The sequence below is a fragment of the Lycium barbarum genome, chromosome 7, assembly GCF_019175385.1.
Source record: "Lycium barbarum isolate Lr01 chromosome 7, ASM1917538v2, whole genome shotgun sequence".
Classification (NCBI taxonomy): Eukaryota; Viridiplantae; Streptophyta; class Magnoliopsida; order Solanales; family Solanaceae; genus Lycium; species Lycium barbarum.
The window spans coordinates 27272734-27344822 of NC_083343.1; the positions used below are offsets into that span (position 1 = coordinate 27272734).

The 72089-nt window shown below is 35.0% G+C and overlaps 3 protein-coding genes across 6 annotated transcripts; 1 reads left to right on the top strand and 2 right to left on the bottom strand.

The window, feature by feature from the left end:
- Positions 1 to 13379: 13379 nt before the first annotated feature.
- Positions 13380 to 14602, bottom strand: LOC132601432 (uncharacterized). Its single transcript, XM_060314511.1, has 2 exons — positions 14337 to 14602; positions 13380 to 13689 (listed from the first exon to the last, which is right to left on the bottom strand). The coding sequence occupies exons 1-2, from the start codon at positions 14600 to 14602 to the stop codon at positions 13380 to 13382; spliced, it is 576 nt and encodes a 191-aa protein (XP_060170494.1).
- A 2117-nt stretch (positions 14603 to 16719) lies between these two features.
- LOC132603329 (L-arabinokinase-like) lies at positions 16720 to 34569 on the top strand. Of its 4 annotated transcripts, none has more exons than XM_060316337.1 (30): positions 16720 to 16880; positions 17173 to 17257; positions 19859 to 19966; positions 20520 to 20588; positions 20702 to 20785; positions 21337 to 21413; positions 22504 to 22570; positions 23472 to 23529; positions 23729 to 23796; positions 23872 to 23934; positions 24286 to 24339; positions 24438 to 24540; positions 24627 to 24736; positions 24813 to 24932; positions 26850 to 26906; positions 27634 to 27806; positions 27970 to 28132; positions 28800 to 28883; positions 29581 to 29700; positions 30568 to 30698; positions 30778 to 30859; positions 31772 to 31859; positions 32234 to 32277; positions 32376 to 32471; positions 32559 to 32635; positions 33100 to 33318; positions 33392 to 33557; positions 33716 to 33787; positions 33921 to 34124; positions 34258 to 34569. In XM_060316337.1, exons 2-30 carry the CDS (start codon positions 17174 to 17176, stop codon positions 34375 to 34377), a joined length of 2961 nt encoding a protein of 986 aa, XP_060172320.1. In that variant the 5' UTR covers positions 16720 to 16880; position 17173; the 3' UTR covers positions 34378 to 34569. The 4 variants fall into 4 exon arrangements, with proteins under 4 accessions (XP_060172320.1, XP_060172321.1, XP_060172323.1 ...); XM_060316338.1 differs by lacking the exon at positions 16720 to 16880 and adding an exon at positions 16896 to 16931; XM_060316340.1 differs by lacking the exons at positions 16720 to 16880; positions 17173 to 17257 and having other exon boundaries at positions 19887 to 19966; positions 20512 to 20588; positions 21334 to 21413.
- Positions 34570 to 34774: 205 nt separating this feature from the next.
- LOC132603328 (auxin response factor 19-like) lies at positions 34775 to 44077 on the bottom strand. The gene is made up of 13 exons (XM_060316336.1): positions 43306 to 44077; positions 41959 to 42071; positions 39893 to 39991; positions 39744 to 39800; positions 39402 to 39557; positions 39231 to 39315; positions 39041 to 39131; positions 38629 to 38793; positions 38183 to 38381; positions 37948 to 38089; positions 35860 to 37679; positions 35586 to 35776; positions 34775 to 35340 (listed from the first exon to the last, which is right to left on the bottom strand). Exons 1-13 carry the CDS (start codon positions 43364 to 43366, stop codon positions 35208 to 35210), a joined length of 3312 nt encoding a protein of 1103 aa, XP_060172319.1. The 5' UTR covers positions 43367 to 44077; the 3' UTR covers positions 34775 to 35207.
- Between the last annotated feature and the right edge of the window lie 28012 nt (positions 44078 to 72089).

Below are 72089 nucleotides of genomic sequence, written 5' to 3' on the forward strand. Positions count from 1 at the left end.
TTTCTTGAGTTTGGTAGGCTACTATAGGCGTTTTGTAGAGGGTTTTTTCCTCTATCTCAGCTTCATAGACTAATTTAACTCAGAAGAAGGTAAAATTTCATTGGTCAGATACGTGTGAGCATAGTTTTTTAGAGTTGAAGAAAAGGTTGACTTCTGCTTCAGTTTTGACGCTACCAGAGGGAACCGAAGGGTTTGCGGTATATTGTGATGCTTCAGGAATTAGTCTCGAATGTGTCTTAGTGCAGCGTGGTAAGGTTGAGCTTATGCATCCCGGCAGCTTAAGGCTCATGAAAAGAATTATCCGAATAATGACTTAGAATTGACAGTCGTGGTTTTTGCACTTAAGATACGACGTCATTATTTGTATGGAGTGCATGTTGATGTTTTCATCGATCACAAAAGCCTGTAATATATTTATAAGCAAAGAGAGTTGAACCTCAGGCATAGGAGGTGGCTCGAATTGCTTTAAGATTATGATGAGGATATTCTCTATCATCTAGGGAAGGCGAATGTTATAGCCGATGCTCTTAGTCGGCGTTCCATGGGAAGTTTAGCTCACATTGAAGCAGATAAAAGAATTATGACCAAGGAAGTTCACCGCTTAGCTAACCTAAGAGTTCGATCATGGACTCTGAAGATGGTGGAGTTGTTGTTCGGAACAGGGCTTTTTCCTCCCAAGTGGCTGAAGTGAAGGAGAAGCAGTTTAATGATCCCTTTTTATTACAGCTAAAACAGGGGATTCACAAGCATAAGACAACGGCTTTTTAACAAGGGGAGATAATGGTACCTTGAGGTACCAAGGCAGATTATGTGTTCCAGATGTTGATGAGCTTACAAAGCGAATTATGTCAGAACCTCACAACTCCAGAAATTCCATTCAACCAGGTTCTACGAAGATGTATCATGACCTTAAGGAAATTTATTGGTGGAATAATATGAAAAAGATTGTAACAGATTTTGTGGCCAAGTGTCTGAATTGTCAGCAAGTGAAAGCCGAGCACCAGAGGCCTGGTGGGTTGAATAAGAATATTGACATTCCTATTTAGAAATGGGAGGTGATAAATATGGACTTTATAACAGGTCTACCTCGCTCATCGCAAAGAAATGACTCGATTTGGGTGATAATACCGACCTACTAAGTCAGCGTACTTTTTGCCAGTCAAGACCACAAATTCAGTAGAAGATTACATCAAGTTGTACATTCATGAGATTGCCAGATTGCATGGGACCCCAGTGTCCATTATTTCAGATCGTGGTGCTCAGTTCACAGCGAACATCTAGAAATCCTTTCAGAAGGGATGGGTACTAAGGTTAACCTCAGCACAGCTTTTCATCCGCAGACAGATGGTCAGGCAGAGTGTACTATTCAGACTCTCGATGACATATTGAGAGCATGCGTCCTAGAATTTAAAGGTAATTGGGATGATAGCATGCGTCCTAGAATTTAAAGGTAATTGGGATGATCATTTTCCACTCATTGAATTTGCCAATAATAACAGTTATCATGCTAGTATCAAGATGGCACCATTTGAAGCTCTATATGGGCGAAGGTGTAGATCACCCATTGGTTGGTTTGAAGTTGGTGAAATAGATTTGTTGGGACCAGATTTGGTCTATCAGTCGATGGAGAAAATTAAGTTGATTCAAGAGCGTTTGAGAACAGTTCAGAGTTGCCAAAAGTCTTATACGGTTGTGCAGTGTAGAGACTTAGAGTTTCAAGTTAATGATTGGGTGTTCTTAAAGGTTTCACCTATGAAAGGTGTGATGAGATTTGGCAAGAAAGGAAAGCTCGGTCCCAGATATATCGGACCTTATAGAATTCTGCAAAAGGTTGGTCAAGTAGCCTATGAGCTTCAGTTGTCAGAAGAGTTGGCGGCTGTGCACCCAGTGTTTCATGTATCCATGTTGAGAAAGTGTGTGGGAGACCCGTCGTTGGTTGTTCCTGCTGACACTATAACGGTTAAGAATGGCCTAGCCTATGAAGAAATCCCCATAGCCATTCTTGATCGTCAGGTTACAAGTTGAGAACTGAGGAAGTAGCCTCAGTCAAGGTCCTATGGAGGAGTCAGAAATTTGAAGAGGCTACATGGGAAGCCGAAGAGGACATGAAATCCAGATATCCTCATTTGTTTAAAGAGCAAACAGAAGACGTTCAAGGTAAATGCTTACCGAACCCATGTCATGTCCCTTGCTCATTCATGCGTCACATTTCACATTCATTTTCATGTATTCTCTACTCATGTCTCATGTCTCATGTCCCGGTGTTCATGTTTTCACGAAACCATGTCATGTTAGTTCAATTTCCATGTTCGATGTCATATTCCCTCACATTCTCATATCCAAGCCATGTCCAGTTGCATTTCTAACCATAACCCATCATTCGAGGATGAATAATCCCAAGGGGGATATATTGTAACACCTCGTACCTCCTAACTAAGTTATGATCGTGATTCAGGACTTAGAAAATCAGACGAGAAGTGTTAGGATTAAAATTCGTTTCAGTTCAAGATTTACATCCAGTTATATGGACCGTATATTTATATATGGACCATACTTCTAGCTGTATAATGAAATACAGACCGTATTCTAGTCCGTAAATCTTGTTGAGAAAAATCTTAGTTTCTGTAATTTGCCAATTGAAATACAGTCAGGTTATGCAGACCGTACATTGAAGTACAGACAGTATTTAAGACCATATAATCAAGTACGGACCATATTTGGTGCTCGTACAATGGTCAATGCGGGAAACAGTACAAATATGCATTTTCAGTCTTTTATTCTATTTTTCATTGTTCCAAGCCCTAGCACGAAGGTTCTCTCCTCCTACCATTCTAATACACCAAGGTAAGCCTTTTCCAACCATTCTAAGTGAATTCTAACATGTATCCATGATTTCTAAATAAGAATTCAGTACTATAACCTAAGGTTTTCAAGAAAACCAACCTTAAGGATATTCAAGATTAAGGTTTTTGGGATTCTTCTCAAGTACAGACCATTAGTTACAAGTTTTGGGGCATTAACAGGTAGGGTTTCTATCTATGTGTGGGAACATCATTGTTCTTCCCCACGCCACGTTCTTCCATGATTATACGAAATTCCACTAAAACTAGGGTTTCCAGCCATGTTCATGATAACCCTAAGTGCATGTACTATGATATATCATGTTGTGTTATTACTTCATTATTGTGTTCTTAATAGTCCACTTTGGTTATTGAGAATCTGTCTGTAATCCATGAAAACCCATGCTTTGCATTTCATGAGTTCTTAAATGTAAGATATGAACTTCTATGTTTATTTTCATGAACTTCGGCATGCTTCCATTTTTCATACAAGTTATACTATATAGCTATCTTCATGTTATAATATAATTACGAATCATTTTTATATAATTCATGGCTACTAAGCCAATTATATCCATGTTCATGTTTTGGGAGTTGCATAAATTATCGAGAAGGCTTAGACAGCCTGAAACTACGTATGCCAGCATAGGATAAGGATCGCTCCGCCCAGTTAGGATGATACCTTCATGTTTACCCATTGCGGGTTATTGGATCCATTCATGTTCATGTCTGTACGCCGGCAAGGTACAGGATGGCTTAGCTGGTCGGGAAAAGATCAGACGCCACGTACTTACATGGTGGTTACATGTCGGTTATACTAAGGCTCTCCCACTTAAAATATTTTTGTTACACCTCTCATTGTCATATGTTGAGTTTCGCCGAATACGAATTGTCCTAGCCTTGGGAAGTAGGATAAATTTTTCGAGGTCATGAGGATAGACATGTCCAGCTTGAGTATATAATGGAGTAAAATCATGTTTAGTAAGCCTCGGGAAGGTTTAAGACTCGTCGGATCATCGGAGTTAAGTTTCGGAGAGAGTTTGGCAAAATGTCACATTCTGGCACACTTTGTGGCGCAACATGCGAGCAGCAAACACGTTTTGTGGCCACGCAGTTGCGCAGCAAAGTGTGCCAGTGAAATTTTGTGATTCTGCAAGGTCTGCGACACAACATGCGTTTAGCAAAGCATGTTTTGCGTCTAGCAAAGCTTGCCGCATGTTGTGTCGGTCCAGAATTTTCTGGACCACTTTAAATAGACCAAACTCGACCAAAAATCATATTTTTCACCATTTTGGACATAGAAACCTCTAGAATATTCTCTCTAACATTCATCCACAAGAAAATCAAAGGAAATCCAAGATCAACCACTTCAAATCCATGAAAACAAGTGTGTGAAACTTAGTAAAAGTTCATTTATCTCAAGAAAACCCAAAGAAAGTGAAGTAGGGTTTTGGTGCTAGAAGAGTATTTCCATCCAAGGCTTGTTCATCCATCATCCAAGGTAATTTTCATGACCATACCATGTTGTTTAAGGTATTGGAAGGCTAAGACACTTGAATTGTAGAAAGACATAGAAAATGGGTCATAAATGAGTGAATAGTGTCATTGTTGAATAGTGGTTGGGATGAATGATGAATGTTGGTATGTTGTGATCGTGGATACGTTATAAATGACATTTAGACCATGGAATAAGTATTATATATGAGAAAACGCGATAATGAGCTATAACCATAATTGTGGAGAAATTGAAGAGAAATGGTGAATTGTGATAAATGTAGATAAATGATGATTGTTGATTGCAATATTGTGAATGTTGATATGAACGTTTGGGAGCTGATATAGAACATGGGAAAATTAGTATAAACAAAGGAAATTCTGCCCAATTTTCTCTAGCGTTAGTAAGCCCGTTCTTATAATTGTTAGCTTATGTCGATATGAATTCTCTTGAAGGTAGAACGTGTGCATTGAGGGAGAACGTGTGCATTGAGGGAGAACAAGCAAGCGCTAGATTAGTTAAACGACAAAGGTATGTAAGGCTAATCTCTTCCTTCAAAGGCATGAATCTTTCAAGTTTTCCATGATTATCCAATATGATGGAGCTTATGAGTCCGCAAATGTACCAAACTACATACGAGCATGATAACGATGATGATGAGTTAAAGTATAGAGATTCTAGAGTTCATGATATGATGATCCTATAACGTTAATGATGTCATTATTATTAACACTCACCTTATATACTATTTCCTTCAAGGTGAGGCAGAATACTCATAAATGTTCATAATCGGGGGTTCACGACCTTACGTCACCCCGACATAGCCATGATTGCCTTCAAATCCTAATGTATGCTCCTAATGCTAAATGTGAAATGATGCTAAGTCATGATATGTCTACAAGAGGATTAATAATGCTAGCTTATAAATGCTTATGTTATGTATGAAAATGCCGAGCGATGATAAGGTTATGATATGTTCATGAGATGTGTAATAATGATCGGTTATGATTGGCTATATGACGATATGATTCCACCGCGCCAATATGGCCGGGCATGTCACCGCTAAGGCGGGCTGCATATGATTCCACCGTGCCTAGATGGTCGGGCATGTCACCGCTAAGGCGGGCTGCTATGTTTATACCGAGCCTAGAGGGCCGGGCATGATCACCACTAGTGGGTGGCATATGATAGTTACTCGGACGCGGGTTAACGACGAGGATTATGATGAGATGATACATGTGATGTGATGACATATGTACCATGATATGTAAAATATGATATATGTACGAAATGTATTTGCCTATGACACTCATGCAGGTTATGTTTTTCTCATATGGATTATGATCCTTCTACCATATTTATTTCATTCCTGTCTTACATACTCAGTACAATGTTCATACAGACTTCCGTTTTCTTTGGACGTTGTGTTCATGCCCATAGGTAGACAGGGAGGCGAGCTTGATTCAGACTCGTAGGAGCTGTTAGCTGATTGAAAGCACTCCTTTGTTCCGGAGGTGCTTGATTATTCTTTTGTGTACATTTGTATATGTCGGGCACGATGGGGTCCTGTCCCGCCTCTATGTCTACCACTCCAGTAGAGGCTCGTAGATACGCAATGTGGGTTGTATGGTCTCACGAGGTTGCTACTATGTATATATATATATATATATATATATATATATATATATATATATATATATATATATATATATACATATATTATTTTGATTGCCTAAAGGCTTACGTCTATAAAAGTATTTATGTTTCAAATGAGGGATGATTTCCTTATAAATTGAGTATGAATTTGATAAAGGAATGTCTAATGAGTATGATAAGCAGTAGAACGAGTGGTGCTCGGTGGTTAGCCCCGGGTACCCGTCGCGGTCCTAGCTGGGTCGTGACAATTTTACTCATGTTGCACATATATATTAATGTCAGATGATACTCATGTTCATGTTCAGCTTACAGATACAGATTCAGTTCTATTATTTCATGTGCCATGCTTATTTCATTCAGTTGCTTTACATACCAGTACAATTCGAATTTACTGACGTCCTTTTTTATTTGCATGAGGGCTTGCATTTCACGATACGATTTACAGGACGACGGATCAGCTCATTAGGACTTTGCACGTATCAGCTATTGGTGAGCCCCATCTCATTCGGGGTTTTATCTTTATTTATTTATTATCGGTTATGCAGTTAAGTTATGCCAGGGGCCTTGTCCCGGTCAACAATTTAGCAATCAGACTCATGTCAGAGGTTTCATAAACTAGACTAATCAGTGATGTTATGTCAGATGATCAGAGTCGTATAGCCAGTGTTGGCTCATTACTTATTATATTTTCAGACTAATTTTGCATTCATGATATATTATTATTTTTAGACTTATGATTATTGGATGCCATATTTACACCAACCATGCATGTTTATATTATATTCTGCATCAGCATACCCCATGTTGATTCAGCAAGCCATGTGGCTCGCTCGGTTATATGCAGCAAGGCACTGAGTGTCGTGTTACGCCTAGGTCATGATTCGAGGCGTGACATGCACTCACAAAATTGACATCCTCATATGGGGGAAATCTGTGTGGTTCCTCCAAATCCAAGAACTACCAGGTCATGGGGTACACATGATACAGCCTCTGCAACTCATCTAAATCAATCTAGGCTATGTCAGACTGCAACCTCAGGTTTTCCATCATCATTGTGATAGATTCCTCAATTTGGGTCACCTTGTTCTCCAATGTTGGCACAGGACCAGATGGTCCAACTGTCACATTTCATGGTTTTACCATCAACGTATGTAGCAACTAGCACGACCTTATGATCATAGAAGTCATCCTCAAGTATCCCATAACCAGTTAGGAACTTAACCAACGTCCTAGGATAATACAATCTCTTATCTCCCTCATTCTTCACCTTTCCCATTTGTTGCATCATAATCTTGCCTAAGTTAAACTTTATCTTAGTCAAATGGAATACATTAGGCAGCTTATGTAAGTAAAATCCTGTAGTTGACCATTTTCAAAGCAATCTCTGCCTCAATTTTGAAGTTTGAATACCTTAGCTTGTTGTGTTGGTTTCCCTTGTCTCTATTTTGATATGACTAAAAAGTTTGGGCCATACAGAGTCTCACGAATGGCCTTGTATTTAGTTCTATAGAAGTGCTCAAACTCCTCATTAGAGTGCACGGAGAACCGCATCATTTCGTTGTTCATATCATAGGAAAAATTAACACATCTGGCTTTGATGGAAACGAAGTACTCCTACTCTTCAAGAGTGTGAGGTATCCAATTAGCATAGATTCCCTCACCAAACGTGAAGTTGTGGTATATCTTCGGGCACTTCCGGTCCAAAATCAAATTATGAATTCCAGGCTCAGCCTTAGGTATCATTGCGGGCCGCCAATGCTTGTACCAATATTGCCTCTCTAGAATGATTATCTTGATCCCAAAGCGGCAAGGTATAATCACTCCCTTGTTCAGCGAGGGCCTGCGGTACCTCTTACTGTGTGAAGAAGTGGTAGTAGACGAAGTCCCATCCCTAGTTGCCCGGGGTTCTCTCGAGTGATTGCTTGAAGTGCCCTCCCCTAAATTCCAATTAACAAGCTTGGAATAGGGGTAGTATTGTACCTGCACAAGACAAACATTGTTAGCAAAGGCATGATATATACGAAATATAGGCTCAAACGGGATCGATAGACGACCACACACTTATGTCTAAAGCATGCTCATAAATACGATATTTTGAGGACTCAAACTACCCCATTTTCACCCTGAACTCAAGTAATTTATCATATGGTAACATCTCTAGCAAACGAATGCCTCTAAGAATCAAAACTTTTATGCATACAACATATTACTAACTAAAAAAATAAGAAAATAAAAAATACAAGTACAAGGCATAATTTTTGGGTCAAGTAAGTTATGTCACACACGATGTCATGCGGGGGTGTGAGTCGGTTGATAATCGTGATAAATATTTATATTTTTACATTTTTATATCATGTCTGACACACCACAATTAATCTTAAGCACACAAAGTGACAAGCCTCAAGATTAGCTCAATTTCTAACAATTTCAAAATATAAAGTTTATTTGAACATTTCTATGAACACCTTATATAGACTAACTAGTGAGCATGGATTCTAGCTATTGGTGAAGGTGAAATACCGCAATTTAACAATCAAAAATCGCAATTCAATATTTTATCAACAATTTTTCACCACAGAATCACAAAAAAGTTCATGAAAAAGTCTACTACAATGGGGGCATGCTTCTATGACTCTTTTTTTATTAAGCAAAACCATGTTTAGTGGTAAATAAATAAAGGAAGAAGAAATATAAAAACAAAGCTAGGCTAAACTCAACTTAAGGATTACAAGTGCTTGGTTAACTCTATCTAATAAAGTCAGAAACTAAATTACAATAAGTTCTGGACAAGGGACAGGAGATCAACTATTGCAGATCCAAGGGCCTTGGATTGATACCATCTCATACACCAACAAAGCTCTCATCAGATGCTATTGATCATAACCAATAGAAGAATTCTTCAGGCAATCAGTGGATTTGCAGTGTCTCTCCTGTATCGGTCCCAACATCAGGCAGAGAAGTCAATAGAATGCCAAACAATAAGCCACGATACATAGAATATGGGGATCAATTGGTTCTATCTGTAACCAAATATATGTATATGAATTCCTTCCAATAGACTGAACATGTAAACATGTTGATACCACACATTGAAAGGTCTCATAATCTGTTTACAGTCTGTCTCATTCCCCTGAAGAGGTGTATCAGCAATATACAGAGTAATAGAATTGTAGGATCCAACTTTTGAAGTGTAAATCCCTTTTTGATGAAGCTTGAAAAAATATTTTATGCTCACATTAGGACTACTAAGAGAACAACCCCAGTGCATGGACTTAAATGCTTGATCCTGCTATTCTGAATTAGTATACACCATGTATAATTTATTGGTAGGCTTCCAAATGTGTGGTATTAGCATGTTTTTCTCATCCTATTGGATGCCTATCAATATGTGGATATACTATGGCAAGAAGGCATCAACGTAGCGATATACAGGCTCATAAAATGAGGTTCCAGCATCTGTAGTTGTGTTTGTATATCTTACATATTTCTGGACATGAAAAAGTGAAATGAGGCTCTTCAGCAAGGCCTCACATATGCCGGAGTACTTTGATCATTGCTTACAACTTGAGCAGACTCTTTACTGGAAGTAGCTTATGCTTGGTTGATGTTTTGTCATTCATAATTTGCCTTCAGAGATACTCAATATGGTATGCCAATCATGGCACCTATGTGAGCTTGATGGTATAAACCAAAGGCCTGCGGATGAAACCTAATCAATTACATGAGCAAAGTTTTTCAGTTTCATATATATCTTAGGTTGATTCCTTTTTGCCTAATTATTCTTTGCAGATTTCTTTATTTATTTGTAAGAACTTCGATCTTTTTTTATTTTTATCAATAGTATTAGCCACTAGGTTATATGCCTAGCGGTATATTGACCAAAGGAAAGAAATAGGGGTGGCATAAAAGCAAGGAAAATTGGACATAATCAAACTAATTCAATTCTTCGATTTCAGTTTTAATTTTTTAAAAAGAATTGGTAGTCAGTTCGGTATTTGGTATTGAAGTTTTGGTATCGAATATCGAATTCTTATGGTATTACATATCAAATTTTTGCACGGATTCCCTTTCATATATGTGGTTTTTAATATTTTTCCCTCATATTTTTGGTGTTTGATTTTTACCTTATTTAATGAAAATATCTAGATATGTTTCGTTCGGCATAAGTTCTCTAACATTTTTATCTTAAAAAACTGAACTTTGGCTTCGCTCAGCACAAGTTTTGTAGGAATTAAGTTATGCGGCATAAGTTGCATAGTATTTTTCAGATTATGTTGAATGTTGAAAGTTTTGTCTTTTCCGGCATAACTTGTGTGGATGTGATGATACATATACCAAAGCTAAATGCTAACTATGCCGAGCGATATCTAAACTTATGCCTTTTTTCAAATTATGTTAAATGTTGAAAGTTTTGTCTTGTCCGGCATAACTTGTGGAATGTTATAATACATATGCCGAAGCTAAGCGCTAATTATGTCGGCCGAACTTTTATTTGTGCCGCGCCAAAAATGCTGAAGTACAAAAATTAAAGACCACCCCAAAATAGGGGCATATTCCGTTAAGTTAGCCAGACCTTAAATTTCCCGACTCTACTTACCGCTTAAGTTTATATTTTAATAAACTTTAGCTTTAGTAAACTGATATGCAAGTATCCCATTTGTCTAATGTGGTCGCCTAATCCTCTGCAACCTACAAGTGTTTATTGTTTATTAAAAAAAATATTTTAATTCTGAAAAGAAAAAAAGAAGTAGTCATACTAATGAGAATCAATATAAATCTCATATATAGAACTTTCTTAAATTGACAAAGATAGCGACAAAGAAGTAAACAAATATAAGGGAAAACGATATAGACAAATCAAAATAATAATTATCATTACCAAATTGCTTAGAGCAAAAGTAAATACGCCCTTTAATCCTAAAGTAGCCCCATACCAATGAACCAAATCAAAACTGTATTAGAAAAAGCAAATTGACTCGTATCGAAATTCTGAAGAACCGAACGCTCACTCCTAACTTAAAGGACTTAAAAACATAAAAATTAATTAGAGGGAAAAAGTTGAAGAAAAATAAAAGTATACACATGAAAAAGCCAGTAGTTATAGTTCCAACAATCATTCAGAGAGTCCCACTCTCCCCTCTTCGATATTCTCCTGCTTTTAAAAACACAACCAAACACTTGATAAACCCAATACAAGATTTAATATCCTGATTATTTCTCTTGAATAACATATCAAGCGAACCCAAACTGTTTTTTTTTTTCTTTTCAAAAGTACTTTTATGAAAAAGCTATTTTGGCATAATTTTTTTTTTTTTTAAATAAGTGGCGTTTAGAAGTTTGATCAAGCAAGCATTAAAGTTGTTTGTATGCAAACTTTAGATTTAGGGCCCGTTTGGCCATAAGAATTATTCATTTTCTTTCCGGAATTTTTTTTCACTTTTTTCGGAATCATCGTTTGGCCATGAAAATTTCAAATACAACTTGAAGTTGTATTCCGGAATTTGAAAAACTTATTTTTTCAAGTTTTTCACTTTTTTTACAACCAAAACAACTACATTTCAACAAAAAATACAATTTCAAACACAACTCCAACTCCAAAATTCCAAAAAAAGTGAAAAAGTTTTTTATTTCTATGGTCAAACGCCTACTCAGTTGTTTGTACACAAACTTTAACATGCCATACCCCTAGTAGCATTTTGACTCTGCTGGATATTTCTGGAGAAAACTTAAAATAGAAGTTTAAAAATGAAGGGGTTGACCAAAAAAAAAAAAGATTGACATCTAGCTTGACTTAAAGGACTTAACAAAGACGAAGAATAGCACTTTTAGTCCATGCGTTAATGCTATATTCTAATTTTAGTTCTTGTGTTACCAAACTTATCACTAATGACCTTCAATTTTATTATGTGAGTGATTTTGATTCTTCAATTAACAGAACCCAAAATAGTTTACTCCATCGAGGGACAATTCAAGTACTCCCTATATCTCAATTTATGTGATATAGTTTGACTAGACACGAAGTTTAAGGAAAAAAAAGACTTTTGAGACTTGTAGTCTAAAGCAAATCATAGATATTTGTGTGGCCGTAAATTATTTCATTAAAGCTAAAAGAGAAAGTTTGAAATTAAATTATTTTTAAATATAGAATGCATCATTTTTTTTTTTACAAACTAAAAAGAAAAGTGTATCACATAAATTGGAACAGGGGTAATTATTAATTTTAAACTAAAGACTAGTTTTATACTCCTTCCGTCCCATTTTAAGTGTCTTAGTTTGACAAGGCACGAAGTTTAAGAAATAAAAAGAGATTTTTGAATCTTATGGTCTTAAATTAAAGATGTGTATACAACAACAACATACCCAGTTGAATCTCACAATGTAGGGTCTGTGGAGGATAAAGTGTACGCAGACCTTACCCCCACCTTGGAAGGTATGGGGGCTATTTCAAAAAGACCCTTGGCTCAAAAGAAAACAAGGGAAAAGAGTCAGATACGGACAAGCAAATCAAAACAATGCAAAAATGAGAAATAGAAAGAGCAACGAAGTCATGATAAAACAGCAAAGATAGACAAGACCCAACACATAGAAGCAGGATAAAAATACTCCTAATACGAGAAAGGAAACCTCGCGGCCCCCCACTAGCCCTCTACCCTGATACTTGACCTCCACCTGTCATGTCCTCGGTAAGCTGAAGTAGCGCCATGTCCTGCCGAATCACCTCTCCCCAGGCCTTCTTTGGCCTACCCCTCCCTCTCTTCAGGCCCACCACTGCCATCCTCTCGCTCCTCCTCACTGGTGCATCAGCACATTTCCGTTGCACATGGCCGAACCACCTCAACCTCCCTTCCCGCATATAATCCACCACCGGGGCCACACCCACCTTATCCCTAATCACTTCATTCCGAATCCTATCTCTCTTGGTATGCCTGCACATCCATCTCAGCTACCTTCATCTTCTGGACATGAGCTTTCTTAATTGGCCAGCATTTCGTCCCATACAACATAGCCGGTCTAACTACCACTTTGTAGAACTTTCCCTTTAGAATAGGCGGCACCTTCTTATCGCACAACACCCCCGATGCGAGCTTCCATTTCATCTATCTTGCTCTAATACGATGCATAAAATCGTCGTCAATCTCACCAGTCCCTTGGATGATCGACCCCAGGTACTTGAAACTTTCTTTCTTCGGGATGACCTGAGTATCCAGCTGCACGTCCTCGTACTCCACTTGACTCCCATCACTGAACTTGCACTCTTAGTACTCTGTCTTAGTCCTGCTCAACTTGAAACTCTACGACTCCAGAGTCTGTCGCCAAACCTCCAGTCTCGCGTTAACACCGCTCCGCGACTCGTTAATAAGCACAATGTCCTCTGCAAACAACATGCACTATGGAACCTCTCCTTGAATGTTGCTTGTCAGAGCATCCATTGCCACAGCAAATAGAAACGGTCTAAGCGCGGACCCCTGGTGCAGGCCCATCGTGACTGGAAAGTGTTCCAAGTCACCTCCAACCGTCCTCACCCGGGTCTTGGCTCCATCATACATGTCTTTAATCGCTCTAATGTATGCTACAGGAACACCTCTAGCTTCCAGACATCTCCACAGCACCTCTCTTAGGACTTTGTCGTAAGCCTTCTCAAGGTCAACAAACACCATTTGCAAGTCAGTCTTCTTATCCCTATACTGCTTCACCAACCTCCTCACAAGGTGAATGGCTTCTGTAGTCGAACTCCCCGGCATGAATCCGAACTGGTTCTCCGAAATAGAAACTAACTTCCTCATCCTCGCTTCTACCACTCTCTCCCAAACTTTCATCGAATGGCTCAACAGCTTGATACCCCTATAGTTGTTGCAGTTCTGGATATTCCCCTTGTTTTTATACAACGGGATCATGGTGCTCTATCTCCACTCTTCAGGCATCTCCGCCGTCCTAAAAATAACATTCAACAACCGCATAAGCCACTCCAAGCCTCCCCTACCCGCATTCTTCCAAAATTCTACCGGTATTTCATCTGGCCCGGTCGCTCTCCCCCTACTCATCTTCCGCATAACCCCCTCGACCTCTTCAACCTTGACCCGCCTACAGTATCCAAAATCGCAGCGGCTCTCAGAGAGCTCCAATTCACCTAAAACGATGTTCCGGTCCCCCTCTTTGTTCAGGAGTTTATGAAAGTAGGACTGCCATCTTCATCTAATAAGGGCATCCTCTACCAAAACTTCTCCTCCCTCGTCTTTGATACACTTCACTTGATCCAGGTCCGGAGCCTTCCTCTCTCTCATTTTGGCTAGCCTGTACAACTTCTTGTCCCCGTCTTCCCCCCCCCCCCCCCCAAATCTTCATACAAGCGTCCAAAAGCAGCCGTCTTAGCCGCCGTAACCGCTAACTTCACCTCCTTCCTCGCCTTCTTATATAGTTCCCTGTTAGTCCTCTTCTCTTCCTCGTCTGTGCTCTCTACTAGCTTTAGATATGCTGCTTTCTTAGCTTCCACTTTACCTTGTACCTCTCCGTTCCACCACCAGTCCTCTTTGTGTCTGCCAGAGTAACCCTTTGAGACCCCTAGCACCTCTCTTGCCGCTTCCCTGATGTTAGCAGCCGTCGTAGTCCACATACTACTCGCATCCCCGCTACTCCTCCAGGCTCCCAACGCCCTCAACCGCTCCCCCAGCTCCTAGGCATTGTCCTTATTCAAAGCATCCCACCTAATCTTCGGCTGACCCGATACAACCCTCTTTCTCCTCTTCCTTTTTATCTCCTCCCAGGTCCATAACCAAGAGCCTATGTTTGGTCGTGAGGTTCTCGCTCGGGATAATCTTGCAGTCCGTGCATAAACATCTATCGCACTTTTGGGAGAGTAGGTAATCAATTTGTGTCTTGGCCCTCGTACTCCGAAAGGTGACAAAGTGCTCTTCCCTCTTCTGAAAACTAGAGTTCCCTATCACCAAATCGAAAGCTCTCGCGAAATCTAAAAGCGTCGTACCTCCCTAATTCCTATCCCCAAACCCAAAGCCTCCATGCATATCATCGTATCCCCTAGCCGACGTGCCGATGTGGCCATTGAAATCACCACCAAGAAAAAGCTTCTCTGAGTATGGAAAACCCCGCACAACCTCGTCCAAATCCTCCCAGAATCGCCTTTTGATATCCTCATCCTAGCCCGCCTGCAGTGCGTAAACACTAACCACATTTAAAGTGTGTCCTCCAACTACTATCTTAATAGTCATCAGCCTATCACTCACCCTCCTGACCCCTAACACCAGATCACAGAGCTCTCTATCAACCAGAATGCCAACTCCGTTCTTACCCTTCGGGCCTCCTGAGAACCACAACTTAAACCCATCTACATCCCGAGCCCTATCTCTCACCCATATAGACTCCTGGACACATGTTATGTTGATCTTCTTGTTCTCAAGAATCTTCGCTAACTCTATAGACTTCCCCGTCAGGGTGCCAATGTTCCAGGACCCAATTGTCAGCCTAGCTGCTCCCTTTCCGTTCTTAACCCTCTTCCTACCTCCCACCCCTTCTCCCCCTAGAGGACATGACCTTAGTCTATCATCATCCACCGCAACCACTATAATAAAGGCGAGCTAAGGTGGCACCAACACTATACAAGCAGAAAATAGAACTACATGGAGTAGAAATACAGGATCAACTTCGCTAAAACGACGGAACACTAGAAAATTACTAACTATAGCCGGAGGTAGCAACTCCGGGCTGGACAGAACCTGAATTAGTTGCTAAGTAGTGCTTCTGCTGCAGCCGAAACACTGTCGTTGGTCGCCCGTGCCAGAATTATTGTTCACCGGAGTACTGTTCACCGGAATTACTGTTCACCGGAAAGTGTTGTTCACCGGCGACTGTCTGCTGCTCAGTTTCCACCTGTATTGCGGGACCACAAAAAAACCAAAAAAAAAAAGAAAAGAAAAGAGAATGCTAGGGGGAAGAGAGATACCACACAAACCCTACAGTGGTGGTATGGGTCTGCGGTAGTTGTGGAAAGCAGTAGAAGGAGGAGATGAGAGGAAGAGAGAAAGAAGAGGAGAAGTAGTGCAGTGGGAGAAAAGGAGAGGGAGAAAAGGAAAGAGCGAGAGGAGGAGAGAAAGGTGATGCCGACTTACTTGGGGCGACCTCCAGTGGTCGCTGGCCGAAAAAATTCACAAGTCAGGTCAGATGTTATCGTTGTGGGAAGAGAGAGGAGAGAGAAGAGAGAGAAGATGTGTATAATGTACTAAAATGTTCTTTAATCTTGTAGTTATAAATTTGCCTTGTTTGATGTTTTAATTGTCAATTTACTAAATTTAGAAAGAGACACTCTTTTTGGAATAGACTAAAAAGAAAAATAAGACACTTCAATTGAGATGGAGTACTATATACTCCCTCCATTTCAATTTATGTGAATCCCTTTGACTGGGCACAACATTTAAGAAAGAGTGAAAACTTTTGAAACTTGTGGTTCAAAATAAGTCTTGAATATTTGTGTGACTGTAAATCATTTCATAAAGTGAATTTGCTTTCAAATTAGGAAAGAGGTCATTCATTTTGGTACGGACTAAAAAAAAATAGGTTCACATAAATTAAAACAGAGGGAGAATTTATACAGTGCTATTCTTTGAAAAATGAATTACAGTGCAAAACTTGAAGGAAAAAAACAAAAAGTACACGTGGAAAAGTGCCAGTAGTTGTAATTTCCAACAACCAAATACAGAGAGTCCCACACTCTCCCGCCCTCACTATTCTCAATGCTTCTGTTCCATCATTTTTATCCTTTCCGTTTTAAGTCACGTTAAATTAATTACCTTTTATAACAGATAGTTTTGGATTTATCCAAATTTTATCTAATAATCTAAAGTATATATTACAGACACGCACATCAGCATTTTTATACTGTAAGTATTGAAATCAGATAATCATTTGTCCCATAAATCTCGTTGGATCTGGTTTTATTCTTTCAATATTTTTTTATTTTTTTTGGGTTTTTAAGTTTGCATTGACTTGATCAATTGCAAATTCATTTAGGGGGGTCTCACATATAATAAAAAAGATTATTTTTTGGTAGAAAAAAGGGTTTTTTTTTTCAAGATTTTTTGGTTTTTGAGTTTTCATTGATTTGACCCTTTGCAATTCATTTAGGGTCTCATATATAATAAAAAGGATTTTTTTTTGTTTTTGTTTTTGAAGAATGGTGGGATCAGAGAAGAAGTCACTTGTCTTTGCTTATTATGTTACTGGTCATGGATTTGGTCATGCCACCCGTGTTGTTGAGGTACTTTTTTTTTTTTTTTTAACACAACTTGTCGTGTTTTCTTTGGTAATAGTTTTGAAATGTAGTTGATTTTTTTTCTGTAATGTGAGTGTATATCTTTGTGAATTGGGATTGAGCAATGCTGGAATTAGAAATGATCATAGTGAGTTCAAATTGATTGATCCAATTTTGTTTCACTGTTCTGTCTATGTACTGAGTTATAATTTGTGAACTTTGTAGACTTTATCCTACGTCGGTTACATTTCTTTGTCTATCTGAGAAAATCTCACTACCCCACAAAGGTAGGGGTGAGGTTTGTGTACATCCTGCCCTCCCAGACCCCCACTTACACTGGGTATGTTGTTGTTGTTATAGATGATAAGTGGTAACACACCAAAAGAATAGTTTTAGGTAAGGTACTTTGAGAGATATCGTTGGGAAAATATGAATAAACGTGTGTGCTTTGGGGGTGCTTAGTAGCATAATGTGATCAAATCCATTTTAAGACTTTCATTTACCAGAAGGTACTGTAAAATTTGATCATGTATGCAAAATTGGATGATGTTCCTAAATTAGTTGAAGACAAAGTTCCTTCCTTTATTTATCAGGGAGTCTTGGTAACAAGCATATGGCCTAATAAAAGAACATAAGCCATTGGAACTGTATCTTTAACAGAATTTGTATACTGTTCTAAAATACAAAGGAGGGGTGCCTAGCATATATGGAGCTCAAGAATTATTTATTAAGAACGCATATATGGTAATGCAAAACCTAAAACTGAACAAGTGGTTGCGTTCAGAATACAAAGAAACTACACTTAGATGTCACAGTCAGTTCATTTGCAATTTGTTTTTATAGTGTTCTTATCCATAGGTGTGGCCTGATGGCTGAAGAGTGGAAGTATAATGTTGGGAACCAAGGTGAATCATAGTAGAGGCGAAACTAGGTTAATTTTTCCATTTGCCTAAGTCTTGGTGGGAAGAGTTAGCTGAAGCGTAAGCCTCCCAAGAGCATAATATTAAGTTGAATCTAGGAGACATTCGGTAAAATCATACAATGCTTGAAGCTTATAAAGATATGGCACCTGGCCTAACTCAACCCCAAAAGTTAGCTCAACGGGAGAGGTTTGCCCAAGTCCATATAAGCAAACCACCGATCCATTCCCCAACCAATGTGGGACTATAACCTGCTCTAACACCCCCTTTCACTCCCAGGCCCAACTGGAGGGTGGACCGGTAGCTCAAATGTGAATGGACCTGGCTTTGATACCGTGTAAAGATATGGCACATGGACCTAACTCAATCCCAAAAGCTAGCTCAAGAGTGGAGGATTGCCCAAGTCCATATAAGCAAACCACCGGTCCATTTCCCAACCAATGTGGGACTCTAACCCACTCTAACAAAGTTAAAAGCTCTCTAGATTAGAGCACAGACTTGTCGGTAATGTAAAGGATAATACTGCTTAATTCGTTAGTCTAATTAAAATCTCTCTCTCCCCCTAGTGTTCTTTATTTGAATTGTGTGTTAGTTAACATGTCTTAAAAAGTATCCTTTTGTTTTTTATAATGAAAAAAAGTATCTTCTTTTTTAATTACATCTTTTAGATATTTGGTTTATGTTGTGACATTTATTTTGGTGTCATAGTTTAGTTTATTGTATTAACATGTAGTTAATCGAGATGTATAATTATTTCAATCAAGAGGTATAATGTTGTAGAATGGTTTGCTAATTTTTTATGAAGGCATCTATCGGTAGGTTACTACCAGTTGAAGTCACTTTTCTTATGGCTAACATTGTTCCTTGACGGTAGAGATCATACTGCATTATGTTAACTTCCTGGATAGTATTTTCTTTATATGGGTGTTTTTTTTTTATATTTTTGGAAAAGTCAGAACATTTCATTCATAACCGCCAAGACACTGTCAAATATATGTAAAAAACAATTATATGGCTTACCGCAGTCATCTATCAAATTTTCCAACAATTAATACGAGGTACCTTCTCTTTAGACAAAAAATTCTAGTGAAATAAAGATCTTGTATAATGCCTACTCTCATGGTTTTGAAATAATTACCTATTTCTTGAAGGCCTTATTCTCCAGAAAGGCATCAGAAATGTTTTCCAAGCTACCTCCCTCTCGCTGCCAATCTTTGTAACACCTAGATATCTAGCATACAAGTGTCCACCACTCTTGAGGAGCATTACTAAGAACTACTGAACAGTTTGACCATGTTATGCCGCTCTGATAGAACTGACTCTGCAAACCAAGCCACTAAAGAAAGCTTGGTTGAATAGGTCTTTTTGTTCATTTTCTGCTTGCTAGTCAATGTGTCAGCTTCAGAAGAAGTCTTTTTCTCTTTTACTTATGGAATTTAGTTATTTTAACATTGACATCATTTTGATGTACTAAGGACAAACGGGTGCTTGCTTAGTATTCTTCATAATGTCATAAGGTTAGATGACATAAGGAGTGGCCACTTCTTCTATTTTCTTTGTTTTGCTATACCATCACATTTAGATTTATTTTGTGGAACTCTGAAGCTTGCCTGCGATGATCATTAATTTGTAAGTTCTAACTCGTTTATTTTACCAATATCCCTAATTTTAAATTTTGTAATGCAAGGTTGTCCGTCATCTAATTCAAGCAGGACATGAAGTTCATGTGGTTACGGGTGCTCCAGACTATGTTTATACTATTGAGACACAGTCGCCTGGACTTTTTATCCGTAAGGTTAGTCATGTTAAGATAACTGAGAATTGTATGCAGTGATTGGATGCTTTTGGTTCTTGCGAATCGGGGATTACAAATGCTTGTTGTTTATGAAATCAACTTTATCGCCATTCTAATAATGCATGATATCATCCTTTAAAGAAACATAATTTCATCCTTCTTGTCTGATTTGAACTAATCAACAAAGAGTTGCATTAAAAAGGGACTTGTATTGGTGTTTTAATCCTGTGGAGCTGTAGAACAAAATTTCCTTTCCAATTACATTATGTGAAAGGATGAATTAGTTTAAGTTTGATGATCTCAGCTTTTACATTTTTCTAGAGAAAAAAGGGCAAATTGATATACTGTTATTCAGCAAATTGGTTAAGGTGTATAAGCTGGAACATGCTATCTTCTGTTAGTGGATTGTTTTCAGTCTCCACTGGCAAGGGAAAAATATGCTTTAACATTTTCCCTCTAATATAGACAGTCTTAGGCACTAGCATTCTGACTTTCGGCAAAGCTTATGTGCATGTACCCTAATTTTTCTAAGGATGAGATTTTAGTGTTTCAGGTTCTGTTGGACTGTGGAGCTGTTCAAGCAGATGCTTTGACAGTTGACCGTCTTGCTTCGCTGGAAAAGGTGGGCCACTTAGTCTATGATGAGGCAAACGGTTCTATGGAAGCAGTTACTTATCAGATTTTTTCGTATCAGGCATTTTAATTGAAAGTGCTACTTGTTCAAATTTTTTCCAGTATATCCAGACAGCCGTACTACCCAGGGATTTGATCTTGGCCACAGAAGTTGAATGGTTGAAATCTGTCAAGGCTGACTTAGTGGTAATATGATCCTTACAGAGTACCTGCTCTTTTTTTGTACTTCTAGTTTGAAAAGCCAATCATTGATGGATTATTAGTACAAGCTAGTTAAGCTCTGTTTGGTATTGCAGTGCCGTGAAGAGTTAAAACATTTGGCACTTCATTCTAGTGAAGTTAATGAAGAGAGCAAAACTTTTTTAGATGTCTGGCTTCAGTGACTTGATTGAAAATCTGATAAAATGCCTACACCTGAACATGCAAAATACCATTACTAAAATTCGATCGTATTTCTACTTAAAAAAAGAAATAGATTTTAGATAAAAAGTCCGAATGCAATAGACACTTCTGCCTAGCTGTTGAACATGTGCTATTTTGGATACCATATCAAAATGAGTCTAAAGGCCTTTTACAAGGCTTATGCTTCTTAATTAAATAAAGAACTGCACTTCCTTTGTTTGTTGGCTATAACAAGGGTATAAGTTCCTGCTAGATATAATTATACTAACATTATTCTTTGTCCTTGAGTTTGTTCCTGACGTGAAGTGTGTACAATTCTTATTTTTCATTAGTAGATCTCAGATGTAGTTCCTGTTGCATGCCGAGCAGCTGCTGACGCAGGAATTCGTGCAGTTTGCTGCACAAACTTCAGGTAACAAACTTGTGATGTTGAATTTTAGGTTTTATTCCCTTTATAATATACTTAACTAACTCATGGATGCTGGGATTGTGTGGATATCCATGCTTAATATCATGCTGGATGAGTAGGGCAGTTTCATGGTAAACCTCCAATGTATTTTCAGTTTACAAACTTTTAATCAAATTGACAGCATCAAGGTTAAGCTATGTCAGGTTGAGTAAGGTGGAATTGAGGCTTTTAAGTAGCAGTGATGTGTTTCCTTTGTAGACAACTATGAATATTTTTTGCAACTTTTGCCTATATGAATATTTTTTGCAACTTTTGCCTTGTTGGTTCATTGAGGTTTCATAAAAGCTTGTATACGTAATATGTGCACTAAAATATTGTTTAAGTCTGTGCTCATGTCTGACAGAATTTTAGAATTCCCGTCCTCCTATGCGTCCATGTACTACATGACCTTAATGTCTATATCTCTGCTACTTAGCATGTGTAGTTCTGAGATAGAGAGAACAGGGCCATGAGAAAGTTGCCTTTTGCAATCCATGTTGGATAGAAACATTATTCTGGATGTGCCTCCACTAGAGTGTCTTGAAGAACTTATTATATTAAGATCACTTATAACATTATCATCTCTTTCATTGGATGATTAATTTAGTGTCACCGAGTTGACGAGCTTTTGAGGTGATTACCTTCATTTTCATAACCAATTCATTATCCGCACGTATTATCTTGTCTTTTAACTCTTCAGTTACATCTCTAGATTAACATGTTAGGTGCCTTCAGAATGGGTTGTGATAACTCCAGTATTTAAAAAATCAACACTAGGAACTCTCCGTCAAATGGATAGTTGAAATTATATGAGCTCATTCATAATTACTTTAGGAAATTATTGCACTGATATTGTTAGTTTTTCTGTGGCTGTTTTCTGTTATAGTGAAAGGTGAAAGAAAAGAATACTGGCTCAGTCCTTTAGAATTTCTTTTTACGTCTAGGATGCATGAGATTATCATATTGTCTTTTGCTTGAAAATGCAAAAATTACCACCATATAAACAGATGGGAAGCTTTTAATTTGTCTCTCTCCATTGCTAAAACTTTGGCAGTTGGGATTTCATCTATGCTGATTATGTCATGGCTTCTGGATATCACAATCGTTCAATAATTTGGCAGGTGATTACTAATCTTCAACAGATATATATTCCACACAAAAAGATTACATATTTTATATTCCTCTAGTCGGGTTCTTCGTTTTCATTAGAGAACTTCCACAAAACCATCAAACAGCCGGGTAGGAGATTGAAGCTACTATATATTTATTCATCTAAAATGTCATGAATTTAGTACTAACATATTAATATCTTGTGATGTTGTGATTCAAAATTGTAGTCCTCTTTATTTGGACTTCAGAAATTCTAATGTATTATTTCTCATTCTCAAATTGTCTCTCTGATAAGTAACATCCAAGAGTCATATATTCCACTATTTTGAACAATCAAAAGAATATATTCCACCTCTATTCTCATTTCAAATTGTTGTTGATGTTTACATTGTCTTTAATTCCATGGTATGCCATGTTTTAGGCATCTAATAACAGAGAAATAGATCTTAACTAAGATTTGCGAAGGTTGTATAAAATGTTATTTGTGGAATGGTGAACCAAAAGGGAAAGAGAGTAATATAAATTTGGATGGAGGGAATATGTATTAAACTTTATCAAAGAATTTTTGAGCTTTTATCGATTACACCTGCTAAATGATGGAATTTTATTAAGGAGTTCTATTCGATTTGTTGCTATGCCCCAAATTTTTTAGTCCATCGAACTGTACTCACTTTGAGTTTATCTTATTTAATCACTTGTAAAACAGTCTATTTAAGTATTTTGTTTCTACACTTCTGTATACTCCCTGCACCAACATCCTGCTTAAAATTTTCTGTTTTTCTGTGTACATTGCTATGGGTGATTTTCATATTAGTATACATTCATGTGATACATACTTCTAATCCTTGCTTTTGATCTGATTTCCATTCGAAAATCTAACATCAATGTGACCGATGAATGATGTTAAACCAGATTGCAGAGGATTATTCTCACTGTGAGTTTGTAATTCGTCTGCCAGGATACTGCCCAAGTATGTAATTTCCATGTTTCAACTATTTTATGCAGCTTGATTTTACCCCGTATTCATTTCTCATTTCAGCTTTGTTTTGGTTCTGGAGTCAATATTGAACATTCATGTACTGCATTTGAATAGATGTGCTGTTCTCAGTTTTTTTTTTTTTCTTCCATTTCTCATAGTACTGCTGTTTGTTAAAACCAACTCCTTGCAGTGCCTGCTTTCCGGGATGTAATTGATGTTCCCCTTGTTGTGAGAAGGTTACACAAAACTCGGGAAAAGGTGACTGACAATCCTAAGTCACCCTCTTGACATGCGCCTATTTTTTCATGTGGTTAATATATTCTTGTGATACAGGTCCGGAAAGAGCTTGGAATTCTAGACAACCAAAAAGTCCTTATTTATAATTTTGGTGGACAGGTAAACGTCTCATTTAAAGGAATGCTAAACATGCTTGATATATTTTCTTGCCAGAGACTAGTCTTCTCAAATTTCTCAAGCCTTATTTTTCTGTCGGTGAATATTTGGAAGATAGGATTTGATACTTCAAATTATAATTTTTGCGTTAGGTTTTGCTGCCATTTTATGGACAGGGGGTGGTGGTGTAGTTTAGTTAATCTTACTAGATATTGTGAGAATATGTGATTGGATTATAAGGTGTTTCTATCAAAGAAAATGCTCCTGGAGGTTCAGAAATATCAGAGGTACTTTTAGGAGACCAAGTGTCACATTTCCACTTGATAACAATCTTATATACTTTTTCACATGCAGCCTGCTGGATGGAAGCTGAAAAAGGAATATCTACCTGAAGGATGGATATGCTTGGTTAGTTGTTGTAATCCGCTGTTAAATTTCTACTTTGCTGTTGCTTCTGAAATCTATTAGAGCTTCATGCAATAATATGGTCTATGTTGCTGGTAAAGGTCTGTGGTGCTTCTGAAGATCAGGAGATGCCTTCTAACTTTGTAAAACTTCCGAAAGACTTTTACACTCCTGATGCTATTGCAGCTTCAGACGTCATGCTCGGTAGGGAATGTTAAAGCTCTGTAAGCTTGAAAATATAATTTTCTGTGTATGACTACATTTCATATCAAACATGTACTTTCTTTCAGGTAAAGTTGGATATGGCACAACAAGTGAAGCCTTGGCATACAAGGTGCCACTTGTCTTTGTACGCAGAGATTATTTTAATGAGGAACCGTTCCTGAGGAATATGATTGAGGTACATGCATTGGTTATTGTTTTGTAATTGATATATAACTTTGATTTACTCAAAGTATGATTACGATGCAACGCAGCATTACCAAGCTGGTGTAGAGATGATCCGAAGGGATTTGCTCACTGGACGCTGGGCTTCCTATATTGAACGTGCTGTTACACTGAAACCATGCTATGATGGAGGAATCAATGGTGGCGAGGTATCTTTGCTTTCTCTTTCATGTTCAAATATTCTCAAAACAGCACATGCAAAGTAAACAGCTCTCTTTGAACTATAGTTAGTAATTATTGACAGAGAAACACTTGAATAACTCATTCTGTGGATAACCAAAAGCGAGTTTTCAATAAATGCTGGATTCATAAAGACGAACTTTATTACAAGAAACTAGTATCCCCTTACTCTTCACCAGTGGATGTAGTCACTAAAGCATCTGACTGTCCTACCTATGAACTTAAAGCGTGGAGAATTTGTTTCAGTACATTGCGTGGTGTAACTTTTGCACCACTAAAATAGACAAGTGCCATATTTAAAAGGGAAAATTACAGCCCAATACCTTTGGCTGATCTAGTTTACAAAATAGCCAGCAAATGTATAGGTTTTGTATATATACATATATTATTCGTATAATATACATATCAGTGTACGGGTTTTGTGTATTTGGGCTACTGCCGGTACTTAAGTTTGGCTGAAGGGAGTATCCCTATTTAAAATCATTGTCCAATTATTTAAGAACTTTGTCTCATCAAATGTTGATGATGGTGAATTATACTACATTTATTTGTGCACTTGACGACAAGAGAAGGATAGCCTACTTGTAAGGATCGCAACCATAATTTGGGTTCAAGTCACCAATGGAGGAGCGAAAAGGGAAATGACAACAACTGTTGGGCTCCTGGTTCGTAGTGTTGAGGAATTGAATTTACCACATAAAAAAAGAACATTTATTCATATGCTTGATAGGGATCTTCATAAGCTTATAACAAGAAAGCTCAAAAGATGTTACAAAAAATCATAGATAATGTGGCAAATGTGAAAATAACCTTGCATCATTCTGTTAGTTTGATTCAATTTATTCTCTGATGAATATAAGGGAACTACACAGAGAATATCACCACAGCTGATATCTATGGTTGTATTCTTAGTTGAATAATTATGCAGTTCCTGAAAAACACACGTCATGCTCAAAATTTGTGTGTCTAATAGTTTATTTCAGCACTGTAACTTATCAATGACATATTGAGATAGGTACTCTGGATTCTCTCCTTCCATCATGCCATGTTTGAGGAATTAGTTTGTTGATCCCTCGATTATAGTCGTTGTAGTTCAGGAGATATATTGGGCACCATCAAGTTATTTAAAAGATGTTAGGGAAAATTTCACATGGCAGCCTTTGTTGATATGTTCTCTGAGGAACTCCTTTAGCTTCTTTTGTATCACGTCTTAACCCTAATGGCCATTAAAAGGGTCACCCAATATGGACTCTTGGTTCGTTGCACAATTTTCATCTCTAAGATTTCTAAGTCTTGTGGTCATAATGTATTGGAGCAGTCCTCCCATACAAGAACTTTGTTTATAATTCAAGATTGCGGTACATTCTGTATTCCTCAATTTCTGTAGGGGAAAGAGTTCAATTCTCATCATTGTCAAGTTTCAACTATTATGGAGGTGTATTTCTGGTATCTCGATCTCTTTTGCTGCACTCCACAGAAGGATTGACACCTGTTTTGTTTAATTGCATACAAGGAACTCAGATGCCATAACATGCTAATGGTTGTATGATCATTAGACTCAAATGTAGCACAGCAAGCTACTAGCAAGAAAATGCTTGTAAACCTCCCCTTTGAAGTCTCTTAGAAACTCGTAAAGAGCAAATAGTTTGATAGTTATAGCCTGTTTCATTGTCTCCTAGACGTTGCACTGGGCTGAGTTGCTTACACATATATTATTGAATTCTATTGAAAGATTGAAATAACATACTATTTTGAGTGTAGAGTATCTATTCTTACCCACTAAATTTCCTTTTTCCTAATGGAGTGTTCAACTCTAAGTAGGTATTAAGAAATAATGTTATGTTGTTATTGCATTCGTCTTCATCTGTTGCTTCATGGATCTTTAGGTGGCTGCTAGAATACTTCAAGATACAGCTATGGGAAAACATCACGCTTCACGTGGGGTAAGATTCTCCAAAATGCATCTTTCCTTATCTTTATTATAAGATAGCTCAGTGTTTGGTTTCCACCATGATATCATTTTCTATTTGAACCAAAGTATCGAGCAGAAGTTTTGGTCTCCCACCTATAAATGAATTTTTATATCCGCCGATCATGCTTTAACTGCTTTAACTTGATGATTTGCTTCTGAAATTTAAGATATTTATACACTCTAGCCTCCCCAGACCCCACTTGTGGGATTATACTGGGTATGTTGTTGTTGTTGTTCTTCGGTGTCAGCAGGATAGATGTTGGAAATCTGTGGACAAAAAAGGAATAGCCTAGTGATAATGATATCCACCTCCAACCATAAGTTGGGGTTCGATCACAAATAGAGTGACAGTGGTAAAAGGACCACTGTTAGGATCCTAGCAGGGGGTTTGGGGTTTTACCATCTCAAAAAGACGATGTTTGGGCATCAGGTTCTGGCGTATATTGAACCTCTGCAGTTCTGCTTAATATTTTATTGAACTCTAAAGAATTATGTTGATTTTACTAAGTAAGATCAACTCTATCATATGATAAATTGGCAAACATAGAGTATATTTGAAAAAATATTGTGAACTGGACAATAAATCATGGTGGGCTGACCTTAGGTCCCTTCAGTGGATAAAAAACAGAATATTAAGAGCTGCATATAACAATATCTTTTCCCCTACTCATAACTTGCATACGTCACTTTCATTTCAGCTTAGTGGAGCAAGGAGGCTGGGAGATGCTATCGTCCTTGGCTATCAGCTTCAAAGGATTACTGGGAAAGATATTTCTATCCCTGAATGGTATTCACTTGCGCAAAATGAACTAAGTTCACGCACTCAATCGCCAAATAAGGAAGTTCTTGATAATACCAGTCTTACAAGACAGTAAATTCCTTAACTCCTATCTATTTGTCTATTTTTTTATTTATTTTTTTGAATAAGAACTCCTATCTATTTGTCTTTATGTCAAGTTAATTGGTCTAATATGTCTCCTACAGCCACTCTTAGGCATGTTTCCTATCAAATATTCACCTAAATTACTTTGCAGAAGTGATGACTTGGCAATTCTTCATGGTGATCATCAAGGGCTCCCGGATACACTTGGTTTCTTGAAGAGCTTGGCTGAAATACAGTCCTCAGGTAGTCCCCAAAATAATAACAAGCTCCAAACACGCGAGCATCTGGCTGCTGCTGCAATGTTCAATTGGGAGGTATGTCTCATTCAGTGTAAAAAATTTCCTGCATAGATTTCTTAGATTCGTATGAAATATACAATAACAACAAAATACCCAGTGTAATCCCACAGTGGGGATTTGTATGAGATATCTAGTTTATAAATTTGATAACGATATAAGAATCATTAGAAGGAAATTTTCACATGATTAGCATTTTGAAATAACTGAACGAGAGATGGGGGGAAACTACTGCAGGTAAACTTTTCAAGTGTGCATCCACATGAATGGTAAGGGTTCACTATTGACGTTATTGATTAAGACTTATTTACCAAAGTAATCTTTCTTGCTAATTTAGTGTCTTCAAGTGTTGGAAATTTCGATAGGTATGTTGGCATTTAAGATACCATAATAGCATTGCAGGAAAATTAGCTTGTAATGGTACTTTGTGTAAACGGCCAAACAAAACTCTGGAAGACTGCAAAATTACCAGGTTCAGGATTATCTATAAGGAAATGTGCCCAGGTTATAGCCTTATACATGTGTTAGAACCTTGAATATGAGATATCAGTGTTTTTTTGTTTTTTAATGGAGGTCTGCCTCACGAATATCATTTCAAATTGAGAGCCTAGCTTCTAGATTGCATCTCTGTTCTTGTTGTTGCATGTCTTGAGAAAAGGAAATATGTCAATGTTTGGTCATGTAGGAAGAGATTTTTGTTTCAAGAGCACCCGGAAGATTGGACGTAATGGGAGGAATTGCTGACTATTCTGGTAGTTTAGTTCTACAGGTATAGTTCCCTTTTCCTTTATACACTTTCCTTATTTATGCTTGGGGAATAATTTATGCTAGTTTTTTGTTGTGACTTGTTGAATGCATTCCTCACCTCATATAAATTTTCAAACTCGTTTACCCTTGCATACTTGAATATCTTCCGTCACTAGGGAGCTCTGTTATTTTTTCTTGCTTAAGGGTTGTCAAATTTTCAATTAAGTGAGGTTCAGTCACCAGAGCTAGAGCCTTCTGGCTCCTTTTCACAACTGTTAAAGCATGTGTTTACCTCTTTTTTGTTTAATGACGGGGGTGTGTGGTTCATCTTGCCCTCACCTCGACTACTCCACCGAGTACCAAGTGTGTTTACCTCATATAAAAGTGTGCTTACTAGAGGAGGTACTCTCTCTGTCCCAATTTATGTGGCACACTCTCCTTTTTAATCTCTACCAGAAGAATGTCACCTTTCTATATTTAATAACAATTTTAACTTTAAAATTTCCATTTTATTAATGAGATGATTTATAGCCACACAAATATTGAAGGCTTGTTTTAGACCAGAAGTTGTAAAAGTCTTCCGTTCTTTCTGAAACTTCATGCCAAGTCAAATTTGGCAAATGATGAAATTGGGGCGGAAGGAGTACTTCTTAGGCATTGTCATCATGTTGTATCATTGCTGCTTATTTACAATATGTTGTCATCATTTTCTTCTACAGATGCCCACGAGGGAGGCATGCCATGTCGCGATTCAGAGAAACCATCCAAGCAAGCAAAAATTGTGGAAACATGCTCAGGCAAGGCAGCCCAAGGATGGACCCACTGCTGTACTTCAAATTGTATGTATCGTTAATTCTTTGGATATTCTCATTGCATGTTATCTATCGTGTTATCAGGAAAACACAACCATCCTAATTCCTTAAGTGATGGTTTTAAATGCTGTGGGTGTACTTGCTAGCCAATTTTCTGTTAAATAATTGCAAAAACATAGCTTTGCCATCAGGAAGCAGCAAGTTGTTATTCTCAGGTGTACAGTTTGAAAGTAGTTTTACATTTTAGCCATGATGAAATAATTTTCAATTAAGCCCTAATTTTATTTTGTTTTTTTGTTTTTTTGAAGGTAAAACTGTAATATGTATCCAAAAAAAAAAAACTGCACCAAGTATATGCAGTCCAAAGTAATTACAAAAGGCTATAGATCTGTCTCCTATTCCATTGGTTCACAAGGTTCCTGTAACATCTACAAAGGATTCATGATCTTCCATATATTCATGTTTACACGAAAAATAAAACAAAACTAAGCACTTCATCTTCATGTTCTGGATGGAGCTGCATTTGTTTGCAGAGCATCTTTGATACCTTTCCTACCACGCTGTCCTCTTCATCTCTATAAGTTGAAATTATCACTCGTGTTCTCTCTTTCCTTTGGTCTTTCTCCGATGTGCTGGGGCCTTTTGGGGTGAAAATAGGAGCTATATGAATGGGTGTGCCTTACATACGCATTTGAGAAGTCAAAAAGTTCTGTTCAATAATGTATATATCGGGGACAAAATCTCTAACAAATAAATCATTTTGGCTTGCTTGTGTTTTAACCTCTGTTGTCATTCATGGTACTTTTGACACCATTCTAGTTTCCAGCTACAACTTCTAATTTTCTATTTTGCTCATAGGAGCTTGTGGCTTACTTTTGATGAATTCAAATCCAGGTATCATTTGGCTCAGAATTAGGTAATCGTGGACCAACTTTCGATATGGACCTTTCTGATTTTGTGGAGGATGGACAGCCAATTACATATGACAAAGCATACAATTATTTTGCCCGAGACCCAGCCCACAAGTGAGTGAACCCTTGTGTATTAGTTCTCTTGCTTTTAATAGGATGCCACCAGTTTGTAACTATGATGCATCCTCTGTAGATGGGCAGCATATGTTGCTGGGACAATTCTGGTAGTGATGACTGAATTAGGCATCCGTTTTGAGGATAGCATTAGCATTCTGGTAAGCCTTTCCGATGGTCATACCTTCTGCAAGTTTTTCAGTTTAGTCTTCTATAGAGTGCAGTTATCTATTTGGATGAACCTAAGAAGGTTAACCAAATTGTTCAAGGCAATGAAGAATCTTCCCACCGAAGAAAGAAATGCTGTCCTTTAATGAGTGAATTTTAGAAATTCATTATGAGATTTAAGCCCCTGGGATCTGCAAACAAATAAGAACAACCAAATGTGAAGCAAATTCCCGTTATCTAAACAGGGTGGCCTTTTTGGACGAAACAACCACTTTTCAAATTAGAGTTACTATAATCAGCTGACAGACATGTGATATCCTTTACTGTATCAGCATTGACAGACAGATATTGGATTGGGCGATTTTCTGTTTCTTTCACAAGTTAAATGGATGTAGTAATTACCTTTTCTGTTTTAACATTTCATTAGGCTGATGTAGTTTGTTAAGAAAGGACCTTGGGCCATCCCACAACCATTGTTGGAGTTTTAACACCCCGCACACCCAGGATTGAACACCTGGAGCGTAAATAATATAACACGCAAGTCCAACATTGATTAAACCAAGAATCAGGATTGGTCTAGCTATGATACCATGTGAAAGAAGAGGAAAAACTCACTGTACATTATTCCGTCGACTACTTGGGGTTAAGTAATACAATTGAATACATGAACTATGAAAGGAAAGGTAAACAATCTAAATACACGATTACAGGGAATTAATCTCTTTAATTGGTCCTTAATGATATGCACAATATTTACAAGATCGTAAAATAGTTTATTTTAACACTTCATTTATGTCAGTCATAAACCAATAAGAGGGTCTTTTTGTACAACTACAGTATCCTCTTTCCTGCCTTATGCTGGTTTCATCTGACCAAGCAGGTCTTTTTGTGACCTGATTACACAGGTAAGTTCCGGTGTTCCTGAGGGTAAAGGTGTATCTTCTTCTGCTGCTATAGAAGTGGCCACCATGACTGCTGTTGCTGCTGCTCATGGTACTACAAAAAACGAATAATTTCCCCAATCATTCTGAAGTTTGTATCAGCTAACTACCATTATCAAAAATACACAAATGTCTGTCACATAGTTTGATTATTTTTCAGTAATCACTTTAGGGATTTTGATGATCTCGTTCTCCTACATTTTCTTTTTGTGCATTCATATATTGGAAATTTGTTTAGATCAATGCTAAATTTGAATAATGGGCAGGTGATTAGTAAAATTCGTGCCATTCATTATTCTACTTCCAAATTCATGGAAAAGATCTCAAATTGGGAAGATCTGGCTGATTTGAAATGGAAAATTAACAGTTTCTGGATTTCTTTTTATGTTAAATGAAGACTGAATTGCACAACTGTCCATTTTGCAGGATTGAACATTGACCCCAGACATCTGGCTCTGCTTTGCCAAAAGGCACGTACTTCTCTCATTTTGTCCTTCCATTTTTTTCGTTCTGTTTCTTGGATTGGTAAAACGTCCCTTCCCAACTCAAGCTTTATTCTCTTAAATAGGTGGAGAATCATATTGTTGGAGCTCCTTGTGGAGTGATGGATCAGATGGCTTCTGCGTGTGGAGAGGCCAACAAGCTTCTTGCTATGGTTTGTCAGGTATTCAGCAAATTTTTGTGCAATGTGTTCACATTGTTAACGGGACCAACCGTGAAATCAGAATTAGCACTCACTTTTTTCTTTTAGCCTGCTGAGGTTCTAGGACTTGTTGACATACCACCCACCATCCGATTTTGGGGAATTGATTCTGGAATACGACACAGGTAAAACTTCCCAATGGGTATTTTCCCTTAACCGTCTCTAGCTCCATCAAGTTTGTTTTTAATCTAAAGTAAAACATTACTGTCTGTTCATCCATATTTAAAAGTTCTGGTCAAATCTATTTACGGAATATGTTCTTAAATAGATTAACTCAAGAACGTTTCAAATGGAGCTGATCAAGAATGTTTGCCTTTTTTTTTTTTTCAAGTTTGGAGCAAGAAACCAAATATACCCATATGTCGTTATTTGTTTTTCCAGTTTACCATGTATGTTTAAGAATGGACCAAGCTGACTTCTACCAGGAGTTCTAAAACTAAAAATCACGCATTCCTACCAATTTAACCAATTAAGCTGGAGAGTAATCCAGTTCCTCCGCATAATGACCTGCTGATTTCGACCAAATTAAGATATATGTTTTGGCCTTATGTTCTCATTCTTTCCGAGTACTTATGAGAGTTTGCTGCAGTGTTGGTGGTTCAGACTACAAATCTGTTAGAGTTGGTGCCTTTATGGGTAGGAAGATAATAAAGTCCGCTGCGTCTGTGGAGTTACAATCCTCCTTCTCAAACATTTCCACTCCCCAGCAAATCAATGGGTTCAACCCTGACGATGCTGATGAAGATGGAAAGAATATACTTGAAATAGAGGCTTCTCTTGATTACCTGTGCAACCTCTCAGCTCATAGGTTTGTTACTCATATATAGTTTGTAGTTCTGTCGTTTTCTACTTGCTATGTTTAACATATCTTCTAATTTCAGATATGAGGGGACTTATGCAACTAGACTTCCAGAGTCCTTATGTGGCCAAGAATTTGTGGAGAAGTATGTTGATCATGATGATTCTGTAACTACAATTGATAAGGAGCGCAATTATGCTGTGAGAGCACCCACTAGGCATCCCGTCCATGAGAACTTCCGAGTCAAGGTCCACTATTTGAATTTTTCTTTTCAAATCATTTTTTGTCTGAATGGCAAGGCTTCGGGTTCTCTACGTCAGATTACGCTTTTTATCTCCTGATACTATTAGATTTCTCATATTCGTCATGAGAACAATTGATTGAAATATGTATGAATTGCTATCAGGCTTTCAAAGCATTACTGTCAGCTGCACCTTCCAATTATCAACTATCTGCTCTTGGAGAGTTAATGTATCAGGTATATCATTTGATTCATGTCTTTGTTATGTTCTAGAGCAGATTCTTTTTGGATTGGCCTTTGAAGAATTTTCTTTCAATTTGAATATCTACCTCTATAGAGGTTTACTGACCAAGTGTTTCTCATACTGCAGTGTCATTTCAGTTACAGTGCTTGTGGTCTTGGGTCAGATGGGACAGATAGGCTGGTTAACTTGGTACAAGAAATGCAGCACTCTAAATCATCAGAATCTGAAGGTGGGACTTTGTTTGGTGCAAAGATAACTGGTGGAGGTTCCGGTGGAACTGTTTGTGTTATCGGGAGGAACTGTTTAAGAAGCAATGAACAACTTATTGAGGTAGTTTTCTACAGCTTTATTCTTATACGATTGCTGAGATACTCTTCTTTGAAATAAAGGAGCCACATTTTGTTTGTATGCAGTTCTCGCAATTGTTTCTATAGTTGTGGCATTCATGTTTTCATATCTGCAGATTCAGCAAAGATACAAAGCTGCCACTGGATTCTTACCATATGTGTTTGAAGGTTCTTCACCTGGAGCTGCAAAATTTGGTCATCTCCAAATACGCCTTCGATCCTCCTCTAAAGAGTAATGTGATTAATAGTTGGAAGTCGAAACTAGACAGAAATAATAGACTTAAAAGCATAGTGCAGGAATTCTGGGACTGGAAATATTTGCACATCACAAAGCATTGGGCTGCAAATTTTTGGATATCAATAATTTTCCATTTTGTAAAGAACAATTGGTTATAAAATATTTATGCAAGTCCATCTTATTCTTCTCCTGTTCTCCATGGTATAATTTGATTAGGGAATGGCTTTTTACCTCTTTACTAGTTTATCCTGAATTTATTTTTATCTTTCTTTGCATTATCTTGAGCAAAATGCACGCTTCCAGTACAAGTTCTCATCAGACATTTGCCTCTTAAAGAAACAACATAAGAAAGTGCCAAGGGATAAAATGAAGTGAAACTGCAGTTTCACCTCAGCTACTGAAATTTACTTAGAGATTTCCCATTACAAGATTGAACGGAAAACCAGAGAACATTCTAAACAACTATACACTCCCAACACTACATACATATTTCAAGGACTCGAATTTTACATTGAAAATACTCTTTAAGAAGCTTTTCGTGCAAAGGAAACAAGAAATTTAAATACTCTTGTCGCATGCATCTCGTGCTTCTATTGTTACTAGGCTTCACCAGTTCCTCCCTTGTAACATGAGCTATTATGCTCGGACCGGTGAGGTGACGAAGCACACCCACTTCCCCCTTTGTTCCTGTCAGATTAGCGACAACTCTATTCAACCAACGAAAAACACCAAGATCCTACAAAAGCTAATTTACATTTTCTATCATGTATAAAGAGAAAAATAACCACTCGTGGCAGGTCTCTAAGAATGGAACTTTGGCCAGTTAATTTACACATTTCCTCCGTCTGAACTACTACAAGCTTGATTTTGGACATTATTTCCAAAATCTCCATCCAAGCTCATTTGTTGGACCTCTTGCGGAGAAAGAATCTTGATGCAGCGGACACAGTTCACAAATTCCCTGAAGTACCATATGATCAGTACAACACATGTCAATATGCCACAAATATGTACAAGGAAAAGGGAATGGTGTAGGATTATAAAAGCAGCTTACGCCACTTTTATCAAGTCTCCATGCATAATGGAATAAAGGTTGTTTCATGGTTCTAAGGTGCGGCTTTCAAGAACTCTTAACCTTCAGATGCTTGCTTGTATAGAAAATGCAGAAACTGAAAATTAGATTAGAAGCAAAGTTCAAGAACTTACTCCCAAGGGTCATCGCCAACAAGCAGAACGTCATTCTCATGATCCACATACACAAGCTTCCATCCTATCCTTTGTCTGTCCTCCAATTGTCCCTCTATACCAAATCTACGAGCTAAATCTTGTTTAAGCTCTTCGTAGCCCGAGTAACGTGCGATGTCTATTGATCTTCCAACAGCACCACGCTTGTATACCTGAGAGCATAGAGGCAAAAAAAGTTATTACTGTAAACTCAAAATGATGTGACTTAGGAGACAGATTTGCCATGTAAACCGACCTTGGTATATGTCCGCATACGAGGCATTTGAGGTGTTGGGGCCCAGGCACCTCTATTCATGAAGCTGCCTTCATTTATGGTAGAATCAATTGAATTGAAGGCCATATCAGGAACTACAAATGATTGAGAGACCATCGATGATGAGAGTTCAGGTTGTGCATCCTTGGGGTTCTCATAGCTGGAAAGCATGCCTCCACCTGATGAGATATTATTTGATACATCCTTCCTTGACTCCATCAAGCTATTTGTGATCATAGAATCAGGCATCATGGGTATTCCTAACTGATTGTCCATACTTGCTCCAAAAGCAACATTGTTCCTTGGGTCACCCTGAACTTCTCCATCATGACTATCTCTGAATACAACTGGTTGAGAACTGAAAGACATCGGGTTAGTTGTCTGCTGCAATTGGACATCATTTTGAGAGAAGCAGACAGAGGTTGCTGAAGATGAACTATCTAAATAATCCATCTGAGGAACTGCAGTATTAAGATAGGTTTGAGGAGGCAACAACCCATGGTTCTGGCTATTGGAGATGTTCAATGAGGGCCTCACATCAGATTTTTGGTGCAACTCTTTAACTAGATTTCTATTAGGGGACATAGCTTCTAATCCGCTGGAACTCAAAAGGGGTAGAGAAGACTGGGTTGTTTCATCCGCTGCAGCTGTGCCTCGATGGATCCTACCATTCATAATTGGCTGAACCGCATTTTGACAGTTGTTGGTGGATGGTGAGGTTGAACATGATGGGATATCATCCGTAACCCCCGACTGGCCTCCACCTGCAGCTCCTGTCAATAAGCTACTGCAGTTTGCGGAAAGCTGATTAGTTGTCGGTGGTAGAACCTGGCCAACTTGTCCAGGTAGTTCTGGTAGAATTCCTGATTGCTGCTGCTGAAGCTTCAGATGCTGATTTGGCTGGGCAAATCGAAGATTAGACTGGCTATTATTTCTCGTCACTTGCTGCTGGACAGCTTGCGGCTGGGAAAGAGATGTGGAGGTGGACGTGGTCTGAGCCATATCCAGCATTTGGCTTGTTGCAAGTGACCTGGAAAAGTTGTGTGATACATCTAAGAGCTGCTTCTGCTGATCTTGGATTGGCCCAAGCTGAGATGGTTGTTGCAATAAAGATTGTTGAGCTAGAAGTGACTGCTGCTGCTGATGTAGCTTCTGCAAAAGCTGCATCTGCAATTGGTTATCAGAGAAATGGAGCTGTTGGTTAAGTGGATCGCTCGGCTGGGATGGCATGAAATTCTGTTGCTGGGTCTGATTCATAATCTGTTGCTGCTGCGGCAGGTTCTGAGGAAGGTTTCTCTGCTGCAGCTGGTTTTGAAATGATTGTTGTTGCTGTAGGACATTCTGAGATTGCACAAGACTTTGCGCTTGCAAAAGTTGGGCCTGAACATGGTTTGTCGGCACTGATTGGTTAATTAGGCTGTGTCTTGGCTGCTGACTCATATCCGACAACTGTTGCTGCGACTGCATAATGGAGCCTCCTGGGCTCAATGTGGTAGCCGGTAACTTCTGGAGCTGGTCGAGCTGCTGACCTTGTTGGGTTGGCCTTTGGCTACCAAACTGCAAAGTGTTTTGTTGAGGAAGCTGAGGTGCTCCACCTCCTACATTCTGTAGAACAGAACCAGATAAAGAATGCAGGTAGTTTGGCTGCATTGGGTTGGCCAGAGAAGGGTTCTGTTGTTGCATGTTCATCCATTGGACTAAGCTCAGGCCTGGAAGACCTTGCGGGTCCTTCATCCCAAAGTCATCACCCAGCCATGGCATTGTCCGCTTAAACAGGCCATCCAGATCAGAACAATCGTCATCTGCAAGAAGTGACACATTTCACAGATCAGAAATCTAGGATTAGAATTTATAGCTGAATGATTTATTCAGGAGAAAGTAATATTCATAACAATCGCGTCTTTCATTTCTCCAGTGATATTGTTCGCCTTTTTAATAAGGTACCCTCGGAGTAACTGGTAAAATCACAGTTATCCAACTATATATATATAAAAAAATAAAAATAAATAAAAAAAATAAAAAAAAGAAGAAGAAGAAGAAGCCATATTCTAGGTGTAATTTGCTCACTACCTGGCATTCCAGGTAGCCTTGGCCGCTTGGACCTGAAGAATGGCGGAGTAGGACAGATGAAAAACGGTGCTGTTACTGGTTCAATCTCCCAAATTGAGACTCGGTTACGCCTCTCTCCAGCAGTTGACTCATCCCAACCAACCTAATCACAAGTTTGAAGGTGTCAGTACATCCTGTAATCAAAAGATAGAATAAAAGGTAATTTTTATTAGTTAGAAAGCTTTAGTTTCTATACCTGCAAGTTACGCCACTGTGAGTTCTTCCACCTCACTGCATCAAGATCACTGATGCCAGTAATTGTGCCCATATACCTTCTAGTTCCTGATTCTTCTGTCTCAAACATCATGCGGAATCGCATGCCAAGCGATACTTGACTGCTATACGTTGCTTTGTAATACTTGGCTAAAGGGATGACAAACTCCGAAGGACTTGCCCTGTTCATAATAGAGGTTTTAAATTTTTTAAATTACAATAAGAGAAAATCATGCCGAGGGTCTTTCGGAAACAGCCGTCCTACCTTGGTAGGAGTAAGGTCTGCGTACACCCTACCCTCCCCAGACCCCACGTTGTGGGATTTCACTGGGTTGTTGTTGTTGTTGTAATAAGAGAAAATCATCACAAGGATTGATAAGTTGCTACAGGAAATGCATAGGCATAATAAGAAAGTTAAAATTCACTGACCTTGGGTTATAAAACACAGTGAAAGGGCTGTTGTTTGCAGCTGCATGGGCTGCCGCTGCTAGGATACCTATATGCATGCTATCGCTTGATAACACCGATGACGATAAGTTGGTTGGCTGTCTGTTTGCCCGCCTAATCCCGAGTAGAAGCTGCTGCTTTTCATCCCTGTCGACATAGATTACAGATCGTCAAGGATGACCAAAGCATATGAATGATAAAAGAAGAGAATCCAACAGGTGACTAGGTTCTTTTAAAGCCTCGTAGCCCTTTATAGATCTTACTTAGCACTCTATTTTAGTTGTCATTTTATACTTGCACAATTTCCTCAAATGCACAAAAAAGAGAACATTGGGTATGTTGTTGCACAAAAAAGAGAACATTCAAGGTGGCATGTCATTGCCAGTATCATTACCTAATAAACAAGACTGAGTCACCAGCGAAGAGCCTCTTCCCACTGACAAAGAGGCTCCACCCTGTGGTTAGCAAATGGCGTTTGGGTTGCCCTGGATCACCAGAGATAGGTAAGTCATAGGAAACAAGCCAAACTTTATCTAGCAACGCTTGGACAAGTAAATCCATATATGGCAGCTAAAAAAACTTACCGCGATAAATATGGCGGAAGGTCCACAAATTATCATGCAAGTCTCTAGCCACAAGTTCTTGAGCAGGTGGTTGCATTGTGTAATCCTGAGAATGAACAAGCAAGGTCTTATCACACAAAAGATAGAGAAACCACCAAAATGTATCAAATGAGAAAATCAATATGCTCTTACCAGAGGCGGGAATATTTTCTCTGCAGCACGTCGAGGGACTGAAAAACCTCCATGTGTGCTTGTATCACTGGCAGTCAAGGTCTTGCAAAAGAATTCTGTTTGCGGTTTATTTGCTTTCATAGACAAATCTGATCGCAACAATGCCTCCTTGTCAAACTGCAAACGACCGAAGGTTCACTAAATGAGCTTTAAATTCCACCTCAATATTCTATAATTCAGATCCTCCGTGGACAGAGGACCACCTCACACAACCCCTCTTTCCTCTTTTTCCGAATAAAGAAAAAAAGTCAAGAATAGGAAAAATCGCCTTATAATGTAGACACAGCAGAGGAAGAGACATACTGATGGAACCGGCTGCAGTGTCATTTGTGCATAAACTTCATCTGTTTCTGGATCCGCCTAACGACAAAAAATACAGTTATTATTGTTGAATAGCAAGGATTTCAAATGACCAGTTTATATCAAGGCAAGTGAAGTTTGAATTTACGTACATGCAGGGTAACATTGTGAAGGAGACAAACTAACTTTGATGGAAGGTTTGGGTAGTTTGGTATTTGGGCATCTACATGTTTCTTCATAGATGCTGCAACCTGAAAATAAGTGCAAGAGTAAAATAAATCAGACCATTGAATAACTCTGCATATAAGACTAATATTAACCACACAACCATACTAGATACACAACTTGAAAGTAATCAAAATTTGATTAAAAAGAAAAGGCACTTCACCATTGCTGCACTTCAGAAAGATTCAAAATGTTCCCACGTACCAAAAGAAATATTCAACATCTATTTAACAAAACTGCCATTGAAATACATGGAAGTAGTGGTACTAACTTTCCATTTCCTTCTCATTATCTTCCTAATTTCCTTCCTTTTCTCCTCCTCATGACATTTTTTTCAACATCAATGGTGTCGGTCCAACTTGCATGCATCTCACGTATTCAAACTTTACTATCAAATTGACTTGGGCATTCACCAGCGGTAAGCGTCTTCAATTTGATTGTTTTTTATTTCTTTTTTACTTTATTTTCCGTTTTAGGATTGGTGGACATTGCGCGCATTCTATGTCATATGCATTTCGTAGAAATTTACAAGTTTGTGCTCTTTAGAACGTTCTTCTCTTGTGGTGATGTGTACTTGTTTCTGGTGATACTAACTCTGTCCGCCAAGTTTTAGACAAGTACTCCATCTTTTATGTATTTACTAGAATTTAACTCATGATTTTTGTCCGGCTTTATTGACCGTTAAGCCACACTTTGAGGTGCATTTTCTTCCTCATCATTAAGTTTTGCTAAAAGAATCTCAAAAAAATTCTCAACTTTTTTTTGGAGCAAAAGCCACCTAAAATCTCATTACTTTTAGGTTAGCAAATTGAACCTTTCTTCACTTTAGTCCAGCCATAAAGGTTAACTTTTTAATTCCCTTTTTTTCCTCTTTAACAACCCCACTACCTGCTTGTTGATAACATCATAGTCAAAGATACTAAAGATGATGCTTCCCTATCTTTTCATCTTGTTCTTTTTCTAAAACCGTGTGGTAAAATACATATGTATGCACGTGCACATGTAAGCATATGCATAAGCAAACAAAACAAACAACAAATAACAAATTCTCAATAAGGACACATACTGACACAAGGTGCATGTTACACCAGAGATATTACCATGATAAATTGGGGGGAAAAAAAAAGATGTGATCCAAAAGTAAATAAATAACTCTTACTAGAACATGGACAAGAAAAGAAATAAATACAGTGCATTCTACTATCAAAATCAACAAGTAACACCAATAATGTTACCCATACACATCTGCAACCTGACATAACTAGTAAGGTGAATTTTAATAATGTGCACCATATTGGCTCACGTTAGCAAATAGCAGCACACAAAGAGTATTTTTTTCCTGCACCTGATTATTTAACCGAGACATGTATGAAATCTAAATCTTATGAAATTTAATATTGACCTCTCATAATTTTTTAGAAAATGACAAAATGGTCCCTTATCTTTGGCAGTAGATTCAAAATAGTCCCATAAGTATCATTTGAGCAGTTTTGGTCCTTAAAGTTTGTCAAAAGTGGACACGTTTGGTCTCCATCAGATATTTACCAAACTTTAATTGTTCTATTTAATCGGAATTGTGAAAACGAAAAATACTTAATGAGAACTCACATTTGAAAATACATATTTTGTAGCTAATGTTATTTTTGGTCTATTTCAAAAGTCTTGTGCAATTTTTTAAGGTGCAATTTTTGTCTATTTTTTGTGTATGGTATAGTTTTTTGTGTTGCGGTTTCTGCAATTTTGAAGGAAATTTCTAGGGGTTTTGATTTAAAAAAAAAAAAGTTTTCGCAGTTTCGATTAAATTTAACAATCAAAGTTGGGTAAATATTTGACGAACACCAAAAGTGCTCACTTTTGGCAAACTTAAAGTACCAAAACTGCTCAGTTGATACTTCAGAGACTATTTTTAAACCAACTAGAGACCATTATTCTCACTTTTTTTCATAATTTTTACCCACTTCATTAACCGTGAAAAAATTAAAAAAAAAATTACCTGTTCACTATGGCCTTGAGGAAAATAGACAACGTGTGTCCCAGCAGCCGGTAAGTTCACTAGAGGACCGGCGCAGGACTGCCATAGTTCTGGGTTTATACTCTTCTTCTCAACTGCCCAAAAAAAAAAAATCACTATTTAATTTATAACACTTGTTAATTAATAGTACAACTTTATTTTTTCAAAAACAAAAAAAGAATTCCAAAAAAATGGGTTTGAAGAAAGATGACCCTTTCTATTGCTAGATTGTAAAACTACGATATAAAGTAAAGATTTTTCTCACTTCCTCTTCAATTTATAACACTTGTTAATACACCTTATTTCCAAAAACTGAACTCCAAAAAAATGGGTTTGAAGAAAGATGACTTTCTATAATTGCAAGATTGAAAAACTGCTAAAAAAGTAAAGATTTTTCTCACTTTCTCACCAAAAATCTTTTTTTTTTCCCAAGAAAAGATCCATTTGCTTTGCTTAGCAACTTTAACAAACGTGCAAGTTTTTTTCATTTTTCTTTCCAAATGCCTTTCCGATCTCATTGAGTTAAAGCTCCCGTTTGGAATACCAATTTTTTACTTTTCTTCGACAAAAATTTACAAACATTATTTGTTCATTGAATTTGATCAATTTTTGATTGAAGAAAAATTTTCAAGTTTCATAAACTGGCTTGGGCCCTTTTTGGGTGATAAAATGGATGTCCAAACACAACTTCAACAACTTTGAAAAACTATTTTTAACTCAACTTCAAAAACTTTTTTTTCAACCATATTTATGTCCAAACACTAGCTAAAAGTATAGAAAATATGACAATAAAAGTAAAAGTAAAAAAAATAAAATCATTGAACTTGCGTTCCGATGTCATTAAGTTAGAAACTCCCGTTTGGACATAATTGTTTTTTAGTTTTGTCAGAAAAATTTGAAAAACATTATTTGTTCATTGAACTTGATCAGTCTTTGAAAAAAAAAAAATCACCCAAACACAGACCTCTCAGAAAACTTCTAACTTTTTTTTTTTGTTCTTTTAAATGAATGTCCAAGCACAATTTCAACTTCAAAAAACTATTTTTCAACGCAACTTCAAAAACTCTTATTCAACCAAATCTTTGTCCAAAAGCTAGCTAAAAGTAGTACTCATATAATATAACAATAAAACTAAAAGGAAAAGGAAAAAATTTCATCGGGATGGAAGAAAAGGAAAGTAAAGTAGAAATAGACAAAAGCCGAGAAAGAAAAATAGCTTTGTCTCTTTGATTTACCGATTCTTACAATGCATCTGTTTATTAGTACTAGAAAAAGTACAACACGTACTAAAAATAATATATTTCTATATACATAAATATAGTGACAGACCTTCGGTAGTATTCCCGTTGGATGTAACCTGACCTCCGGCAGTATTCACCGGCGTTTTCATTTTCTCTATAAATCTTTTTTCCAGCTAAAAAAAGAGAGTATTAAGGGATATTTTTTTTGTCTGAGGCCTAGATGACTGTAGCACCCTTCCAGGAAGTTGGTTGTAGTCCTAGGTGCTCTTTAGGTTGTAAATTTTGTTTGTTACCAATAAAAAACAATCAGAGATACTTTTTGTACTGTGTATTATGCAAATATAAGAAAAGGAGAAGGGAGTGGTGGGTGGGCGGAGGGAAGAAGGGGTGTTATGTTTTCCGGCGAAAGGGTGGCCGGAAAACGAGGAAGAAAGAGGGAAGGGTGTTAGGGGAGACAAAGGAAGCGAAGGGGGAGACCAAATGCTGCTATTTTACTTTTAATTGCCCCCTCTTCCACCAGACACACACACTATTTTTTTCTCTTTCTATATCTATGTAAAGGAAGAGTACTCTAATTTGCTGTTTTCTTTTTTCTGCTCTGTCCTCTTTTTTCAGAAATGGCCTTCTCTCTCTCTCTCTGTCTTGCTTATTCCTTCTTCTTCCTCTCTCTTTCTATGTCTCTCTTGCCCTTTGGGTGGATAATAAATAAAATATACCTTGGCTTTATATTCTGTGTCTGTGGCTATGGCCTAGCAAAGTTGACCATTGAAGTGAAACCTACAAAGTGTGTGTTTAATGTGTGTGATTAATGAGATAATTTATAACTATAAAGGTTTATAGGGATAGAGGGAGTAGTACAACAACAATCAATATATTCAGTATATTTTCATAATTGAATTTGGGAAGGAGGGTGTATGTGCAGTCTTACACCTATCTTTGTGAAGGTAAAGAGATTGAGACTCTCTACTCAAGTAAAACATATCAAAACAAGTATGGAAAGAAAGTACAATAATAAAGAATATGCTAAAAATAAAGACAAAGAGAACAGTAGCAACAACAAATATACAATAACTAAAGCAAAGAAACAAACATGTAATAATAAAATTGAAAAATAAGTTAATAGGAGAGTAACACTAACAATACTAGTAAGGAAAGCTAGACAATATTCGATTACCTAATAACCTTATCCTAATTCTTGACATCCACATCCTCCTATTTAGTTTAATTATCATATTAAACTTTGTTTATACTTTATTATTCTTTTTTAACCTTGTTGTTGTGCTAGTGAGGAAAAAGGAATTTCTTATAAACTGTTCATATGATCAAATAATATGAAGGATCCCTGCAATTGTCCTTCCTTTTAAAAAAAAGAGTTATTACATAGGCTAGGGGAAGGAAAAATGGGAGAGGAGATTATAGCATGAAATTTAAATTCTCACCAATAAGGTCAAAAGTGAACTTCTAGATTCCTACCCTGCAATTGTCCTTCCATTTTTAACTATAACTCTTTTTTCTTTATCTTCTTTCAATCTCAGATGAAAAGATTCTTTTTTATCCATTAAGTCTTACACATGGTTAGAAGCATAATTTAAATCAGAGATTACCTATTTGTATTATTGCGCACTCAAAAATTTTTAATGTAAGAAATAGAGTGTTGCTGGCTGCAATAATTATATACTAGCATTGGTCTTCAACGCTCAATTTTTACCCCCCATAATAAACATTGTGAAAAAGAGGAGAATAAAAATTTGGGAAATGCATGATCCCCTGAGATTGACCCTTCATGGACTGTAGACCATCACTTTCACAATTATCTTTTTAACCCTGTTGCCCTCATTAATGTGACAATCAATGACTATTGAGTAGAAGAAAAATAAAAAGGTGAATAAAACAATTAATTAGAGAATGTTATATCACAATTCACAAGAGAAACAATGTGGACTTCATTTCTTTAAATTTTCACTGAAAAAATCTGCTTGAAAATATTTTTTCAGAAAAACATTCAGTTCATGGATTCGTTGTATTAATGTTCTTTCTTGGCTTAATGCGTATGCAGCCCCTTAAATTTTTTTTTATTATTATTTTGACAACTCAATTAAGTATTATTCCTATTAGACTCCTGAACTTGATCTCAAGTGTATCTATCAAACACAATCCGACTTACATAATAACATATATGGTGAGTTTTATTTTCTTTAGCGTGAGCATTAATCGCATCCTACATGAAAAATTCAACCAATTAAAACCCCCCACGCATTTTAATTATACACATCATTAAAATATGTGTATAACCAACTTTTTTAAAGAACCAAGCGATTCAGCCAACTTGGAATTGAAGACCAGCCTTTTGAGATTGATTCTGAAGTTTTTTTGAGATTCTGGAATAACATAATAGGATCTGGTGTTGCTTAATAAGTTTGGTTTCTTATTTTTTAGTTTATAGTTTTCAGTTTTAGTTTCCAATTTTAATTTCTTATTTTCCAGTTTTGTTATTTGATTGGTTTAAGTGGCGCTTCTTCACTTGTATAACACAGTAGCATACTTCTTCCTATCTAATGTGTATAATCAAAATGGGTGTGATGTTTTAATTGGTTGAATTTTTCACATAGTATGCGATTGACATTCACGCACAAGGCTAAAGAAAATGAAACTCATCATAGATGTTATTATGTAAGTTGGATTGTGTTTGATAGACACACTTGAGGCCAAGTTCAGGGGTTCAATAGGAATAATACTCAGTTGAGGTGCCAAAATGGAAAAAAGAGACAAGTTTAGGGGGCTGCATATGCCTTAAGCCTTCTTTCTTTATGCAACAATTTTTTTGGGGACAATTGCTATGTTAAGTGTATAATCATAATAATAAGCCGGATTTTCTTGTATAATCTGACAAGATTGAATGAAAATTATGCAATAATTGTAATATTGTACATCCATGTCAAACATTCAAACTATAGGTAATGTAGAATAGTTGAATTTGAGTATCTATTAATATCTGAATTTATGATAGGTTATTTGCCTTTTCTGTAAAAAGGGTTCTAGCATTAGTTAATGTGGTCCTCTTTTTATCCAGATGCTACTTTGGCTCTTGTAATGGCAAAATAGAAGTTAATGAAGAATACTATCTATGCTTAAACTTTGCATATACTACTTTCTCAAAGCTTGTTCTTTTGGATTTGTCACTTTCAAGTATATTTATAGTGAGGTAATTCTTTTGGCTAATTTAGATTTACTAAAAAGCAACAAAAGAAAACGAAAGTTTTTCTCATAATTAAGTAAATAAAACTATATCCAATTAGTATACCAAAAGGAAATTGAATGACGATGAAATATACATCCCCATACTATACTTGTGAGGTTCATGGAGAGCTTCATCTTACATTCCATTTCTAAACTAAATTGTACATAAACTTCATTATAATTAAGGAAGCACATTCCTATCAAATAGATGCTAATTTGATTCTCTCTACCTTCGCATATATTAATGAGAAATATTTATATGTTATCCAATATCATATTAATTAAATGGGTATCTCTCTCATTTCGATTTGTTAAGAGGAGGAGAATGTAACCACTCAACCTCTCATTTAAGTATTTGTGTTCCATTTTATGTGTAAGAGTTCATTTAAAAGTAAATATTAATGTTTATGACTTGTTGGGTTGGTTTGAATTGAGACACGAGGGGTTTAGAAGAGTTTTTGAACAATATGAAGTTAAAAGCAAATTCTAACTCCTGTGAGACCTCGAGCACTACAGCACAGAGGGGTTGGGCTGGTGAGCGGATAAGTCATGGAGTTGTCACGAGATGAGACTTTGTTGGGCCTCGCTATCGTGACCAACTAAGCTTTGGCAAAGACCAACAACAAGGTTTAACCCGATCATATTATTCTGTGAAGCCTCGAATGTTTTGAACACTAAAAGTCTAGTTATAAGGTGAACAAATGCAAATCTTTTGTGTGTTAGGAACTAAAATTAGCTGTTAATTGAACTAGTTCATCCGATGGTGAATATCATCATTAGAAATGTATGAAACTCCAAAAAGATAAGGAGGCAAGAATTGAAAGATTGAACCAAGTCTCTAGACTTGCCCCTAGGGCTTGCGCCATAGGTCCATTCTAGGTGGAATTTCATTTCTCATAAAATAGGATCAGATCGAATGTTAACATCTCAAAGCAAGTCAATCACAACGACTTGCCTCCGGACATGTGGTGGAGGCCTTCCATAGGCTGACCTAGTTTTGAAAGTTTAAAAGGGGCAAAGGGAGAGAGAAAACACATTGTGTCTTAGAGTTGGTTGAGAGCTTTCAGGGGGTTTCAATATAGGCACTTCACGACACTTCAAAGTGAGTAATCATGAAGTCTAGAGTAGATTTTCATCATTTAATTATGTCTCTAACAAAAAAAATTAAAATCTTTTAGATTTCCAAGAATCGACCTCAAGAACTCTCAAAGGGAAAACCTAGGGTATCTTCATGAAGGTAAACCTCAATTTTGCCTTTACATATGATTGAAGAATAAGTACAGGGAACATGTTTATGAGTCGATTTTATTATTTAATTCATAAATTAGATGAATCCTAGACGTAGGTGCTCTTGAGATTGAAAGAGATAATGCAGGAAATGAGTTTGGTTTAAAGGGTTTAAATTTGGCGAGTTTAACTATCATAAATGAACTTACAGAATGTTTATGAGTTACAATGAATATAAAAATCAAACCATATTGCTAAAATCCACCCACGTTGCAAATTGAATATTTGAAAGCTTCGTGTTTAGTGCGAAATTGATAAATTGAACTATTCGAGCTAGTATTGATTATATGACCACTATTATTTGTAGATGTCGGTTCGTTCAATAAACGTGATGTTGAAAGAGGAAATTGAGCAATAGATTTAAAGTAAGTTGAGGTTAACTTGTTAAGTGTGATTTTATATTAGGTCATGCATGTGATGCATTTGATTAAATGTCTAATATATATATATATATAGGCTAAGTACTTGTGGGAGAAAGCAAATGCTTCGTAATTCATGTTTGAAACTTAGTTGTCAAACCTGGGATGTTTTGAACACTAAAAGTCTAGTTATATGGTGAACAAATGCAAATCTCTTGTGTGTTACGAACTGAAACTAGCTATTGATTGAACTAGTTTACACTAAGGGTGGATTAGTATGTGAATATCATCATTAGAAATATATGGGAGTACACAAGAATAGTATGGAAGTCCAAAAGGATAAGGAGCCAAGAATTGAAATATTAGAACCAAGTCCCTAGACATGCCTAGGGCATGCGACATAGGTCAATTGCAAGTGGGACTTTGTTTTTCATAAAATAGAATTAAACAAAATGTTAACATCTCAAAGCAAGTCAATCACAATTAGTTGCCTCAAAACATGCAGTGGAAGCCTTCCATAGGCAAGTCAAGTTTTGACGGTTAAAAGAGGGAAAGAAAAGGTTTCAACCTAGGAAAAGTTCAAGACACTTCAAAGTGAGTAATTCATGATGTCTTGAGTAGATTTTATCATCATTTAATTTATGTCTCTAACATAAAAAAAAATGGAAATCTTTTATATTTTTAAGAATTGACCTCAAGAACCCTAAAAGGGAAAAACCTATGGTATCTTCAAGAAGGTAAACCTTATAATTCCACATTTATATGTGATTGAAGAATAAGTATACGGAACATTGTTATGAGTTAATTTCGTTATTTAATTCATAGGGTATTCTTGAGATTGAAAGAGATGATGAAGGAAATGGGTTTGGTTTAAAATGGTTAAATTTGGTGAGTTTAACTATGATAAATGAGCTTATGGAATATTTATCAGTTAGTACGGATATCAAAAATCAAACTACATTGTGAAAGTCCATCCACGTTGGGAAGTGAATTTCTAGAAGATTGGGATTTGATTCAAAATTGGTAAATTGAATTATTTGATTAAGTATTGACTATTTGATCATTATTATTTGTAGATGTCGGTTTGTTGAAAGAGAAAATTAAGCAATAGATTTGAAGTAAGTTAAGGTTAACTTGCTAAGTTTTATTTTAAATTAAATCATGCATGTGATTGTAACAACTCACAATTTCACAATACAAACACTAATATTAATATATATGTTTATGAAATTTTATTACAATAGAGCAGGAAACATCAAGATAAGTTGCAGGGAATTCAAAATAGGGAGATACATTAGAACTAGAAGTCTAGAAGGGGTTGAGGAGATAGAAGAAAAAAGATGAGAATATTCAGAATAAAAAATTAACTTCCTTATCCTTTCCTACCCATGTTCTCACACTTTTAAACATATCATGTAACTAACTCTTCTTTTGTTCACGTGATTATCCTGCTCCCCAAATGTAACTGTCCAACTTTTCTGGTGGAAGTACACTTCTCGAACTCCGACGCGACTTGCTAATGCGAAAATCACTCGTCGCATCCTCCTTGTCACCCATATGAGCAGATGCATCAATTGAGTTCACAACAGCCCTGCTCAATATTGAGCTTGGAAGAATACATTTGGTCTTGCTATAATATTAATAGGTATCCACGCACTGGCTGTCATAAATTAATAATCCTGCAAATTGATACCTTTTTTATTTCAGGTATAATTATTTACTCAATACTTTATTTGATATTATTTTAAAAAAATGTGTACTACATGAGTTGACATACACGTGCAATGCACGTGCCTAGAGACTGGTTTAATTAAATGACATATATAGGTTTTATGCTAAGTACTTGCGGGGGAAAGCAAGTGCGAAATAATTCATGTTTGAAACTTAGTTGTGATATATCAAATGTTTGTAACCTTCAATATCTAATGTTAGCCTTGTGTGCTACTTGTCATAGCCTTGTAATTACGATATTTTTATGATTGTGGCCTGCGTGAAACATATTCTTGACTTGTCTCTTAATTCCAGTTGATTTGTATATCTTAAATGCATTCGCATAAATTCTAAATCAAGTTTCAGTTAAGATATTAATGATGTTTACCCCGAATTCGGATAATCAATCAAATTTATAAGTAGGTATAGGATATGTGCTTGGGTCTTGATGAGTGTTAGGTAGAGAAAATATGTATATGAGAGTTCTTTAACAAAACGGCTAATGATGACAATTTGCTATGAATATAAACGTATGAACAATGTGAAATACTTGATGGAAGAAACACAATATAAATGGAAACAAATGACCTTGGCCGAATCAGATATTGATAGGGAGATTGTATATATGAGCTCTTCTATTACAAATGTTCTTGGAAAGTAAAGGAGTCAACCCTTACAAAGGAGGGGGATGTGCCCTATTTATAGTGTGACCTCCATGGGTTTCATACAATGTGAACTAATAAAATAATAGTGATAAGGACAGCTCTGCACGGATTTGGTGGGATTAGACTGACGGTGCCGTCTGACACACGCATGGTGGGTAGTTGACCATGACAGGACGCTACTGGCGCGTGACTCGCGTGTAACGGCCACACGGACCAATAGCTATACGGACCAACGGCCACGAATGCTCCGGTCACCGGGCTTGGCCATTTCAATGACGCAGAAGGTAAATCAGTCGGTGCCCTCGCTTAGCTCCGGCCCAAGCGTTACCCCGGTCAAGAGCAAATAGTATCCGGCACATTCTCATTCCTTCCGCCGGTTCCTCGTTCCGCCGGTTCCTCGTTCCACCGATTTGCCTCGTATCCGGTTTTTACCGTATACAAATGACATCACATTTTTTGGGGAATATGTGCGACATTCCCTAAGGATATTATGTCAGGATTGTCGAGGTTATAACCTCAGTACTTGTAAAGCCATAACTGCTCTTTTTGAAGTGAAGGAAACACTTCCATGCATTAGCTGTCGAGGTAGAATCTGCCATACACATAAAGTTTCTAGTTTTCCGTTAAAATAAGTTTTCATAGTATTTCGGTTGAGTAATTTCGGTCGGTTGAATTTGTTTTCATTTAACCAGATACGTAGTATTCTAAAATAAGTTATTAACTTTAGATTCAGTTATCAGTTTTAGATTCTTTTTCAGTTTTTCTACTATAATTATAAATTTACTTGTTTATTCATTTCATGTTTTCTCAGTAAGTCTTGGCTCGTCATTTAATGGGTAGTTAATGACACTCAGTAGTACTGTGATGGTGTATTCAACCCTTCCAAATCTGCTTAATTTTTTTTTTTTTTGATGAAATGACAGGTGATAGTCTAAATTACACCATAAGGTATAACACAGTCCACAAATATAGTGACTCGGATGAGTCAAGATCAAATTCACAGAAAATCTTAGGTGTGTGTTAAAGATGTTATTGTGTGTATAGTTGACTAATTTAACTATTAACTCAAACTTGAAAATATATTTGATTATACAGCTAATACCTAAAAATAATAATTAACTAAGCAATGAAAATTAAGTAAACAAATAACTATTGTAATTAATGGAGACGGGGTCTGAGGTTACTCTCTTCGCCTAGGTGTGGCTCTAAGAGGGTTATTAGTTAGGCTTGCTTACGGAATTGGTCTTGTTATGGTCGTCAAAACACAAATATCCACTCAATATTTTTCAATACTATTTGCACACAACTCTAATTTCGTTTTGTTTAGGAAATTCATATTTCTTTCCTATGTATTTTGCTTATAAATTACTCCCTCTAGTTTAATTTGTTTGGCTTGATTCAGACAAGGAGGGTCAAACTAACTATTGTTCGGTATGATTTGGACATAGAATCTTCAATATTTTTGAAATAAGAATTACATATTTAAAAATTACTATAAGTCACAATAGTTAACCATTCAAATATTTAGAAAATGCGTGAAAAAATTACTTATGATTTAAGAAAACTATTCTTTGATCATCCAAATACTAGTATATAACTAAAACAAGAGGTGGGAGTATATATTTGGCGAGGGATCCAGCTCTTCTCCATTTCTCTTCTCTCCATTTTCCCTAAGTTCCAGCTTAGATTAGGGACACATGGCATAGGTTAAAATTAATGGCTAAGATTTCATTAACTAAAGCAAGGTTCTAACCATGGTTAGAATAATAAATATTTTCTTTATTTACTTTCAAAATTTTGACAATCCCACAATTTTAGCTAAAAAATTATCTCTTCCATCAATATATTAAAAGTCTTTTCTCACTCTTTCGTACTCAAGAACATCATCTGTTTTGTTGATTAGAGGCTTAAAGCACATAACTTCTATATTCTGTTGTTAATCTTCAGTGTACGTTCCTAGTTATTTAATAAGAATATTGGAATTTAATTTTTAACTTTTAATTTTAAATATTATGTTTTACTCTTCTAAATTTTCTTATATAATAAACTGGTTTAATTTTTTAAGGGACATTCATTAATTTAATTGGCCCACTAAATTTTACGTATAATATATCTCGTTTTTATTTGGTACAATAATATCTCGTGTCTGAATGGGAAGAGGAGAGCTCGTATGTTGATAAATTTCTTTTGGGACACAGGGTTAATTAAATTTCCATGTTTGAATGGGAAGATAATTTATATTGATGGAAGAGATAATATTTTAGCTAGAATTGTGGGGTTGTTAAAATTTTCAAAGTAAATAAAGAAATAATTTGTTATTCTAATCATAGTTAGGATTTTAATTTAGTTAATTAAATCTTAGCCATTAATTCTCACCTATGTCATGTGTCCCTAATCTAAGCTAGAACTTGGGGAAAATGGAGAGAAGAGAAATGAAGAGGAGCCGGATCCTTTGGTGAGGCGGCTGACATGTCAGCGGATGGTGGACCCACTTCAAGGTGCAATGGTGACAACTCTGCCTTATTATTATTATTATTATTATTATTATTGTTATTATTATTATAGTATTCGTACTTGCGCGAAGCACAGTCAATAATAAAAGAATTGATGAAAGGAAATTTTATACATCAAAGTATCGAATATGTAAAGTCTTTAAGTGATATTTGTAATTTTTTTTATTTTATTTTTTGTAATCAAAGTTATAGCTAAAATATTCCCACTTATATTTGAGAAAACAGATCAATTTTGCTGATCCGATTCTTTATTCATTTGAAGTTCTTAGATCAATTTTTTTGATCCAATACAGTCAGACCTCTCTATAACGGCACCCGCATATAACAACGACTCTATATAACAACTATGATTTTTTGGAACTATTTTTTATGTTATATTTTACTTCTCTATAACATCATTTCACCTATAACAGCAACAGCCAACTTTATAGCAGTACGTTCTTTGTAAAATTACCCCCCATATAACAGCTATCTTCTTTTTTTCGATAATATAATAATTAACCATCTTTATAAAAATAGAATATCTATGATTACCAATAATAAGAGTAGAAATTTTGACCAAATATTTGATCATTTAATACACTATTTATGACAAAAAATATCATATGAATATATATATATATATATATTCATCATTAAACGATTCTCCTCCGTTATGCAAAGTGTGATTAAGCTTGAAATTTGACAATTAAAAATGAAAAATTGATTTTATGCATCTTTTTTGCCTATAACAGCGAAGTATTATTTAAATGTCAATGCTGTTATAGGTGTATAACAGTCATTCTCTATAACAGCTGAAAAATTTCGGACTCAATCATGCTGTTATAGAGAGGTTTGACTGTATAACTTTAAAATTGTTTAATAAGCTTAATAGATTTTTTCCTTGATAGTAATTTCTTGATGTTCTTGAATGATTATAGTAATGATCCAATGTTATAGCTAAAATAAATTGTTTAATTATCCAGTTGTTTTTAGGCATCTCTTTTTGATTATTTTATTAGCATGTTAATTGTCGATTGCTTTTTCAAGAAATGAAACTCAGATTAATTTTTTAAACTCAACTTCAAATTGCAGATAATGATAAAGGGTTTCAAATATACTTATCTTAAAAGTTAAATTCATCAAAGATATTTATTAATCCAACTCTAAATTCAAATGAAAGATAAGTTTTAGTAATTAGAGCAGACTTATACATTTTGTTAACCGATTAAATAGTAAAGAAGCCTACATTAGCATTATCTTAATTTTTGGAGAATATATAAAATAAGATATTAATTGAAATTACAAACTGATCATTATGTTTGGATATTGTGCAAAAGAATTGTAAAAGGTTTGCCTCTCCCTTGTTGAATATACATGGTATTAACCCGTACTCCAGAGTGAAGATACTTCTACCTGAAATTAGACGTTAAAATAATTATATTTTACCATTATCAGATAATTCAAAGTATTGATAGGTATATTTATAGAGTGGATTACATATATCAGAAACTCAACAAATATACATATATACCTTCATTTTGTGAAATTGATGAAGATACGGTAAAACAGAGAAACTATGCTCCTTCCACCCAAAACATCTACCAAGTTACATATGATACTTCAAGTGAAAAAGAAAGAAGTGATTCTTGCATTTCTGGTAATAATCATAATAAACCAGTAAAATATATTTGGGAAATGAAACACCAAAAATATAAAAGAAAGAAAAAAGGGAAACAAAATGCCTTACCTCTTAGGAACGGCTTACGGTTGTTTAAGCGAGACAATTCGCAGAGAATTAATGTTGGCAAAGAAAATACAGATCTTTCTTCAATATATTATCACTATCTTAAATTCATATTAAAATTCAGATATGATAAGCACTTAGAGAGTTAGGCTAACACTATAACTTTAAAACCATGGAGGAAGTCTTAATCAGATTAAAATTCAAAATTATCAACCGGATATATAGAATGTTCGTTTGGATTCAAATTCAAACCGAAAGCACACAATAAATTATTGCATTAATACAAATTAATTTAGTCATTATTCTCCATGCACATAATACAAATGGAGTTTTTTTTTTTCATACTCAGGATTCGAACCCTAGACTTCTGGTTAAGGGAGGAGCAGCCTCATCCGCTACACCACATCCTTTGGTGGTAATGCAAACAGAGTTAATATTAAGAAATTTATAATGAAACATGACGAACTTGAGCGGCTTCATTTTTTTTTTTTTTAAAATGATAAGAGAGGAGGGAAATCAAAACTATATCTTTAAATTTAAACTACATGTTACATTTATTTTAATTTAAATTCCAAATTATATGTTTCAAATTAGAGCAACCTTTCTTTTAATCACTTAAAATCTGCAACGTCCTTATCTACAAATGAGTGAGTTGTTAAACCGTATCATCATGTCATTTATCTTTTGATTTTTAATTAAAAATATTTATCCAAATAGTCTATCTTTTGTTGATAATATCTATTTTCAATCTAAATAGAGGGCATTATTATAGCTTAAAGCCAGGTACTCCAAAATGTTTTAAATGCTAAATCCTAAACCTTGTGCCACTGAACTTTACAAATAAACTGACCAATTGACGGTAGCGAAGCTGGATGATTTCAAATCCTCAGAAAAGTAAGTAAAGAACAGTTTTACTAAGTATAAATTATTTGCTTACCAAGATATTGGATAAAATGACTAAACATAATCAACTCGATAAATTCATAGAGATATCGGAATTAGATTATAATCTATATTTTATGGTTTTTGGTCTCGAATGATTTGAGAACACCTGTCCTTGAACTATCTTCAACTCATTTAAAGATGATTGAAACGTTACAAGTAAGTTAAACGGTTAATTCCTTCAAGATAACCTTATATTAATCTTCTTTATCCTTGTTGATCTATTCGGTTCTAAAAAGATTCAAGATTAATCATAATTAGACTTATAATTCTAGAATAACTATCAAGCAACCCAAAAACATATAGCAAGAAAGAATTTTTAAATTGACAATAGGAAGACAATGAACCGAAACTCAAAATCAAAAGGAACTGAGATTACCTCTTGCTGTAAAATTGAAAGCCGGATAAACTTGAGTAAACACAGTTTCATTATTTTCTCTGTCAACACACTAAATATTACATTACATCAATTGGTTACATTAGAATGAATAGATCTAAATGTGTACTCACATTTATCCCCATGACTCTGCTTATACCATACATATAGTATATGCCACATATTATATCCCTAATAACTGTGTTGAGACGGACATAGGCATCCACATATTGCAAGACGTGCATAGACATTATCTGGCTCAACATAACCCTGAAAATGATTATTTACTTGACAAAATAATAGAATCTGGGTGTTTAGTATGTTGTAGTTAAATCAGACAATTACATACTTTTTGCCGAGGACACACTCGACGAAATAAACCATTTACCATATTTTATGGTTTTTGATTTGGAATGATTTAAAAATTCCTGTCCGTGAACCACCTTGTGCAGCAGTTTCAAAACTGGCAACGGCCTTTTTGGTGGAGAACATGATTTATCTAAACTAATAAATCTATATTAGTATTAGTTTAGTACTATATAGAAGAGTGAGTTGCAACTCACTTTTCGTCGTCCGTTTCCAATTTATAATAAAAAAAAAAAAATTGTGAGCCTCACCCATATATCTTAAACAATAAATAATATAGAAAAAAAATTATGGGCCCCATAATTCTATGATATATATGTATATATATATATATATATATATATATATATATATATATATATATATATATCCATTCCAACAAACAATGTAAAATAAAAAATGCAGACTTTGTATATAAATTGTGGGCCCCATATTGACAAAATCAAGCGATATATATATATAAAAAAAAAATTAGCCCAACCGGCTCTTCTTAATAGTAGAAATATAATAAATTTTTAAATATGGAGCACAAACTACAATGTTATATTAATCGTGTTTTGAACATAATATCTCATATTGACAACATCAAGCAATATATATATATATATATATATATATATATATATATATATATATATATAAAGTGAATCCCATATTAAAAAAAAAAACAATGTCAAAAAAAAAAGTGCAAAAAAAATTGTGGGCCCCATAATTCTAATATATATATATATATGCATAAAAATAGTGCAAATTAATAATGTCAAAAACAAAAGTGCGCCCCATATTAAATATATATATACGGAGCACAAACTACAATGTTATATTAATCGTGTTTTGAACATAGTATATGTATATATATTATATACATAAAAATAGTACAAACTAATAATGTCAAAAAAAAAAGTGCACCCATAAAGGGTGAACCTCATACTAAACAACATCAAGCAAAATTTTAAAAAAAAAAAATACAAAAAAAAAAAGTGGAACCCACCTTCTCCAAATTCACTGAAAAAAAAAAAAAAGTGGACCCCATATTAACAAAATCAAGCCATATCAAAAAAAAAAAAGTGAACCTCATATTAAAAAAGAAATAATGTCAAAAAAAAAAAGTGCAGACTTTGTATTCGTTGTAAACACTAATATACTAAAGTTTTAAATACGGAGTACAAACTACAATGTTATATTAATCGTGTTTTGAACATAGTATATATATATATATATATATATGCATAAAAATAGTGCAAATTAATAATGTAAAAAAAAAAAGTGCATTTCATATTAAAAAATCAAACAATATTCATGTAATTTCCAAAGTATCTCATTAAGTCAATAATGATGGATTCATTGCCACGTGCGTATCAATTCATTAGTGGAAGCAAATGAAATTACTTTCCTTCAAAAAGTTAAGTAGTCAAACCATACAGTTTTTTTTTATATTAGCCTGAGATCTAATCTAGATATTAAACTGTTGTATTTGTTATTCCGCCATGTCATTTATTTGTTATGTTCACTAAAATAAATATACTTAAAATATTTATATTTTAAAATAAGATAGAGCTTAATTACTTTTTTATTTTTATTCTTACTCTAATAAATGTGAAAAGAGATTAATGGCGTAAAAAAATATAAAATGGAGATCAAATAATGAATAAAGTAAATTAGTTAAATTATAATTCTAATCAACGTTTTCTTAAAAAATCATCCAAAAGACAACAGGACAAGTAAAATGAGCTAAACCGAGAATATTTACCAAAAATTAAAAAATAGTATTTCTTCGTTTAAATAGAAAATCAATTTCTACTTTGTTTCGTTTTAAACATGTAAAATTAATTTAATAATTGGAATTAGAATAAAATTTTAGATACGGAGCACAAACTACAATGTTATATTAATCGTGTTTTGAACATAATATATATATTGACTATTCAAAGACAACTACATACACATAGATGCACTATAATCTAAAGTGTTGGGCCCGTGCACAGCACGGGCATAGGCCGTCTAGTTAGTCTAAAGAAGGAGCGGATAAAACATATGTAGTATTGCAGTTTTTTTTTTAATATTTTTAAATTGGAATTTTCTGGTGATATATAATATTTCAAAAATTACTATGTATCAAACTAACTTTAAGAAGAAGGTCAAAACAGAGAAAGGAAAATAAAGTATATTTAAAGATAAGGTTTTCTTTTCAAATTAAGAAATAACATAGCTTTATTTTCCAATTCAAAAATTTGTCAGTTCTCAATTCAAAAAACGTAGGTATATTTAAAGTTAGTTTTTCTGAAATTTTTTTCTCTTTGCTTTTCATTCTTGTTTTATCTTTTTATTTTTATTTTATTTTTTAAAAATTAAGAATTTTCTGACGATGATACTTGTCATCCTTTCATGCTCTTGTCTCTCCTATCCGATATAAATAGATATTATTATTAGGAAAATTTACTTGTCATTGCTATCTTTAAGACTTATTTATGAATAATAACTACCTTATTTTTTATTTAATTTTTGTAGCTTTATTTTTTCAAAATTATATTTCATAACTAGTCCAATAACTTTTGAAATACATGTACCTCTCTATTCTCCCTCACTATATATTTAAGATTTATCATCTTCTCCAAACCCTAAAAAAAATTCTCTCTCCTCTCTCCCCTTCCCCTCACTGCCGCCTCTCTCCTTCCCTTTCTCTATCTCCGACCTCTCTTCTCCTTCAGCCAAACTTCGTGAGGCAACTGAGTGTTAAAGCTCGTAGAAACTGTAGCAACGTCGTTGTTGCTGCTTCCTGGTCAAATAACAACCATGACTTTACTCTGGCGGCTGCTAAAGCTGTCGATGCCGCTGCCATTGCTCCTGTTGTTGATGATAATGAGGTGGCAGCGACGGTGGTGGAACGACCCCAAATCTGAGAATACACTCAGATCTGAAAAAGAGGGAGAAGTGGGTTTCACCGGAGCCGCCACTACCACCACCACTATTACTACCATCTCCATCTCCAAACTCGTAAAAAACCTTAAGGTTCTAGTTCTTCAGATTTGAACTACATATGCTTCATGTATCAATGGTTTTTGGTGGTGGTTCGGTATGGTTTTTGGAGTGGAGGAGGACAGTGGTGGATCGAAGAAAGGCGGCGGAGGAAGGAGGAGGTTTTTTCCAGTTTGTTGTGGTGGTTCGGTAGGGTTTTTGAAGTGAAGCAGGATGGTGGATCGGAAGAAAAGCGGCGGAGGAAGGAGGAGGGTTTTTTCAGTTGTTGTGGTGGTTCTGTAGGGTTTGTGATTGTGGTGTTTCAGTATATTTCTGTGTATTTCGCTATATTTCAATGTACTGTTTCAGTATATTTCTGTATATTTCAGTGTATTGTTTCAGTATATCTCGCTATATTTCAATGTATTTCTAATTTACGAAACATCTTCTGATACATTTCATTGTATTCCATTATATATACGCATACTACAATTTTATATTTCTTAAACAATCAACCATATTTCATTGTATTCCAGTGTATATTTTTCTGTATTTGGAAGTATTTCTAAAAGTTTGGAATGGAGTAATTTGGAGAGATTAACATGGGTTGTTATGGAACTTCAGCCATTATGTGTGATACATTGTTGATTTAATTTGACTTACCATTTAAAATGAAAGAAGAGAATATGTTCCATAAATACAACCTATTTTTACTCTACCAAATTTTGTATTTTCGTGTATTTTAAAAACGCAAAATACAACCGAATACAATAAAAACCAGCAATTTTTTTTGAATGGAGTGATTTTGATAGAGAGACATTAGCTGTAATGGAATCTCATGAGGTTTGCGTGAATCATGGAACCATTAATACAAATTATCATATAATTTGAAAAAGTTTTTTATTGCCATAAATATAGCCTTTTTTTTTATTCAACAGTCATGCTGTATTTCACTGTATTTAAAAAACGCGAGATATAACTGAAATACAACCAAAAGTAGCTACGAATTGTAAATCTTCAACTTATAGCTATAACTTGTTAGAAGCTGTTAAAAGATAGTTATTTGTGTAAGTTTTACTTATTATTATTATTAGAGAGAAAGTAAAAGTACGTCACGGAGTAGCTTAAAAAGTACGGTACTAATGCATTAAACAAAGCAGAAATGGAAGTTATTACTTGGTGAGTAAGTTCAATGCAATATTCGTATAAAAAATATTGAATTAAATTAATTATAAAGGTAATTATAAATAAAACTCGATTAAAATGATAGTTAATATCTATTACATGTATTAACAGAGGCGAATCCAGAATTTCAAGAGAATGCGTTCACCTTAGAATTTAAAAAAAAAAAAAAAAAAAAGATGCAGAAGAGCATTTAGTAGGGTTTGATCTCACAATCCTAAGGGATTAAACCCAACCAGTGCTCAACTCAATCTAGTTTGATCATGTGTTCCTTTAGTTAATATTAGATATATTTTAAGGATTATATACATAATATATCGAGTTTAGTCGAGTGACCATGAGTTCACGTGACTCATTTTTTATACATAGATTTGCCCCTGCATGTATAATTTTTTTTTATATTGATTTATAACTTCAATACTATTGATATTTAAAAAAAAAGAATGTATCTAATATATCTATTATATATAGTAAATAAGTAATCATTCATGTTAGATGCAACTACTGATATACAAAATAACCATCAAAGGACTGTGATGTGATTGTCATTTTTTTTATTCTTAATAAAAAATTTCAATTTCAAAATTCTATTCTTAATTAGAAGTTTTAAATTTAATAATGAGAACAAAGACACCTTTCTTTTTGAATGAATCCCCACTCACCCCCTATTCGAACTAATTTGAGCCCATAATAATTGATAAAAGGAAAAACTACACACGTGACAACTATTCAGACTGCATTTATAATACATATTTATTATTTCAAAAAATTACGAAACATTGCTACAGTTTTCTAGTAAATACACAATGTGCATGCGTTTGTATGCCTTGATACAACTCTTTCGTGCGATTTCAGCGAATACAGTATGAGCTGATATAACTGATATCCACCTCATACCCCCGCTTGATACAACTCTTCTGCTTGATAAAACAACTGTAGCTAACAACGGTGCACAACTCATCCCGCATTAGTAGGATTCGGGAAAGAGCCGCATCCCAATGGATGTGATGTAGGCAACCTACCCTAATACAAGATACAATAACTATAGCTATATTTCATAAATATGCAGATTGTAGTTACGTTTAGTAATTACAGTCTAAACTATAGCTATTCAATGAATTTTCTTGTAACAAAAATGTGTAAATCACATTTACATAGCACTTCTACTCTCATTGGGTGAATCCAACAACTACCTTATTTCCAGGGGACGTGCATGGTGGGGCCCACAAATTGGAAATTAAGCATGAGTTTATAAAGGACGTGGAGTTGATCTGCAATAACTTGATGACGGCTGCTTTTTGACAGTGTGATGTGTGAACTGAATCTCTGCCGTCGATTATAGCACTCGGCGTGCTTTAGCTTCTGTAAAGTTGCTTCGGTCGGCGTTCATACTATTGGAAAATAACCCCCCTACTTTTACTCAATAAAAAATTATTCTTACTTTTTTTATTTTCAAAAATAAAGTATTTTAAACAAGCATTAATACCGATTAATTCTTGTATTAGGTTAGGCTCTGTTTACATCGGACTCAGAGTGCAGTATTTCTCTGAACCCTGTTAATGCGAATTTTTTTGTGCATTGGGCTAACTTTTATTAGTAAATCTTTCAATATTCGCTCGGACGAATAAAAACACCTCCTCTCCTTCTTCGTAGCTTCTAGTTTTGGTTCTTATAATACTGCCTCTGTCCATTTTTACTTATCCATTGTTAAAAATACAAGTTAAGTTTTACTCGTTCAGTTTGATAAATCAACAAATAATTTACTATTTTATACCTATTTTAATTTTTACCTTATTATTAATTATTAGATTGAAAACTTTAAGGAATTGACTTATAATAATTAAGGTAATATAGTAAATTTACTATTTTCTTTATTGCTTTTTGAAGGGTATGTCAAATCAAACACGGACAAGTAAAAATGAACAAAGAGAGTATATGATGGCGCATTTCATAAGCTTTTAGATATGAGATAATTTATATCTTAAAAGAATAATATTTGTGATGAAATTGTATATTAAAAGTTGTGTTTAGACTTTAGACATGTAAGACATATAACTCTGATACTACAGCTTATTAATTAATGCAATGCACCTTCATCTTTTATCTAAAAATATAGGTTCTGAGACCTTCAGTTTAAGGAATCTCATATTAGGAAATGATAGAACATTAGACTTCTAATACTCCAACTCCAACCCTCAGGTTTAAGGTAATCACTCGCCACCTCCAACTCTAAAATTGCGGGTTCTGATCACCAAAAGAACAAAAAAATGAGAGCTCCTAGAGAGGAAAAAAAGAAGTTTACATACAATTTTTGGTGATATCGAGTCCACCGACGATTAAAAGACAAATCAAATTTTTAAGTACCTAGAGAAACAAGGATAATGACCAAAAAGAAAAAGAATTCAACAAATATTGCTCTCCCGATATCTTGTCTTGGTTATAATGTTATCAAAAAACAATCTTGAAAGAACTTTTTTTTTTTTTTTCTTTTTAAAATTAGCAGCTTGCTTCATTTTCTTTATTGCAATTCTTTTTTCTTCTTCTCAATTATTACTATTTAGGAATTTTTACTCATTGTAGCTTCTTTTAAAACCTAATTATTAATATTAACTATCCTTTTATTTAATTATATTTAGTAGCTAATTAACTTTTCTAAATTACAAATGGTAGCTATATAAAAAATACACACCCAAACACATATATCTTTCTTTTTTCCCAATCACTATCCATTTCAGATTTTTCATTTATCAAAACCCTAAAAAATCTCTCTTCCATTCTCTCAACCACCACACCATGGCCGCGCCTCTCTCTCTGTGCTCACCCCTCTCAATCTCTCTCTCTCTTTTCACTCTATCCGGTGAGGCGATGGCACAGATCTGGCCGTGTGTATTGTTGGTGATGGCACTGATTTTGAGATAGCGGCGGAGAAGATGACGTGGAGGTGGAGAGATTAGAGTTTTATTGGTGGTGGAAAGATTAGGGATTTTTTTATGGTGGTGGTGTCTCAGATTAGGATTTTGGTGGTGGTGGAGAGATTATGGTTTTTAGTGGTGGTAGTGTCTCAGATCTGGCTGTATGTATTTGTTAAAAGCCAAATACAAATACATTAAAAAATTTACATCTCACAAATACACTATGTTTGAATGTATTTGTTTTTGTATTTTTTGAGTGTATTTTGTTAATAACCAAACACACTGTTTTTTAATGTATTTGTCATGCATTTGAATTTTTTTCTCTTGTATCTGAATGTATTTGTTGAAATCCATTCAAATACACGAAAATTTGAATATATTTGGCTTCATATATAGTTGGAATGTACACAATGTATTTGAAATACATAAAAAAAAAATCAGTAAAATACATAAAAAAAAATCACCGAAATACATAAAAAAAAAAGACACGAAAATACATTATAGTAAAAAACAAAAAAATCACTGAAATACATCAAAGCAAAAAAAAAGAAATCACTAAAATGCATTAAAAAATATATTAATATCTAATTTAATAGCTCCACCGTTAAAGGCTAAAATCAAGGATCCTGTTTTTTTTTTTTTTTTGTTACCATGTTCTCATGTATTTGTTGGCAACAAATACACGTGAAAACATACATTATTTTGTCAAAATATAGCTATAAATAATAATATTTAAAAAAATAATTACAAATGGTAGAAAGTTACAATAAAGTAGTCATCCACTAAGTTTGTCTACTATTTATTATGATAAGAAGGCCCTATTGCAAATTAGTAGTATTATAAAAATAAGAGAGAGAAAGTGGGTGAGGCATGGCTTTTTTTAGTAGCCGAAAATCCGGCAGGTTTAACGGAGTTGCAATGACACATTAAGGCATCTCTCTATTATTTTAATCACTGTCACCATTCCAATATTCCATTAAAATTGAAGGAATAAGCTAGAGCCCGTTTGGATGAACTTAAAATAAGCAGTTTATAAGTTAAAAAAAATAATTGAGGTAGACTAACTTATTTTTTTTTACCTTATAAGCTGTTTTCAGCTTATAAGCTGCTTTAAATAAGCTAAGTCAAACGGGTTCAATTATTTTTTTGAGCTTATTTTATGCACAAAATGACTTTAAGCTGGCCAGTCAAACACTAAAAAAAGCTGAAAACAACTTATAAGCAATTTATAAGCCAATCCAAACGGGCTCCTAATCTAAACTAATTAGATTGCACGTAATTAATAAACAAGAACTTACATATTTTTTTGTGTCGCGGAAGGAGAAGACTGAAAAGTTTAATACATCTGCATTAAACTTTCTATTTCACTCGTAATGAAAAGTTTTTATGTTATACACATATTGTGATATTCAAATCATAAATTTAAAAGTTAGGCTTAATAAATTGACAATCTCTTAAATTTGCTAGTAAATTCTACTTAAACACTCGAATTATAACATGTTCTAACTGAACATCTTAACATATATTTTTACCTCAAATTTGAAAGAAAAAATTGTGCGTATTTTCAAGCGTCTATTGCTTAGTCACATAAAATATAACTTTTTCTTTAATTATAGATCAATATCAATTGAAATAGGTTTGAGATTTTACGACTTTTTGAGACTAACACGACAGATTTTAAATAGTTGACTTATCTAAGTAATGAGCGCTTGAGATCACGTGCGAAAACTTTTTTAAATTTTTAGTCAGAGGTGTCTAACATGAACACTTTATCATATGTTCATGTACTCAATTGAAACAAGTCATAGTTCGAATATCTAAATGAAATTTACTGACAAATTTAATTTAAGATGTTGTCAATGTATTCGGTGCTAAACGTTTTTATTTTTCCGTTAGATTTCATGATGTGTTAAATTACTTCACATAAATTAAAATCAGAAGTAACATATATTACAGGAGAGAGAGTAGTGAAGAGTTGTGCAAAACACAGTGGGGTAGCTATTGGAAAAGGATAAATAAGAAAAGGACTAACTGTTGTGCATCGTCCATGTATATACTGTTTTCATGCTTGTGGAATGTGGATCTTTTAAAAGTAACAAACCAACAAATCTCAAAATGAAAAAGCTCTATTGCTATATCTTCTTCGATTCCCTACCTAATTTTTCCTTTATTTTACCCTACTTATTTCTTAATTCTTTATGCCGCGAACTTGTGTTACTTGTAATACTTTTAAGACTCGTTTGGTAGGATGACCCTATTCATTTAATATAATAACTCAAAAGTCTATAGAAAATAATGTTAGCTTAACTAATGCATTACTAATCTAAACATTACTAATACTCCCTATTTATTCTTAAACACCCTACCAAACGATCCCCAAGTAGCAGGACTTTTTTTTTTCTTTATGCCAAAAATCTTTCACAATAATTCTTCTCACATTCTTATTAGTAGGGTTAGAGGATAGCTACTGAAGCAATAAATTAGCTCTCATTAAATGTAGTGAATACCATCTAATTAAGGATGTAGTTGGATAGATACATATAGAATCCATCTATCCTTAATTAAAATTTAGAGTTTGATTTTAAAAATGAAAAACTTTTTGGTAGAAAATACTTCTCCTTTATATGGACGTTATGCGGTGCGAATTAGGATTAATCGGGCCAATGAATAATTAAATACCAGATGAATATAAGAAGAAAAGACAAATGTATTGAATTATCATAGGCGAGGAAGAAGAATGATGATTTGAACGGTTGTAGTAGTAAATGTATGTTGGTGTAGATAGCTTGAGGAGAACGCAGTGTAATTGTTGTCACGTAGTAGTAGCAGAAGATAAGCTAGCCTAAGTTCCTTCTCCTTATTTTACTTTACTTTGCATAAAGATTTGGATCTCTTCTTAGGTCACTCTTTTAACCTTTTATCATCTCATCTTAGCTTTAGGAGCACGCAGAGTAGTTGTAGGATTGCACCTTAACCAAAAACGGTCTCATTAAGACAAGTTTTAGTATTTAGGTAGGAGTATTTGCCGATATAAAGTTATTTAGGGTGTGTTTGAAGAACACTATACTTTGTAGCTGATTTTGAGATGAGTTATACAAGTATTAAATTCTGCCTAAGTAATATCACGTTTGGTAGTTGGTTAGGAGGTCAGTTATATATTCACGTATGGAATTAGTACAGTGTTTGGTTTGCAATTTAGAAACCCGCATAATTAATATATGTATAAGTTATGAGAGAATTTATGTATTATGTTATGCAAAATAGAAGGTGGAATAACTAATACATGAATAACTAAACACTACATAATTAATCCCTGCATAACTAAACCCTACATAACTAATCCCTGCATAAAATGATACATAGATTCCCTCGTAACTAATCCCTGCATAAAACGATACATAGATTCCCTCATAACTAATCCACGTATTACCAATACCTCAGTTATATATTCATAGGGGTGTTCATATGGTTTGATTAAAAACCGATCCAAACCGAAAATCGATCCAAACCGATTAAATATCCGGATCGTTTGGTTTTAAATTTTAAAAAATCGATAATATTTGATTTGATTTTTATTTTATTAAAATAAAACTGAATAAAGACCAAACCGAATCGACAAATTATATACATAATTTTTATAATTATATATTCATAATATATTACATTAAATTGAAATTACCGTGAAATTCACGAAGTTTAATCACATCTTTTTCTTCCATAAAGATTAGGCAATCCTTATTGTGTCATTGGAAGATAAAGTTTCACGGATCTTTAGCTTCTAAATATTCAAGATTACATAGAATATATCATAAGATATTGTATAGTTAAATATATTTGACTTGTTTGGAGTATATTTTAACAAAATGATGTTACATTTACCTATTAAAAATTTCGTCACTCTTTTGTTTGGTTAATGTGAAGAAATATTAGTAGAAAAAGAAGGAAAGAGCATATATTTATGTATAGTTAAAAACTGAATAACCGAATCAAAACCATTAGCGACCAAACCGATAAATGTATATTATATTTAGTTTGATTTGGTTTTAATATTTAAAAAATTGACTAAATTGATTTGATTTTGGTTTTAATCAAAAATCGACTCAAACCGAACAGTGAACACCCTAAAATACCTGCATAACTCTACCAGCTACCAAACGTCCAAAGAGGATGACATTTGCTAGAATCTCACATCTTCATTGATGGTGAACCTGCTATTGGTTGCTTTCTAGACTCTGGTTTCCTTTTGTGCGCGTGGAACAACTTTTTCTTCGTTGAGCAAACGGGTTCTAGTTCTTATGTGAAGGACGTGGTTTTCTCAGCAATCCTGTATCTGTGTTACCTGCTTCACCCGTTCCTTTTGGAGATCTGTTAAGGACTAGCTGGTTCTAGAATGTGTAATTATTAATAAGGATGTTCAATCATACATAACTCCCACCACAATCAATGAGTTCCCTCAGCTCGGAGAAAGAGAATAAAAATGATTATCAGCACGTAAATAAAAAATCTTAGGCCATTGAACAACATTACTTTATGATTCGTCGCTGGACTCAGGAGTGTATCTCATATGATGCTACCACTTATTCAACGGAACTTGAATTGATAGTTGGTAACTAAGTGAGAAAATGTCACTAATGAAACCATGTATTTCAGATCGCGCATACAAGGAATCAATTTTTCCTTTTGTCCCTCGCGGTCGCCATTACCCCGGATAAATCGGATTTATTACAACAACTTCTTCATCCCTTCATTCCCTGTTCTCGCATATCAATTATCCTGACTATAATGTAAAAACCTTAAGTAGGGGCTTTTAGCTTTTACCATCAAATGGCTGAATGGTTAAAGTGCTCAAAGGTTCTATCTGATATATTGTAATTGAACAGTATAGTGATTACATAGACTTACTTATTTTCATATTATGGCGGTATAATTTCCACAGGCATGTTTGATTGAACAAGAGTAATTATATAGTTATATATATTTCTAATTTAAAGTAAGATTTAATTACATGATTTTTTTTCCGGATAAACAAGTAAATAAATTGAAGTATGTAACAAATAAATGTATAAAGAGAAGTTCATTTAAATTTTCTTTTAAAAATATTAGATAATTGAATGGGTAGATAATGTTGCAAAAAATAATCGGTATTTCAACTCATGTAAATATAATATGAAAGTCATGATTGTTGCATTTGCTAAATTAAAAAGATAAATATGCACTAATAATTGCTACAACAACAACATACCCAGTGTAATCCCATAAATGAGATCTGGAAAAGGTAGAGTGTACACAGACCTTATCCCTATCTTGGGAGAAAGGGAGACTGTTTTCGAAAGACACTCGACTCAAGAGAAAGCCTGACAAAAAAAGTTAGACAAGAATTGAAGAAAGTAAAGAAGCCATGTCAAAACAGTATAGATAAGCACTATGGAGAAAAGCAATAGTAAATGTAGCACTAATGGGATAATCAAAGTACAAGAGATAGCAGATAGTTACATCAAGTCAAAGGATAAGGAACTACAAAGGTAATACTACACCTACTAGTATGGAGGGATACAACGAGACACGCTCTACTACCTACTAACCTTTTACCCTAATTCGCGTCCTCCACAACCTGCTATCTAAAGTCATGTCCTCGGTGAGCTATAATTGCGCCATGTCCTACCTAATCACTTCTCACCAATACTTTTTCGGCCTACATCTACCTCTCCTGAAACCGTCCATAGCCAACCTCTCACACCTCCGTACTAGGGCCTTCGTGTATCTCCTCTATACATGCCTGAGCCATCTCAACCTCGCTTTTTGCGTCCTGTCCTCTGACGAGCTCTGGGCATATGGAGTTATTTTTTGCTCGTACTCTATCAAATTATAGTACAGTTTAAGATATCGTCCCACAGAGATTGGAACCACTTAGGCTATAGATTTATATAATCCCGGTTACTATTTGAGAGAATCAAATTGATGAAAAAAGGGCAGTGTCTTAAATTTGTAAATTACTTAAACAAAACATAAAAAAATCACGAAAGAGTTGGGAATAATTGAAGTCACTTGATAATATTATTATAATACAATCCTAATGTAATATATTTCACAAAAGAATAATTGCTTATTTCTAAAACAATTACATTTTCTCACTTGGAAATAACCAATTAATAACATTCCTTAAGGTTATGCATATTAATTGAGTTACAACTAATGAAAATTAAAATGAAATAATTTCCTTGCCTAAATTGTGTCATAAGGTGTAAAGACCTCTGGAGATTAATTTTTATATCAATAAACTTATTTGAGTCAATTCCTCCTTGAGGATTAGAATTAAAAGAAATAAGACAAAGATATCCTTAAATCTATGCACTTGCTTGAGTCAATTCCTTCTAGCGAATTAGATTTGAAAGAAGCAAGATCAAAGATTTGAAATAATATATAACTAAAAATTATTATTACTCTAATATTTTATGCAATAATTATAAAGTATTAATTTTGCTTCGTGAGAATTACAAAATTAATACAAGAATAACTACAACATAAAGTATATTAGAGTAGCACTAATATTTAGGAAAAATTCTAAAATTCCGACACAAAGTAACTATAGAGATAAAGAACTTTAGGACAAGGAATAATTAAAGTAAAGATAAATATTATAATAACATACCAAGCTTCATCAACTATTCTCATAAAAAGATATAACTCCATAAGGAGTATATAAACAAAAGATCTACTAAAAGATAAAAAAATAAAAATAAAAAGAAAGAAAGAAAGAGCAAGAACAAAGCTAGAGAGAAAAGTGGTTATTTTCCTACCACTCTAGATGTCCTCTATACAAAGAATTTCCTTCTATTTATAGAAGTGAATTTCTTAATTAAATGAGGAAATGTAGTGTGAGGAAGATGTATCTTGACAAGATATATTTTGAGAAAAATATATCATTGAGGAAGATGTAACTTCACTTCTTACATTGTGAAGTAGATGTGTTGCAAGCTCCTGTTTTCTTTCATCTTTAACTATATTCATGACTTTCTTATTTCCTGCAAAATATTGTTAGAAAACACATACAAATTGAAGTAATATATAACTTCTTTACTTAAAATAGTATAGTTTTAAGTATATAATATATTTATATTTTATATCCATCAAATACCCCCACACTTGAATCCTTGCTCGTCCTCGAGCAAAGGACACAAAATAAAATAGCGGCTAAAATTTTAAGTAACATTATGAGAACTTTTGACAAACAAGAATCAACTAAGATTACATTATGAGTTCAAATAATTTTATCCGCACTCATATTCATCTATTGAGAATCAAAATCACAATATTTTCTAATCCAGTGTGTCTCACCAAATGAAATGTGTCTCACCAAATGAAGAGAGATGCCCATGAATCACAAAATATATTAATATAAATCAAAGAAGGGCACATATAAAAAAAGTTCTCTCGCTCTCAATAAAGAAGTATCTCAAGCTACTCGAAATTGTCATAAGCTTGCCTAGCGTGTGATTCTCCACTAATAAAGGAGTCCTTGAGTTGTGATCATGTAGGACTTTTATAAGGTTGCAATGTGGGTTTAGGGATGGGTAGGATACATATGGGTAAAAGTGATTCAAGTCCCTTGTAAGCACCACAATATTTAACATTTAAGCACCATTGATTTCCTTCTTCCAAAACAAATCAACATCAAGTTTTCCTTTTTAGTTTTCAATTTTCACCCCTCTGCTTTTTTTTTTTTTTAATTTTTTTTTAAACCAGAAGTAGCTGTTAAAAAATTTCCTTGTAGTTTTTTTATTTATTTTTATTTTTAAATGACAACATTCTTAAAAGATCAATAAGCTCAATATCATCATTTTTTTTTCACAAATACTTCCTCACATGCATTTTGCATTCAACCTTTTTTTTTTTTTTTTTTTTTTTTTTTTTCAAATAGCGTCAAAAAGGGAATAGAGCGAATAAATAGATGTGATAACGAAGATTAGGCTAAGCTTGATGTTTGGCTTATCAAGAAAATAAGGGATAATTCATTTAGACTCAAGGGGGTTGACTAGGGATAAAAATAATTAAGACATGTCAATGTAGGTCATGATTCAACAAGGAAGGCCTACTTTTATTTCCCAACTCAAAACTCTACCTAGAATTTCGCCTCAAACCACATTTAAGGCAAGTTCTAGATTTCCGAATAAGCAGGAGAACTGTACAATGTTACCTCACAACACAATACACTTGGGATCAATAAGCATTATAATTTTAATCGCCAATAAACAAATTTGAGGTTGGAAAGGTATTTTAACCCATGAATGATACTCAGTCAAATCTGTTTTTTCAAAGTCTTATTTTAAGAAAAACAAATTTTAATCGACTTATTTATAATTATATATTCTAAAAAATGTTCAATTCAAAATATTACGACCATAGAAAAGAATTGAACAAAGAAATCTATGAAAGTGTAGAAAAGTAATTATGTTACAAAATGAAAAATTATATATTTAAATATATTGAAATAACATATATATTTCTTTACCCCCACACTTAAATAGTGTCATGTCCCCATGACAAATAATTTAAAAGCAAGAGGAGGTAAAGGGGCTCCCTTTTTTTTTTCTTTCTTCATGAACTTGTGAACTGCACCCCATCACTTTTTCTTTTTTGCTCCA

Excerpts from the sequence above, each read along its gene's own strand:
- LOC132601432 (XM_060314511.1), bottom strand. The coding sequence starts at position 14,602 with ATGTGGACTACGACGGCTGCTAACATCAGGGAAGCGGCAAGAGAGGTG. Across the intron at positions 13,690-14,336 it reads ACGGCTGCTTTTGGACGCTT|GTTGGTGAAGCAGTATAGGG; the intron begins GTATGAAGATTT and ends CCTTGTGAGGAG.
- LOC132603329 (XM_060316337.1), top strand. The coding sequence starts at position 17,174 with ATGGTGGGATCAGAGAAGAAGTCACTTGTCTTTGCTTATTATGTTACT. Across the intron at positions 21,414-22,503 it reads GTTTGCTGCACAAACTTCAG|TTGGGATTTCATCTATGCTG; the intron begins GTAACAAACTTG and ends AAACTTTGGCAG. Across the intron at positions 22,571-23,471 it reads ATCGTTCAATAATTTGGCAG|ATTGCAGAGGATTATTCTCA; the intron begins GTGATTACTAAT and ends ATGTTAAACCAG.
- LOC132603328 (XM_060316336.1), bottom strand. The coding sequence starts at position 43,366 with ATGAAAACGCCGGTGAATACTGCCGGAGGTCAGGTTACATCCAACGGG. Across the intron at positions 38,794-39,040 it reads GACTCAGTCTTGTTTATTAG|GGATGAAAAGCAGCAGCTTC; the intron begins GTAATGATACTG and ends CTATGTCGACAG. Across the intron at positions 38,090-38,182 it reads CACAGTGGCGTAACTTGCAG|GTTGGTTGGGATGAGTCAAC; the intron begins GTATAGAAACTA and ends ACTTGTGATTAG.